Raw genomic sequence first — 72,089 nt, 5'->3', positions numbered from 1 at the left:
ATCAAAGGGGAAACTACTTTTCGCCCAATCTTTCAATAAACGGGGAAACTACTTTTCGCCCAATCTTTTAAATCAAAGGGGAAACTACTTTTCGCCCAAACTGCCAATCAAAGGGGAAACTACTTTTCGCCCAATCTGAGATCACGGTGAAACTACTTTTCACCAGGCGATAGCTATACAGACCATTGCTGAAAATCCATCTGTTTAGCTATCCGGGTAACTCTGACTCCTCTTTTTCAAGGCAGCGAATCACCCAAGATTTATATGGTCCTGCCAAACAGTTCCATATAAATCCACACAGATATACCTGACTCCGAACTCGTTAGGTAGCGGAACATTGCGAAGCGATGATTAAGCAAGTCACTACTTGACATTTCATTGCTAATCATCTGGGTATTCAAATATTTGAGGAAACTACTTATCTCACAAACATTCAATACCAAGGCGAAACTACTTTTCACCAAGCAACAAGACGCACCATTACTTGGCACCTCACCAACTGGCAATCAAAAGATTTTTTTTTCTTAAAAAAAAATGCCCCTTGTTTGGGTTTAACAAAGAAAAAGATTTTTTTTTTTTAGGCCCAAAGGGCTTGCAAACATGATTGATGGGTTTATCGATCTTATATCGAGTTCATTGATAGCATAGCTATCTCCTGCCGAGAATAAATGGGAGTGCATGATCATTGCTGAAGACCAGACTCGAAAAATTTGATGGAATTTTTGGGTATTGACTCTTTTAAAGAGAGAAAAAGCATTCTGCCAAGATTTGAAGATTGCAAAAGTGAATTCTAGACTCCGCTGGGGACTAGATTTTCTGAAACATTAACTCTTTCAAAGAATGAGTTCAATTTACAAATTCGGAAGTTTAGCTCATGAGATGTGCTCAAGCTTCTCTTGTCTCTATCTGCTGAGAATATCTATCTCAAATATCTTGTTTGTTTGATATCTTTTATGACGCAAGTCATAAAAGATGCCCCTAATATGATTACTTCCATGACAGGATTCATAAGAGAGCAAAACCAGGATATGCAAGAAAGTGTAAGCTTGTATGGGTTCTTTCTCTGGTATATGGGTAAAAGGATATCCACAATGGATGAGTCTGAGAGGAAAAAATGTATATGGTTGTTTTCAGTGCTCACTACTTGAGGCTTTGATGTCTCTGGCAAGTTTGACCAAAATGTCTCTTGCCCTTTCCTTGATTTCTAAACCAGTATCTATTCTGAATTTTCTTCACATTTCAAAAGGTATACTCTCGCTCTTCCAGTGCCAAACACTTCGGACATTGAGAGAAAAAAGGATAAAAAATAAGAAAAAGACTTCCAATGACTCAATCAAAGAAGACTCAAATTACTCAAGGGACTTGACTCACTTTTGATTCACCCTTAGATAAAATATGTTATTTTATTATGGTAAGGCTAGCCACTCTTAGAGTACTCTTGAAAACTATGTCAAGAGGCTCTAGTTTCCTCCATCGGGATTTCCGTCATGGTTATTACCCCTCTGGGTTGCTCAGCCTTAATGCCCCTAGTTTAAAAGGATATCAAAGTAAGTCTTGTCGACACTACTCGGATTCCAGAATCTTGCCCTGTGTAGAGGTTGCTTCTCCGTCTCCTTGATTTCTCTTTTCGAAAGAAGTCAAAACTAATGCCTGTCTCAACTTTTGCTTTCCAAATTTTCAGTCTAAAAGACTACTTGTCTCAACTTTCGCTTGCACTAGAAAGACTTTCTGGGTGAGCTTGGGTTCAAAAGCGTAGGATGTTCTGGTTCAAACGATTTGGACCGAATCTGGTCTAGCCAGACTACCTACGTACCCCAAAAATGGAGGATCAGATCCGCGTAGTTCGCTTTAGGGTTTTTCAAAGAATGGTTTAGCATTTAGCTTCAAAATTTTGAAAGGGATTTTATCCCAAGGTTTGACCGAACCTGAATAAATCAAGTTGCCTACGTACCCCTGAAGAGTTGGGGATCAGGTCCGACGTAGTTCGGGTGCATAAATGTCCCGGGTTTATAATGTGTTTGAAAAGAAATTGTTTAATTTTGTTGTTGGCCCAAAGGGTTTATAGAAGGATTTTTAAACGTTAGGATTTTGGCCATAAAAGTTCAGACTATCAAGGATAGCCTCCTGGTATATTTGGCGTACAAGCTCTTTTGCTTAAGATTCAAAACTTAAAATATTTTCTAGGAGTCTGACGGCATGTCAGGCAAAGCTGCAACCACTGTGCTCCACTCCCATCTCGAAGATCTTGAATTTATGCTTCAAGGTTCCACAACTCCTTGTCACTTTCTTCTTTTTTCTCCTTTTTTTTTTTAAACATGTGGAATGTCTTTACTCTTGAAATGTTCCACCTCGAAATCATACTGAAAATATGCAGCCCAATTGTTCTTTTTAAGGCTCAAATTTATAATACGACTTCCTTGGATGAAAGCCTTCCCTCATTATCTCATCAGCTCCACAGGATGTCTGATGCTCATCTCTTTAAAATTTTACTCTTCAACTGGATGTCTAAAGCCCATGAAGTCTTGCTTTGCTCAACGACAGGGCATTCCCTGGTTTATCCTTATAGGATCAAGCAAGACTACCTCAAACCCCTCTAAACAGGTTTATCAATTCTTTGCGCTCCTCGGGAGATAAAGTTTTGCCACTCCATCTTTCTAGAGTTTCGAATTTCGATACCACTATCAATGGCTTCGATTTCTTCTTCAAGTGGCTATGCTCGACGCTCTTCCTCTCGTTTGACCTTTTTCAAATCTAGAGGGAAATTTCGTCTGCATTCTCATCCGAGAAGGGGTGTCTTTAGTTATTTTAAACATTAAATCCAAGAGTGAATCATAAAAATTTGAAGATACAAAACCAGATGCTTAATTGAATTGAAAACTTTGAAGTACATAGATGACTCACAGACACGCCTCTATGGGCTCTTCATCAGTTCTGATAAAAATAAAACACTGACTCTATATATGAAAGACTGACTGACATGACACTGCCCCCCCTTTTTTTTTTTTTGGTGTCATTGACACTACCAGACTCACCAACTTTCAACCTAGGAGTTGGTATAAACTTTACAAAAAATAAATCTAGAAACAAGATACTTGACATATGACTCTTGAAACATAACAGTTGAACAGAGGCGAGGACTTGGCACTGAAGTTCACAAGTAGCACGCATTCCTCCATGTTAATGCTGGCTAAGGAGTTCGACCCTGGTTCAGAAACCTTGGAAAGGGTGGTCCTCTGAAGTCCTGTTGACTTGGCCCAAATTGTCTTTGAAAACTTGTTGGTGACAGCACCTTCTCTGCCTCAACATTCTCAAGATATTCAAACTCAGACATTTTTTCTTTTCCCTTCAACTTATTCTCTGGCTCTGGAGTGACATAAGTGACGGGATCTCTGCGAGGTTGAATGGTTCTTTCAAGTGTCTGGTTCGCAAAAGCATAGATTTCAGCAAGAGCAGAAAAGTCTTTCACTATCCGGTTCTGGATTGCATGCTTCAAAGCTAAACAATTCTCCGTCAGGTGACCCGGGCCTCTATGATACTCACAGTATTGATCCATCCTCCAATTGTTGGGGAATGGTTCAGGCACAGGTTTAATATCTGGAAGTCTCAAACAACCTTCACCGACCCATTTCTTCATGATGGCTATAAGAGAACAAGGCATTTGAGTGAATTTTCTTTCCCATTTCTGACCCATCTTTTCTTCCTCTACCACTGGCTTCTTTAAAGGTTGGCGAGAAGGTCCAACATTCTTAACCTCTCTCGGAGCAATGAGAGGCTTCTTGGGTTTCTCATAGGGTTTATAAGGGGTGAGTTCTTCCGTCTTTTATGCAGATTGCCCTTTCGCTCCTTTCTCCTTCTTTGCTTTCTTTCGGCCTTTCTTCGGGCTTGCCAGAGATGTCGTTGTCTTTCTAGGGTCTCTCTGTAAGTGACGAGGGGAAAGTTGCTACTGAGGAGAGTCCTCCCAGTTGCCCCGAGACAAACCCTGGCGGGTTGGGGCCTCAGCGAACAATTCCTGAGAGGAACCCGCCTCAAGGGCTTCCCCCGCGCTCTCATCCTCCTCCCCTTTACGAGAGGGAGTCCCATGAAGCCTTTGCTCATCGCAACCGGTTGTTCTTCTATTATGTTCATCGTAGGGAAATGGAGGTCTGTAGCCGGATGATCGACATGGATCGAGAGATAGCAGCCTTGCATGCGGAGAACGATTTGTTGAGGAACCGGGTGAGGTGGTTAAATGACCAGACCCGATTTGTTGATGATCCAGGTTGGGGGAACTCTTCGGAGGAGGAGCATAGCGATAGGAAACTCTCTGACGCGAAAAATTCTTTCAGTGGCTAGTCGCTTTAGGCGGAAGGGAGTGGGTTGAGGGGGACTCTGGAGGGGCTCTTTCCCTTTTTCCTCTCCCTTCTTTTTTTCTTTATTGGGGGTCTTGGGGGCCCGGGCCTGCGTGCCCTTATCTTTTTGTTTTTACTCTCCTCCCCCTTTTTTGTAGGCCCGCGGGCCAGAAGGAAATAGTTATGAATGGCTCTCTTTTTTGTATTTATGACTTGTACCTTATGCTTCCTTTCCCTTTGCATGGTAGCCGAATCATTTCGAGCAGAGTGGTAGAAGTAAGACCGGGCCTTTGCTATGCGACCCGAGCCATTATCGCTGTGCTTGGTATTTTTCCTCTGGTGGTATTGTATGCCGGACCCTTGTGATGGGTCCTGAGCCTTTCCCCACCATACTTGGTATTTCCCATCCGGCGGCATTGTATGCCAGACCCTTGAGGTGGGTCCTGAGCCTTTTTCCACTGTACTTGGTATTTCCCATCTGGCGATATTGTATGCCGGACCCTTGAGGTGGGTCCCGAGCCTTTTTCCACTGTACTTGGTATTTCCCATCTGGCGGCATTGTATGCCGAGCCCTTTGCTTGGTTTTCCCTCCCCAGACCCTTCCTTCTCCTTAGGTGGGGAGGATATAGGGATGGCTTGCTGGGGAAGTTACTTAGCGGTAGGAGTAGCAGCGTCTTTTCAGTCGGGGGTATGGCGCTTCGATTTTTGGCGGTTCTCTCGAATTTCCCAATCAGTGCCACGTGTGCGCGTCTCATCGGATTAGACGGAAAGGGAGATTAATCGACGAGTGTCGAAACCCTAGCTCTTTTTAAAGCCTTTTTGGGGATTTCGTTCTTATCTTATTTCTTCGTCTTCCTCAGGTGAAGTGGGCTCCTTCTGCGGCGATTTCTCTGGGTGCTGCTCTTCACCAACTTCTCTCTGGTTTTCGCCCTTCCTCGTCTATCTGCCTCGGTGAGTTCTGTGTTTTTTATTTCGTCCGACATTTAATTATTTTGCGATGTCTGTCGCAACCGGTTCTCAGAGTCCGTCTTCCGAGTCGGTAGAAGTAGTGGAGAGGGCTCCGCCAAGGAAAAGGAGGCGGTTGGTAAAGGGCGGGGGCGGCGATTCTCGAGATGTACAGCTGCCCAGGGAGTTGGAAGATAGCTCCGGGGCTTCTGGATCGTCGTTGGGGGCCACTTCCTTTGAATCTCCCGCTCAAGTCTCTTCTGCTCGTGAGGCGGAGATTAGGGACATTCGGTCTGGTGCCGTTATCCGCCCTGGTCGGGTGGCGTGTTATAGGAGTACTTTGGAAGAAGGGGCGGCGGAGGAGATTAGGAGGGAGTTTCACATTCCTGATGATTATGGGATTAGGGTTCCTTCCTCTGGGGAGGGGGTGTGTGAGGGCATTACGTAGGAAGAGGTGGCCTTCTACGTGGAGGCTTTTCGGGCGGGGATTAGGTTTCCGCTCTTGGGTATTATAGTAGAGGCCCTCGAGTTTTACCGGGTGGCCCCCTCCCAACTGGCGCCTAATAGTTGGCGTACTCTCTTGGCCTTTGTGGCCAAGGCGGGTCTTCACAAGATTCAGCCTACTCTCCCTCTGCTGTGGAGTTGTGTTGGCCTTAGCCCGTTGGTGAAGGGGGAGGACAGCTGGTTGTATCTGACTCAGCGTCCTCAGGTGAAAATCGCGGCGAACTTGCCTTCTTCCATTAAGAAGTGGAAGGAGGAGTATGTGTTTATTATTCCTCCGTCGGACGCTGGTTGGGGCTTCCCTCATTCTTGGAGGCGCTCCGTTGAGTGGCGAAGGAAGTCCCTCCCCGACGGGTCCGACTGTAGTAAGTTTGAAGAGGCTCGGTTTGCTGGGAGCTATGGAGAGGAGGGCCCGCTGTACGGGCGAGGAAGTGGGGGAGAGTTCCGCCAGCCATCGTGGTGAGCTTTTTTCCTTCGGTTTGTCCCCCCAATTTATTTTTTTTAGTTGTCGTTTTTCTTTGCTCTGAGTGCTTGTTGCTCTTCTATTTTTGGCAGTAGGTATATCTTCCTCTGGTGATGCTGGCAGGGGAAAGGGGGTCGCGGCGGCGGCAACGAAGGGCCTGGTGAGCCGTAAGAAGATTCCCTCCGATTTTATGGCAGCGGCCAGGTTGGACTGGTCGCAAACTAGGCTTCCCGTATCCGCGCCGTCTAGTTCCTCTGGTCGATCGGTCCGAGGAAAGGGTACAGCTGGGTCTCCTCACCGGGAGTTGGAGCCTCCCGCCAAGAGGGTTGCCCCTTCTGGTGCTAAACAGGAGAAAGTCGGCCGTGTGGCCCGTCCTTCTGCCTTTACGGAGGATGTGCCAAGTGTAGACACCCCATTTTGACCGAACCCTAATAGAGTCGTTAGGATAGAAATCCTGTCAAACTAGTGTTTTAGTGTCCCAAATTTGTTCCCAAGCTAGGTTAGGGTCCCACTGAAGTTCCCGTCAAATTTTGTCAAAATCCGAGCGTGTTTGCCTAGTAAACGAACCGAGGTAAGTGTCGTGGTACAAGTTTATAAGGGTGGCGATTTAGCGAGAAATAGGGGTGCACTAGAACCTGGAAAAGCAGTTCAAATTTTCCGTAATGGGTTGTCCAGGGAGATACGGGAGGGCTATACGGATTAATGTGTAACAAAATTAGTTAGGGGAGAATCTTTGGAAGCTTCCTGGGTGGTTAGGCTTCCTTTGATCCTAGCCCTTAAACAAAAAGCTGATTTGAAGGGCTAGGATCAAAAGGGAGGAGGAGATATTTTCTCAAAAATATTTCCCCCTGTTTTATGCCTGGGACACTCCTGCAGAGCAAAAGAGTAGCCTTGCATACACCATAGGGGTCAAATATATATATAATTTTTTTTTATACAAATCCCATGGAAACAGGGTTTAGGAGGAGGGAGCCTCATTTTCGTTCGAGGCAGGCAAGTGAGAAGGAGAGGGAGGAGGAGAAGGAGCTTGCCCCATCATCATCTTCCCCAACCGTCCGGCCATCCTTGCGGAAATCCGGCCCAACGCCATCTTCTCCGGTCCTCCACCACCAACAAAACCCCCTTTCATTTACCCATTCACTTCCAACCTCCATGGATTCCGGCAAGGCCACCGGAATCCGATCATCCCCATCTACAGAACCCCCAATCTAACCCTCCCCATCATCATCTTCATTCTCCTCTACCCCACATCCACCTCCGAGAAACCCATTTTATCCGACCGTCTCAACCCATCTCTGCAACTCCGGCCGGCCACCTCCATTCTCAGCCACTTCCCATTCTCATTTCTCTGGAAAATCCGACAACCCCTCTCCCTCTACCACCACCTGCAACACCCAAACCCATTTCCACCCCAACCTCCATAAAATCCAAACCCTCTTCTCCGACCGGCCAGCTACCCTCAACCACCACCACCAGCTCTGATCGGCCACTCTTTTCTTCTTCTTCTTTTTCTTCTTACAACCTCATCCATCTCCAACCTCTACCACCACCAAACCCAAAACCCATTTTCTGAAAAACAGAGAGGGGGAGGAGAAGACCCATCACCACTTTTTTTTCTTCTTCATTTTTTTCTTCTTCTTAAATCCTCTTCTTCTTCTTCCAACCACCACCCACCACCATTAAATCCGGCCACTCCCTCCAACCAAACCCTTCTTCTCCGGTCGGATTCTCACCGGAATCCGACAACCTCCATCCTTCCACCTCCATTTCCATTCACCTTCACCACTTCCTTCATCTCTTATGAAACCCACTTCAAAACCCTCTTATCCAAACCCCATGTTCCAATTTATCTTTTTCTCTTCCTCCCTGTCATAGATCAGAGGAAGAATTCATCGAGATTTAGCAAGAATTGAAGAGAGGAGTGAAAAGAAGGAGCTGATTTGGGGGGGTTTTTGACTTGGTTAGGGATTATTGAAGTGAGATTTCATGGGGAAAAGCTTTCTTCATTTTGGGGGGTTTCTTAACAGAGAGCTAAGAAAGCTAACAGAGCATAGCAGATAGGGGGAGGGAAAAACGAAGAATAAGTTAGGTTTTCTCATTCTCCGTCTTCTCCGGCCAAGCTGCCGAATTCCGGCAAAGCTCCGGCCTCTTCATTTCATCAAATTCCCATTCGAAGTTCCTCTTCATTTCATCAAATTCATCCTCTGCAATTTTTATTTCCTTCACTACCAGCTATCATCTTTCTACCCATTTTCCATCTCCTGTTTCTGCGCCTTGAAGCCCAAATCCAGATTGTCAGAATCCATTTGATCGCCATTAAATCCGGCCATCATATAACACATCGGCCACTCCGTTTCTACCATCTTCTTTGTAGATCCAAACCCACATTCAAACCTACTTCATTTCTTTCCATCACCCTCTCTCTCTTTCTCTCATTTGAAACTTACAGAGGCTGAGTTACATGGTAAGAAGTGAAAGGGTCTTCATAGTTTAGAGCCCAATTGGAGTGAGAAGAAGAGGGTTGGCTCTCGCCGCCGCTTCATCGCCGGTCATTTGTTCCTCGAGGCCGCCATCAATTCTACCAAATTTGGGATCATTTTGATAATCAGGTAACTTTCTTTCCCTTACCGTAATTCATGAATGGAATAAAAGAATCTGTGAAATGTTGGGCTTAGTACCTCATCTTGCATGCTAAATAACTAAGCTAACATGTGTTGATAAGGGCACTCTCTGAATTTTCTCTTTTGCTTGAATTGATTCGCCTGTGTTGTTTCATCAGGGTTTATCAAGATGCTTCAAAGGTCTTAAGTGGTTTGTTTGAATTGCTGAATTCCATTTGATCTCGCATTAAAAAATGATTATATCAATGCATTCATGTTTCGTACTCCTTCAGGCTTTGGATGTTGATATCATTTTCTTAGAGAATTAGGGGTGAAGGGATGTTTGCATTACCATATTTTGATGATGCCTCTACTGATTCCCTGTATGTATCTTCTCTCGTGTCTATTCTCATTGTCATATTTTGATAGTAAAGCTTAATACCTCTTTAGTTCTGCTATTGATCAAAAGGATCATGGCAGTTCACTTTCAAGATTCTATAGATGTTAGAAAAAAATGTTGACTGAGGGGCATTATCAAAATATGGTAGAGCTTATATCCGTGGCCCACTCATATGCTTCATTCCATTTTTTTGAAAAATTTTTGCAATGGTTTTACTATGGGTCTTTTTCTGAATGATGATTAGATGACTTTGATCTATGGGCTGTAATAGAATCTCGATCTTATATAGCTCTTAATTTCAGCTTAACAGATTTCAGCGTTGAAAAGGTCTTGATTACTATTGAAACATTAGTTCAGAGCTTTAGTAATACCTTGCTATTGTGTTTGATTTCTTGGTTACATGGACTGGTTTGGGGTCTTGAGTCAAAGTAGTTATACTGCTGTCAAGGAAATGGATTAAATGGTTGGTCATCAGCAATAACCAGTAGCACACTTAATCTGGCTCCACCTAAGCCGTTGAAGAAAGACGTGATTATTCTGGATGCGAATCAAGTAGCAATGAGCTGGCCTTCAGTTATTGGTCTCAACCTTTCGCCAATGTTCATTCAAGATAATGTTCATGGCCCACTAGAAAATATGCTGCATACAATCGGAGTAAGCAGTGGGCATAGTGTAGATGAAAGGCTAAGGGAGGCCGCAGGCGGTTCCCTGCCAGGGCAACCCAGAGAAGTATCATCCGCCCCAAATCAATTTACGAACCCCAATCATTTGGAGGTGAGTTTTGGTGATGTGCAGTTTTACCTGCCATAAGGAAAAATTATGTCTCCCCATGTAATCACATCATTTAGCATTCATTTGCTGAGCAAATCCTCCATATTGAATTCTTGAGAGGACCACCTCGAACAGAAAACCATTCGAAGTATATCAGCAAATTTAGCCAATGAGTATGATTTTTGTTCTTTTGGACATGCGATGGATCAAATATTTGTTAATATGACAGCCGAAGAGGATAACCATAATATTGCAAGTGATACTCTAAGTTTCTCGTTCGACCCTGAGCTACGCAAAGCACTTGGGCATGCTCCTTGGAAAAGAGGTGATATAAGTATGCTGGATGTAACTACTTCAGGAGAAGATAAGCGCAACGACTCATGTCCAATTTGTGACGCATTTGAATCCAATTGATCGGTTTTGGATAGAGACGGTCTAGAACATCTTTTACTTGCGGTGATAGGCAATAAAGTGGATCTGAAGGTAGCCCCTCCATTGCCTTGGAGGCAATGAAGGCGTTAGCCCAAGCCCGTCATTAGGTCTGGAATATGGCAGTACCCCCTCTCCTTCGTCTTCTCTCTTCTTTTGTTTCGCTTCGATAAATCTTTTATCCTCCTTATCGTATAGAGGCTATTATCTGTGTTGGGGATCTTCTTCATTCCTTCATGATTTTTATTGCCTTCTCAGAAACTCCTTCTCAGATTTAGGCGATGACGGAATATTTCTTGAGCCAACCCCTTGCCCTTCTTATCATTTTTTTCCCATCTTAGGGTGTTCACAGATTTGAGGGGTTTCCTTTCTTTCCGGGACTATTCTTTGCACGTTCCTCGGGATCCTTTTCGAGTTTCGGGATTCTATCGATTTAGTAGTTCTTTTTATAGGATTTTGTCTGTTCCTTTTGTTTAGAAGTCTACCCTTAGGGTTAGAAGCTTTTCATCTCTTGTTTGTTTAGGATTTTCCCTCGCAGATTAGATATCGTCTCCTTTGGAGATTGATTAGGGCTCATTAGTTTTGTTTTCGTCTCTTCAAGATTGTTCTTTTCTTTGGGATTTTAGTCCCCCCTATTTTGATTTCTTTCCCCCAAGGCTTTAGGGATCCCGTTTCCCTCTTTAATACCCTACCGTGATATGGTGGGTATAGAGGCTCTTCTATCGGATCCTCTTTAGCCAAAAGGGTGTTAACACACTTTTAAACACCAAAAATATAAAAAACACATCAAAAGCATTTGAAAATATCAAAAACCTTTAAAAAAATCTAAAGTGTTGAGTTTTATAGCGTATTAGGAGAGTTCGTTTTCGAACTACGTTGGCTTGATCCTCTTTCACGAGGTACGTATTGCAACTTGGGATTCTTATCTCAGGTCCAGCCAAACTTTATAAATATAAATGCTTTAACCCTTTTTTTCTTCAAAACCTTGTTTTCAACAAGATCTTCCTCTAGAGTTAGGAGTTTGTCCTAGATAGAGAGTTTTAGAGTTAGGGGTTTGTCTTTGATTTGTTGTGTGCTTACGTGTGTTTGTTTTAGAGTTAGGGGTTTGTCCTAGAGTTATAGGAGCGCCTCCGTCCGGTCAGTGGGCGATTCACATCGCCGACTGATTACTAGAATATGATGCGTTAGTCAACCCTTTGTTTTTCTTAGGAAATACAGCCTAGTTACACATAGGTTGTAGGAACCACCTGCATTAGCTTAGGGCTAACCTGTATTTAGTTAGGGCATATAGGGTGTCCTAAAATCTACAATTCACTGGAATTTAAATAATCGTTCAAGAAGCTTTAATAATTAGTTCGGTCTTTTAGATCGAGTCTAAGATAGATGTCTAGGTGTCTTAAGCATCCTAGCTTAGAATAGGCGCGAAGAACTACGTTGCCTTGATTCTCGTAGAGGCAGGGATACGTAGGCTTCTTTGGATGAACATCAGACCATCCGAGGACTCGGGCTAAATCGTTTAGAGTCTTAGGGTTTGTTATGTTGTGTGTTTTGTTGTGTTTTCTTACTTTCTTGTGCAGACCCTATACCTGTAGCTGTAGCATGCATGTGTTTGTCCACCAGAACTCAGACACCAGTTAGGTATATCACTCATAACCTAGTTGTGATTAGGCGACACTTTTTTTTTATTTTGTTTTGTATGTGCTTATTATTTCATCCCCTGGTCATGCATGATTAGGTAGACGTCTTCCCGGGGATATTTTGTTCCCATTTCACGTGATTTTACCCAAAATTCTTTGGAGTTAATAATAAATGGCATAAGAGACCAAGTGTTCGCACTCGGGCGAATCGAGGGTGCTCTTCGGACCTTCTCCATTCGTCATCAGGCACGGCCCTTCTGTATCTCTGGTTATCTGTTGTAAACAGAGCATTTGTTTTGGTTCCATGGCGTATCCATGGATGACGACTCTGAGTTATTTCTAGATATATCTTGGTTTCGAGCCCTGGCTCCGGATCAGGATGTATCTCTTTCTTTGTATATCGCCACTCCTGCTATACTGTGAGGGTGGCATCCGTTTCGAGAGTTCCTTGGTAGAACTCTCCATTCACGTGGATGATCCAGAGGGTGTTGGGGACCTGTTCCCTCATCGTCCTCGGATCGGGGTCCACACCGAGTCGGCTGGAAGGGTCGGTTATGACCAAGCTGCTTCTTAAGCGGATGAAGCTTTCTTCGCAGTGCTTTCGGACGCAAGGAGAGCTGTTTAAACCCGACTGGAAGATTGGTGTTGAGGATAGCATCCTTGGGAATCCCCGGGTCGGGGTGGAGCTAGGGTTGATGACCGCCCTTCCTGGCGATGAGGCTGAGTTAGAAGGCTTCAGCCGCAGGGCCCTGGGGGCTCGGTATCTTCAGTCGATGTCCTGCGTAAGTACCGGGTGGCTGGCTTTCCTGCTTGTGCTTTCCCTTTTTGTTGCCTTTGAGACCGCACGTGGAAATTTCCTAACGGTTTGCTTTTTGCTGGCTCAAAGTTATGCCAGGAAGATGCTGCAGTACATGGTCGAGGATGAGTCTGAGATAGATGCTTTCGATGAGCGAGTCTGAAAGCTGAGCGAGGACTTGGAGAAGGCCCAAGCGGAAAAGGTGGTGCTTGGCGACACTGTTTCTCAACTTCGGGTGGACCTCCGACAGACCGTGGATGGGAGAAGCCGTGCGGAAGATAGATTGGTGGTGGCTCGACGAACGCACGCCGAGGAGCTGGAGAAGGTGCGGGAGGAATGGCGGGATTCCGAGGAGTTTCTCAAGGCCGCAGCCTCGTTCAGCGTGGATATTGAGATAGATGCTTTCGTTGAATGCCGGCGGCGTGTTCGCGAGGTCGATTCTTCCTTCCCTCTCGAGAAGTTGGTGTACGAGGCCGAGGAAGGTGTTCCGGAGGATCTTTTGCCGGCACCAGTGGATACACCGAGACCGGTTGCGGATCCGGTGATTGCCTCGGAAGTTCCTGTAATTACTGAGACCTCTGTGGGGGATCGGTGAGGCTCGGACACCTTGGAGATTTGCTTCTTTTTCATAGTTCTATTAACATGCTTGGTCTGTAATAACTTTTAAATTCTCTTTCTTTTCTCTTTCTCCCCCCCCCTTTTTTTTATACAATGCGCCGTGGGCCATTTGAGCTTTTCAGTATTTTTATTCGCGACGGTTTATTAAGTTCTAATCTGATTGACGAGGATACTTCTAGTGCACCCTTGTAGGGCGTCTTGTTCGTGGAAGGACCATCTTCCCCTCGAGTGATCAGCTCGGAGTTAATGGGTCCCGCCTGCCCTTAAAGGGGAGGTCTTTTTTTCATGGGGAGCGTTTTAGGGTATTTTCGGGGGGATCGGCCCCGATGCTACCTCTGTCCCACTCCCTGTCTTTTTCCGGCCCCTTATTCATCATAGGCCGGAAAGTAGAGATGCACATGGCTCAGGTAGAAACGTTATTCCATTGATTTGTAAAGGGGAAAACATGGCTTTGCTTCTAGTAATCACAAAAAAGGAAACAAACAAAACATCCGTCATATCTTAAAAGAAAAAAACACGGACCTTACCCTACCTTCTTACTGGTAAAATTCTCGGAGGTTATCCATGCTCCAACTTCGAGGGACTGGGGTCCCGTCGAGGTGCTCTAGCTGGTAGGCCCCGGGGCGGAGTGCTCGAACGACCCTGTAGGGTCCTTCCCATTTTGGTGCAAGTTTCTCGGTGTTGCGGGGGTCGGATACCTCCGCCCGTCGTAGTACTAGGTCTCCAGGCTTTACTGTGCGCTTTTTTACTCGGGCGTTGTAGCATCGTGCCACCCTTTGCTAGTAGGAGGCGGTTCGGAGGAGGGCTTGCTCTCTTTTCTCGAGCACGAGATCGAGAGTGTTCCGTAGGAGCTCCGAATTTTCTTGTTCGTCGTAGTTCTCCGTGCGGAAGCTGGAGAGGCCGATTTCCAACGGAATGACTGCTTCGGCCCCGAAAGTTAAACTAAAAGGGGACTCCCCGGTTGCGGTCCACGGCGTCGTTCGGTAGGCCCTCCACCTGCCCGTTGGCCTGCGGGTGTGCTACGGAGGCGAAACGGTGTTCGATGCTTAGGTTATCGCAGAATCTGCCGAATTCAGTACTTGCGAACTGGGGTCCGTTGTCTGTTACGAGTATTCTTGGGATGCCGAAGCGGTAGACCAGGTCATGATAGAAAAACTTCTCCGTTGCTTTTGAATTGGGCTTTGCTACGGCCTTAACTTTGACCCACTTGGTGAAGTAGTCGATGGCGACGTACAACATCGTGTGCCCCCCGGGGGCTTTTGGGAACGGCCCGAGTAGGTCCATGCCCCACATGGCGAAAGGCAGGGGCTGTAAGCCCAAGGGTCTACTCTCCTATCTTGTTTTGATGATTCTAAACATAATTGATTGTGTTTTTGAATACTAATCAATTTGCTTCGAAGTGTTGTGTTTGAGATAGGATTGATCATTGAAGAAACCAACACACAACATGGTCATGCTTGGAGATATCCCATACAAGAGTCATAGGAGCTAAGTGAAGCTCACCTCATCTCTCAAGCAAGCATACACAAGATGGAAGATCAATTGAAGACCAAGACTAAAGAGAAGTTGAAAGCTACATAGGTATCATTGTACATCCTTTCTCTTTAGATTTCCAAGTCAAGGCAAAGTGTTTTCAACTTGTTTTTCAAAGAACACTTAAGAACTTAAAATGCATTAGTGAATGGTTATGTGGTGGACCAACATGTTGGGACCCTCATAAACATTCCAAAATAACCATAGGAGTTGAGTTCCAAAAGCTAAAAATCAAATTTGCAATAAAAATCAAAAAGTGCGGATTTTTAGGCTTCTCGGAACTCCGAGAATTTTTCTCGGAGCTCCGAGCTCGGAACTCCGAGAGTTCCCTCGGAACTCCGAGAAAAGGTCCAGTAGCATCTGGACACTTTCTCGGAACTCCGAGACAATTTCTCGGAACTCCGAGAAATGGTCCAGTAGAAATTTTATTTCTTCTGGCCGTTGTCTCGGAACTCCGAGAATATTTCTCGGAACTCCGAGAATTCTCGGAACTCCGAGAATGGTTCTCGGAACTCCGAGAACCTCGCGACAGACTAAAAAATAGCCGTTGGGATTCAAATTAATTGTTGGTTTTTGATATGTCCACCCCCAAACGGTCATATTCTTTGGTGTGGTTATATATACAACATGTAGAGAAGTTTTTCACTCTCTCTTGATCTTTGAAAAACATCCTTAAGCATCAAAAACATTTGCAATCCATTTTAGCTTGAGTTTTTTGTTTTTCATCCCAAACTTGCCTTTCACTTGTGAATCTTTTGAGTTTGGATATAGTAGTGCTTTCACTTGCAAATCACCATCTTTGAAGAGCAATCAAGGGTCTACAAAGAGCATCAAGCTTTCAAGAAGAAGCCAAGCTATTCTCTTTCAAATCTTGTATAGGTGGCTAGGGCATTCCTTTTTTAATTCCCTAGAGAGCAACCGCTTAGAACTCGGCGGAGAAGGAGAGTCTTTGTAAAGGTGTAAGGGCATCCTTGTTTAATATCCCTTGGAATTGTAACCGCCTCGGAGCCGGGCATCGTGGAGGTCTCCAATAGTGGAATCCCTCAAGTGCGACCTTGAGTAGAGTGGAGTAGGCCGTTGGCCGAACCACTATATATCGGTGTGTCATTTCTCACTCTTGCATTTCCATTATTGTTTTGGTTTGGCATTTCACTTTGTTCTTTCAATTATATTTGCACTAACCAAATATTTAATTAAGTGAAGAAAAATTCCAATTAGGGTTTATAGATAATTTTCAAAAGGCCTAATATTGAGTTAAATTCAATTCACCCCCCCTCTTGAGTATTTCAATTGGTATCAGAGCCTCGTCTCTATTTTTTGAAAACCCTAACCGGTTTAGAGTAAAGATTCAAAAATGGCAAACTACCCTCAACATCATGAAGGTTATTCAAACACTAGGCCACCCTATTTTGATGGTACAAATTATGGTTTTTGGAAAACTAAAATGAAAATCTTTTTGACTCAAGACTATCAAATGTGGAGAGCAATTAATAATGAATATATCCTACCCACAAGAAATTTAAATGATTGGACCGAAGCCGAACAACAAGCTTCGAATTATAATGCCAAAGCCATGAATTCTCTCATTTGTGCTCTATCTCCCGGAGAATTCAATAGAGTATCAAATTTGAATTTGGCTAAGGAAATTTGGGACACTCTAGAAGTCACCCATGAAGGAACCAATCAAGTTAAAGAATCTAAAATGAACCATCTTTTTCGGCAATACGAACTCTTTCAAATGACACCCGATGAAACAATTGCCGACATGTACACTAGATTCACCAATCTTGTAAATGGATTAAGGGGACTTGGAAAATAATTTTCCAATAGAGATTTAGTAACTAAAATTCTTAGGTCCCTACCTTTGTCTTGGGAATCCAAAACCTCCGCAATCACCGAAGCCAAGGACATGAACACTTTGAACCTAGATGAACTTATAGGGTCCTTGATCACACATGAAATGATTTTCAAAACAAAAGCACCCGAAATCGAAACTAAAATCGAAAAAGGAAAAGGAATTGCTTTTGCTTGTAATGTAGGTGAAAGTGAAGATGCAAAGGAAGACATCGAGGATGAAGTAGCTCTCCTAACAAGAAGGATCAAATTCTTGCAAAGAAACATGGGAGGCATGAGAAATAGAAGGACCAATCCTCCATTCAAGAAGAAAGAAGAAGTTGGTGATTGATCTTCTCAACCCCGATGTTACGGTTGCAAGAAGCTTGGACACATTCGCCCGGATTGTCCACTCAACAATGAACCTACTTCAAACAACCGCTTCAAGAGAAGAGAAGGCAAGAGAGGAATGTCCGCCACATGGGATGAGGAGATTGAAAGCGAAGGCGAACAAAATGATGGGGAAGATTGCCTATTAGCAAGAAATGTGTGCTTCATGGCCTCAACAAACGACAACAATGAGGTAAACACTTTAAATGATGTCATTATCTTACAAGAAGTTTTAGATTCCTTACAAAGTGCAAATGATGAACTTGAAATTCAATTTGATAAAATTGCATCACTTGAAAATTCTCTTGCTAACATGACAAAAGAATTTGGTTGGTTAAAAAGGGATCATGAATTCTTAGATGATGAAAATGAAAAAAGCAAAGTAGAGATTCATGAGCTAAATGCTACCATTAAGAATTTGAATGAAAATCGACAAAATCTTTCTATTGAAAATAACAAACTAAAGCATGAAAACGGTAAACTATCTTTTGAATATGATGAACTCAAGAAACTCTTTGAAAAATTTGAAAATAGTTCATTAAAATTGGATAAACTTGTAAATCTTCAAAGAATGTCAAGTGACAAAAGTGGACTTGGACATAGATGGAATACCACAATATCTAACTATAAAAACAAACTTGAAAAGACTTCCTCTAGTAGTACCAAAATTTGCTTTTATTGTGGATTGTTAGGTCATTATAAAGTTGCTTGCTTGCATGCTAAACAAGATAAGATCAAATTGAACTCTAAAGTGAAAACAAATGAACATAGCAAGATTAGGAAGATTTGGGTACCTAAGGGATCTCACTTGCCTATTCCTATGTAGGTATGCCTTAAAAGCCACAACAAGAGGAACACATGGTACCTTGATAGTGGATGCTCTAGACACATGACCGGAGATCTCACTCAATTCGCATCCCTATCACTCAAGGATGGTGGAGAAGTTACCTTTGGAGATGACAAGAAAGGAAAAGTCAAAGGTGAAGGCACCATAGGTAACTCTACCTCTCCCATACATGATGTACTCTTTGTTGATGGCTTGTCCCATAATCTTATTAGCATTAGTCAATTATGTGATAATGGTTTTGAAGTTGTCTTCAATCTCGACAAATGCATTGTTAAAAATAAGATAAATGGAGAAGTAAAATTCATAGGGTCTAGAGACAATAACATTTATACAATTGGACTAGATGATCTTAGACTCCAAAAAGTGACTTGTCTAAATGCCATTAGTGAGGATTCTTGGCTATGGCATAGGAGGTTGGGTCATGCCGGAATGGATCTCATTTCGACCCTCTCCTCAAAAGAAAGTGTTAGAGGATTGCCTAAGTTCAAATTCATCAAGGATCACATTTGTAGAACTTGTCAATTAGGAAAACAATTGAAAAGCTCTTTTGCACCTAAAAATATGATTTCAACTTCCTACCCCTTGGAGCTACTTCATATGGATCTTTTTGGACCAATGAAGACTAGTAGCCTAGGTGGAAAGAGGTACGTGTTTGTAGTTGTTGATGACTACTCACGATTCACATGGGTCATATTTCTAGGACATAAAGATGAAACTTATGAAAACTTCCTAACATTATGCAATCAAATTCAAAATGAAAAAGGTGTTGCCATCTCCCACATTAGAAGTGATCATGGAACGGAATTTGAAAATGTACACTTTGACACTTACTGTAATGAACATGGCATTAAACATAATTTTTCCGCACCTAGAACACCTCAACAAAATGGAGTAGTAGAAAGAAAGAATCGAACTCTCCAAGAAATGGCTAGAACAATGTTGCATGAAAATGATCTCCCTAGATATTTTTGGGCGGAAGCGGTTAGCACCGCTTGCTATATCATAAACAGGGTATACTTAAGGCCAATCTCTAAGAAAACACCTTATGAGCTTTGGAAAAACTTGAAACCAAATATAAGCTATTTTAGAGTGTTTGGATGTAAATGCTTCATTTTGAACATTAGAGATAATTTACATAAATTTGATAAGAAGTCGGATGATGGAATATTCTTAGGGTATTCTTCTCATAGCAAAGCATATAGAGTATTTAATAGGAGAACCCTAGTAGTAGAAGAATCCATGCATGTGACATTTGATGAAAGAGAGCCAACACCTCAAGAAATGCCACATGATGAGGATGAACCCGTTGAACATCATTTTCCAAAATTGAGTGCTCCTCCTCATGCATCTACTAGTCATACACCACCTAGTGAGGAAGTAGAAAATGAAGATGATGCCTCATTACCTAGGGATAGGAGAACATTGGTTGATCATCCTGAATCCCAAATCTTAGGTGATGCCACATTGCCAGTAAGAACTAGATCATACTATCGTAGTGTGAGCAATAATTTGGCATTCCTATCCGAATTAGAACCAAAATCCATCAAGGAAGCAGAAAAGGATGAATATTGGTTGATGGCCATGCAAGAAGAGTTGAGTCAATTCGAAAGGAACAAGGTATGGAGGCTAGTACCTAGACCTAGTGATCATCCAGTCATTGGCACGAGATGGGTGTATAGAAATAAATTGGATGAAAATGGAATTATCACTAGGAATAAAGCTAGGCTTGTAGCCCAAGGGTACAATCAGGAGGAAGGGATAGATTATGATGAGACATTTGCTCCTGTTGCCCGTATGGAGGCTATTAGGATACTCTTGGCATATGCATCTCATAAAGGATTTAAACTATATCAAATGGATGTCAAAAGTGCCTTCCTAAATGGCTATATCCAAGAGGAAGTGTATGTTGAGCAACCTCCAGGTTTTGAAGACTTCAAACATCCAAATCATGTCTTCAGGCTTGATAAAGCTTTATATGGATTAAAGCAAGCTCCTAGAGCTTGGTATGAGAGGCTTTGCACTTTCTTAGTTGAAAAGGGATTCGAGATGGGAAAGGTGGATAAAACCTTATTTATCAAAAGAGAAAATCATGATATCCTCCTTGTCCAAATCTATGTGGATGATACCATCTGTGGCTCAACTAATCAAAAATTGTGTGATGAATTTGCAACCTTAATGAAAAATGAATTTGAAATGAGCATGATGGGAGAGTTAACCTACTTCTTAGGACTCCAAATTAAACAATACAAAAATGGAATATTTTTAAATCAAGAAAAATATACAAAGGAGTTATTAAAGAAGTATGGCATGGATAGCAGTAAGACATCAAGAATTCCCATGAGTACTACTGCTAAGCTAGAAAAAGATGAATTTGGCAAATCTGTGGATCAGAAATTGTATAGGGGTATGATAGGTAGTTTGCTCTATTTGACAGCCAGCAGACCAGACATTATGTTTACTGTCTGTCTCTGTGCTCGATTTCAATCAGATCCTAAAGAATCTCACCTATCGGCAGTTAAGAAGATCTTCAAGTACTTAAAAGGAACCCAAAGTCTAGGACTGTGGTATGAAAGATCATCTTCCTTCACTCTCATCGGATATTCAGATGCAGACTTTGCTGGATGTAGAGTAGATAGGAAAAGCACTAGTGGGTGTGGACCCCGATCCGGAGAGGACGAGTGCGGCGAGGGACGCGAGGTCCCCACAGCAATCCTCTAAGATCTCCACAATGTGAAGGAGAGCTCTGCCAAGGAACTCTCGAAACGGATGCCACCCTCACAGCATAGCACGAGTGGCGATACAAAACGAATGAGATACATCCTGATCAGGAGCCAGGGCTCGAAACCGAGATGTACCTAAAAAGAACTCAGAGTCGCCATCCATGGATAGGCCATGGAACCCTAAAATCAAATCCTCTGTGCAATGGATAACCAGAAATATATATGGGTTCGTGCCTGGTTACGAATGGGGAAGGTCTGAGAGCACCCCCAATTCGCCCGAGTGCAAGCACTTGGTCTCTTATGCCATTTTCATTAATTCCAAAGAAGTTTGAGTAAAAATCATGTGAAATGGGAACAATCCTCAGGAATCGTCTACCTAAGCATGCATTTCCTGAGAATGGAGAAATAAACACGTAAAATGAAATGAAAAATGTGTCACCTAAGCAAAGCTAGGTTATGAGTGACATGCCTAATGGGTGTCTAAGTTTCTGGTGGGCACGCACATGCAAGCTACAACTAAAGGTATAGTATCAGTACAAGAAAGTAAGAAAACATATCAAAACATGAGACACAAATCTATGCTATGTATGACGGGACAAGACAAGTCCTAACTCTAATGCAGGACTGGACTCGGACCAGAATGGCCATCCATCCTAGCTGCGCTACGTATCCCGGCCTCGGGAAGAATCGGAGCCCACGTAGTTCGATGCCCTATTCTAAATTATGATGCCTAAGACATCTAGCCCTCTATCCTAGACTCGATCTAAAAGACCGAACCAGTTATTAAAGCTTCTTGTATGATTATTAAAATTCCAGTGAATTGTGGATTTTAGGACACCCTATATGCCCTAACTAATGCAAGTTAATTAGCCTTAGGCTAATGCAGGTGGTTCCTACAATCCTATGTGTAACTAGGCTGTGCAACCTAATGAAAACCACGGGCTGACTATATGCCTAGTCTAGCCATCGGTTCGACTAAATGTCTAACCGATCGACTCGAGGCCTCCTAACTCTAGGGACACTCACACGACAGGACATACCATATCAATACAAATCAAGACAAACTCCTAACTCTAGAACACAACCTAAACAGCTAGGACATACTCCTAACTCTAGAGGAAGATCTTTTTGAAAATGGTTTGAATATTTTTGTAACTTTGAAAGATTTAAAATTTTTATTTTTAAAGGTTTGGCTGGACTTGGGATGTGGATCCCAAGCTGCACTACGTACCTCGTGGAAGAGGATCAAGCCAACGTAGTTCGAAACGAACTCTCTACCTATCAAACACTTACGGCAAATCAACTATGCTCTAATAATACTATTATAAGAGCAAATGAGTCAAAGACTCTCTAATGACAGTAACTGGAGAATAAATGAGTCAAAGACTCTCTAATAAAAGCGACTAAAGGATAAACGAGTCAAAGACTCTCTAATAAGAGCAACTGATAACACTGAAATGAGATAACGAAGTCAAAGACTCTCTAATAATACTGCAAATGAAACAGATGAGTCAAAGACTCTCTAAAAACGGAAACACGAGTCAAAGACTCCAATGACACCAACTAAAAGATAAATGAGTCAAAGACTCTCTAAAGGAAAAGAAACACGAGTCAAAGACTCCACTAACATTAACTAAAGGATTAATGAGTAAAGACTCTCTAAAAGAGATGAAAAACACGAGTCAAAGACTCCACTAACACCAACTAAAGGATATATGAGTCAAAGACTCTCTAAAGGAAAAGAAATACGAGTCAAAGACTCCACTAACACCAACTAAAGGATAAATGAGTCAAAGACTCTCTAAAAGAGATGAAAATACGAGTCAAAGACTCCACTAACACCAACTAAAGGATATATGAGTCAAAGACTCTCTAAAGGAAAAGAAATACGAGTCAAAGACTCCACTAACACCAACTAAAGGATAAATGAGTCAAAGACTCTCTAAAAGAGATGAAAATACGAGTCAAAGACTCCACTAACACCAACTAAAGGATATATGAGTCAAAGACTCTCTAAAGAAAAAGAAACACGAGTCAAAGACTCTACTAACACCAACTAAAGGCTAAATGAGTCAAAGACTCTCTAAAGGAAAAGAAACATGAGTCAAAGACTCTACTAACACCAACTAAAGGATAAATGAGTCAAAGACTCTCTAAAAGAGATGAAAACACGAGTCAAAGACTCTACTAACACCAACTAAAGGATATATGAGTCAAAGACTCTCTAAAGGAAAAGAAACACGAGTCAAAGACTCCACTAACACCAACTAAAGGATAAATGAGTCAAAGACTCTCTAAAAGAGATGAAAACACGAGTCAAATCAGATAATATAAGATTGAAAATCTGTGATCAAGATGAGATGAGATAGCATAAGATTGCTTTCAACGGATGGATCATGAATGACTAATCCTATGAGATCTTTGGAAATGAATGGGATTTACATCCTAACCCCAAAGGAAAAGTTTTTTAATCTTCGCACATTTTATCAGTGTTACCTGAAGGCATCAACCCTAACCATAATCTAGCGGAGTGGAGAGAGGATCTCGACTCATGACTTTGTTTGTGTACCTAGGACCGATCGTAGCCATTGGAAGATGGACTACGGCCTAATCTAGACACAAATGGGTAGGATATCCTAAACTAGGCTCACACACGTGATGCACATGTGTTCGTATACTACATGCATGTGTGGGTTAATCTAGGGGTAAGGCCAAGAGTTCCCTTAGCGCGAATCCATGTTCGATATACTGTACCAGTGTCCGGCGTATCAGTACGTGAACAAGAGATCCGTTTACGTACCATAAAGGTACTAGGCTAAGGGTGGAATGCTTCTCTAGCACAGAGGCACCAGGTGATGAAATCCCAGTCAACCATGCTAGATAACACTCCGGGTTCCTAAAATAGGACGTGTGTGCATGTGAGATGCAGGGGTTTAGATGCAAGTGATGTAAGTGTGTGCGATAAGTTCGCGCAATCTATGATGCCTTCAGGTTTTGTTAGATTAAGTTTGAGTGAATGTGATGAGAAAATAAAACATACAAACTAATCACAGCATCAGGATTTTACAAAGGAAATCAGTGATTCCTAAGGTTTCTATTTTGATAATTTAATGATTGAATATGTGATGGAATATTATGATCTGGAAATTTTTAAAACAATTTGATTTTAATTCAATTTACTCAAGGATTTTAAAAGGTTTCAATTCAGATTGTAGATTTACACATCAACATATAACAAATCTTTTCAGAACAAGATGAAATTTTTACAGCAACTTCTCCTTAATTATATAAGATTATAATAAAAATTTCATAGATTTTAAATGTGGTTTGCTATTAGTTTTTCAATGTTGAAAGTTTCTGTCCAGATTGTGAATTAACACAGTAACGTATAGCAAATAAATTCAAAACAATATGAAATTTCTATAGTATGTTTATTACAATAAGAAAGGATTACTGTAAAAGTTTCATAAATTTTAAAAATGATTTACTATTAATTTACGATTTTACAAATATCCATCCAGATTATGAATTAACAAAGAAACACATAGTAAATCAAATCCAAATCAGTTTAAACTTTATGAAAACATGTAATTCCAGTAGTAATTATCAAACAAATATTTTCAGAAGTTTTCATTGCAATTTACTATTTTTATCAGATTTAATACAGCATGCATGATTTTACGTAAAAAATCATAAACAAATATCCAACAGAAACCAAAAATCTTGAAAAATTCACGGGAGATTAGATTAGATTTAATTTGCATCTCATCCAAATTTCACTTTTGAAAACATTATAGAGTTTTTGAAAATTGGTTTTTTCCAAAAATACCCCTAGAGTTAAATGAATTTTTAAACCCTTTAAATCAAATCAAGAATTCATAAAGAAATTCGTACTAATTCAAAATCTTACAATTATATTATGTTTAAATTTTCATTGATTTTGGATCTATGTTGACATCTTCTTAAATTCAATCTTTAGAATTTTACCCCTTTGAGGGTAAAGTTCAAAAGGTCAAATTACGGTCAAAACGAAGTCAAAATTCTTCGAAATTCCAGATTTCTACACTTCTTAATGTTCAAAACACTCAGAGAAAAAAAACATATTTTGAATAACAATAAGAAAAAATAAAAATAAATCACAAATTCAATCCTAGCATGCTTCTAGTTTAAGATATATGAAAGAGGGTTTTGGAATACCAACCTTGCTAGCTCTCCTTGTCTCTAGGGTAAGTAATCCTCGGATATACGCTTTGTCTTACCCTTTCAATTAGCAAAGAAAACCCCCAAAAAAAATATTGCCGCCGATCCGTTCCGCCGTCTTCACTTTCTCTTAGAGGGAAGGATTGGGAGGTGATTGGGAGAGATAATGGAAGAAGAATATATGGAAAGGGATTGGAGAGAGTGATTGGAAGAGATAATGGAAGAGAAAAAGATAATGGAAGATAAATCTCTCCTTTTCTCCTCTTTTTTATGGATGGGAAGGAAGATATATATAGGGAGAGAAAGAGAGAGAGAGAGATGTGTTGGTGGAGAGCTCATCATGTTGTCCCTCTTAGTGGAGAATCCATCATCATTCTTCTTAGTGGAGGGCCCATCATGTTTCTTAGTGGAGAATCCATCATCATTCTTCTTAGTGGAGGGCCCATCATGTTTCTTAGTGGAGAATCCATCATCATTCTTCTTAGTGGAGGGCCCATCATGTTTCTTAGTGGAGAATCCATCATTATTGTTCTTAGTGGAGGGCCCATCATGTTTCTTTAGTGGAGAATCCATCATTATTGTTCTTCATAAGAGGCCTCACAAGAGGCCCTACTGAGGCCCCACAATGTGGGCCCCACAACGCGGGCCCCACAACGTGGGCCCCACAATGTGGGCCCTCGGTTGATTCGAATTTTAAACAAATGTTCAATGCGGGCCCACCAAACGGGTCCAAATTCTCCCTCGCTTGGATTCTTATGAATAATCTCTCTCAACCTCTCACGGAAAAATGCGAAACATGGCGGAAATGATCGGATGGGGTTTCTCCCAAGCATAGCGAACTTGGGTCCGGTCAAAATGGGGTGTCTACAGTGGGACTTGCCAATTCTTGGGTAAATCACTTGTTTCATGGTTTAGCAAGAAGCAAAATTCAGTAGCTCTGTCCACAACAGAAGCAGAATATGTGGCAGCTGGAGCTTGCTGTGCTCAAGTCCTATGGATGAAAAGCACATTGATGGACTATGCAATTAAAATGGACAATATTCTCATCCAATGTGACAATACTAGTGCTATAAGCTTAACAAAGAACCCCATACAACACTCAAGAACAAAACACATTGAGATTAGGCACCACTTCATCAGAGATCACTCACAAAAAGGGGATATTTGCTTAAAATATATCAACACTGAAGAACAATTAGCGAATATCTTTACAAAACCCCTTAGTGATGATAGAATTTGCTATATCCGAAGTGCCTTAAACATATGGAGTGCGGATCAAATCAAAGAAATTGCCAAATAAATACTTTGTGCCTTTAACCAGCTTATCTATATAGTATTTATATATATAATCTTTGTTTGGTAGTATCTGCATGAATGAGATGTCAAATTTTTAATCTTAAAAATCACTCAATTGATATTCTTAGCCTTCTTAGTTTTTCTAAGTTGGAGAGGTATCTTCACTTTAATTAAAATACCTAACATCTTGACATATGTCAACATCTCGATCATGAACAGGTATATGTGCATTACTTGGTTATATAATTTTATACCATAAGCATTGATTCAGGGGGAGTTATCCACTCCTATTTTTTTTACACCCTTTCTGTCGATGACAAAAGGGGGAGAAGTTTGAAATTGATTATCTATTCAATTGACTATATGCACCACTTGCTTATAACTTGTATCATTTATATGTGTGCATATATTGAGGGGGAGTTCTAGTATTCACTTGCCTACTATGTCACTCCACACACACCTCATAATCAATTTTGTTTGTCATCATCAAAAAGGGGGAGATTGTAAGCCCAAGGGTCTACTCTCCTATCTTGTTTTGATGATTCTAAACATAATTGATTGTGTTTTTGAATACTAATCAATTTGCTTCGAAGTGTTGTGTTTGAGATAGGATTGATCATTGAAGAAACCAACACACAACATGGTCATGCTTGGAGATATCCCATACAAGAGTCATAGGAGCTAAGTGAAGCTCACCTCATCTCTCAAGCAAGCATACACAAGATGGAAGATCAATTGAATACCAAGACTAAAGAGAAGTTGAAAGCTACATAGGTATCATTGTACATCCTTTCTCTTTAGATTTCCAAGTCAAGGCAAAGTGTTTTCAACTTGTTTTTCAAAGAACACTTAAGAACTTAAAATGCATTAGTGAATGGTTATGTGGTGGACCAACATGTTGGGACCCTCATAAACATTCCAAAATAACCATAGGAGTTGAGTTCCAAAAGCTAAAAATCAAATTTGCAATAAAAATCAAAAAGTGCGGATTTTTAGGCTTCTCGGAACTCCGAGAATTTTTCTCGGAGCTCCGAGCTCGGAACTCCGAGAGTTCCCTCGGAACTCCGAGAAAAGGTCCAGTAGCATCTGGACACTTTCTCGGAACTCCGAGACAATTTCTCGGAACTCCGAGAAATGGTCCAGTAGAAATTTTATTTCTTCTGGCCGTTGTCTCGGAACTCCGAGAATATTTCTCGGAACTCCGAGAATTCTCGGAACTCCGAGAATGGTTCTCGGAACTCCGAGAACCTCGCGACAGACTAAAAAATAGCCGTTGGGATTCAAATTAATTGTTGGTTTTTGATATGTCCACCCCCAAACGGTCATATTCTTTGGTGTGGTTATATATACAACATGTAGAGAAGTTTTTCACTCTCTCTTGATCTTTGAAAAACATCCTTAAGCATCAAAAACATTTGCAATCCATTTTAGCTTGAGTTTTTTGTTTTTCATCCCAAACTTGCCTTTCACTTGTGAATCTTTTGAGTTTGGATATAGTAGTGCTTTCACTTGCAAATCACCATCTTTGAAGAGCAATCAAGGGTCTACAAAGAGCATCAAGCTTTCAAGAAGAAGCCAAGCTATTCTCTTTCAAATCTTGTATAGGTGGCTAGGGCATTCCTTTTTTAATTCCCTAGAGAGCAACCGCTTAGAACTCGGCGGAGAAGGAGAGTCTTTGTAAAGGTGTAAGGGCATCCTTGTTTAATATCCCTTGGAATTGTAACCGCCTCGGAGCCGGGCATCGTGGAGGTCTCCAATAGTGGAATCCCTCAAGTGCGACCTTGAGTAGAGTGGAGTAGGCCGTTGGCCGAACCACTATATATCGGTGTGTCATTTCTCACTCTTGCATTTCCATTATTGTTTTGGTTTGGCATTTCACTTTGTTCTTTCAATTATATTTGCACTAACCAAATATTTAATTAAGTGAAGAAAAATTCCAATTAGGGTTTATAGATAATTTTCAAAAGGCCTAATATTGAGTTAAATTCAATTCACCCCCCCTCTTGAGTATTTCAGGGGCCCTGCCATCGCAATGTATGGAGTGGCCGGTTGACGGGGGGTGGTTACGTACCTCTGGCACGGGCTGCATTTTTTGATGAATTCCTTGGCGTCCCTGAGGATCGTAGGCCAAAAGTAGCCGTGCCTTACTATTTTCTGAGCTAGGATCCTGCCACCTCCGTGTTCTCCGCAGATTCGGAGGGTACCAGGCATCGGAGGTACGGCCATGTGTCTGACCGTTTGTACAGCCTGGGTCCCTGGACCACGTAGTGGGCGGCTCTTGCGGTTAGGCGTCGAGCTTCCAGCTTGTCTTCGGGTAGTATCCCGTCTTTCAGGTATCGCATGATGGGATCCATCCAGTTTGGTCCTGGTGGAATTTCCAAGACTTGTACCTCATCGATGCTGGGGTGGGACAGTATCTCTGTGAGCACGGTGCCGAAGTCATGGGTTTCTTCGGAGGCCATTTCGATAATGCATCCGCTCGATTGTTCATGTCTCGTGGTACCTGGAGGATCTCAACTTCCCCTATTCTCTGTAACTTTTCTTTTACCTTCTGGATGTATCTCTTCATTCTGAAGCCCCTGGCCTCGTATGCCCCGTTTACTTGATTGACGACAAGCTAGGAATCGCTATAGACTTTTAACTTTCCTGCGCCGAGCTCCGTGGCTAGGCTTAGCCCTGCTAGCAAGGCCTCGTATTCAGCCTCGTTGTTGGAGGTTTTGAAATCTAGCCGGAGGGCGTATTCTAATGTGAATCCTTCAGGGCCGTGGAGGACCACTCCCGCCCCGCGCCCCATTTTACCTGCTGAGCCATCAACGTGCAGGGTCCAGTTAATCTCGCCGCTCTGTTCCGCCGAGTCTGGCCTCAAGTCTTCGCGAGCTGTCTGTTCGGTGGGGCCCCTGGCATTTTCCATTATTGCTAGTTCCGTGGCAGGGGCTGTGGATTCCACTATAAAGTCGGCAAGGGCCTGGGATTTAATGGCCGGCCTCTGTCGGACCTGTATGTCGAACTCTCCCAGCTCGACGGCCCAGCTTACCATCCTGCCCGAGGTCTCCGGTTTTTGGAGAATTCTCCTGAGGGGTTGGTCAGTTAAAAGTATTATGGGGTGGGCCTGGAAGTAGGGGCGGAGTTTCCGGGAGGCGCTGACAACTGCGAGGGCGAATTTTTTTATGTTTAAGTATCGGACCTCCGTACCATGGAGGGTCTTGCTTACATAGTACACCGGGTGTTCCTTCTTGTCGCTCTGTTTGGCCAACACCGCAGTTACCGCCGTGGGGCTGATGGCCAAATACAAAAATAGTTCTTCCCCCGGCTCAGGTTTGGCTAGTACGGGCGGTGTCTGAAGGCATTGTTTCAAGGCGTCGAAGGCTTCTTAGAAGGCCGGGGTCCATTCGAATTCTCATATGTTTTTTAGTTGTTTGAAGAAGGGCTGACATTTCTCCGCCGACTTGGGCATGAAACGGCCGAGGGCGGTGATTCGCCATGCGAGCCTCTGCACCTCTACCACTGTTGTCGGGGGCTCCTTGTCCAGGATGGCCTGGATTTTTTCGGGGTTGGCCTCGATGCCTCTCTAGCTAACCATGAACCCTAAGAACTTCTCGGAAGTCACCCCGAAGGCGCATTTTGCGGGGTTCAGCTTCATCCGGGCTCGTCGCAGGGTGTCAAAGGTTTCTTGAAGGTCGGAGATGTGTTTGGAGGCTTCCAAGATTTTTACCAGCATGTCATCAACATACACCTCCACGTTCCTTCCGATCTGTTCTCGGAATAGCTTATTTACGAGCCGCTGGTAGGTGGCCCCCATATTTTTTAACCCGAAGGGCATGACGGTGTAACAGTAGACGCCCTGATCGGTGATGAACGCTGTTTTCGGGATGTCTGGCTCGTGCATTTTCACCTGATTGTAACCCAAGAAGGCATCTAGGAAGGTGAGGAGCTCGTGCCCGGATGTGGCGTCGATGAGCTGGTCTATACGCGGGAGGGGGTAGGGGTCCTTTGGGCAAGCCCGGTTTAGGTCTGTGAAGTCTATACAGGCCCGCCAGCCCCCACTGGCTTTCTTGACCATGACCACGTTTGACAGCCACTCGGGCTACCGGATCTCTCTGATGAATCCGACTTGTTTCAGTTTCTCCACTTCGGCTTTTATGTGAGTTTGGCGCTCTACCGCGAAGTTCCTTTTTTCTATCGGACGGGTTTGAGGGTTGGATTCACGTTTAACCTGTGAACGGCCAATTCCTTGGGTATTCCGGGCATGTCCTTAGCGGACCATGCGAACACGTCTTTGTTGGCTCTGAGGAAGTCGATCATTTGGTCTCGCAAGGTGCCTTTCAGCAGGGAACTGATCCGGACTTGTTTCTCCGGCTGATTTGGGCTATGGGGATGGAGTCTAGCTCCTCGGCGGGCTCTCCTCTGATTGTACGGGCCCGCTGCTGGGGATCTTCACTCCCGATCGATAAGTTTTCGGCCGGGGCGTTGCTTTTTCTTTCATCGGGGCCGGGCCGGCTCTGTTCTCGGGCGTAGGCTTCTTCTGCTCGTACGAACTTGTCAGCCTTGGATTCAAGTTCCTGTAGGTCCCGTGGTAGCTTGAGGGTAAGATGCAACTTGAGATTTGGGTCGGTGGTGGCATGCTTCAGTGTTGCGACCGCTATTTGGACGTCCATGTTGGAAAGTTGGGCTAGCTCGGCGTTGAATTTCAACATGAAGTCTCTTAGGGTCTAGTTTCTTCTTTGATGGAGGGCTAAGAGGGCATCCGCTGGGTCGTGGCGGAGGCGGTTGTTGGCGAACCTTGCGCTGAACTTCCTTCCGAATTCGTGGAAGGATGCGATGGAGTCGGGCTCCAATCTCATGTACCAGTCGTTAGCGGTCTTTCTTAACAGGGAGGCAAAGGCTCTGCACATAAATCCGTCCGACGTGCCCCGGAGCGTCATTACCCTTTTGAAGGTTTGGAGGAACTCGAGGGAGTCTGTGCTTCCATCATACAGACCGAAACGGGAGAGGTCTATTCCTGCTTCCACTGGGGTCTTTAAGACCTCCGAGGTGAACGGGGATGTCGTCTCCCTCTCCCATTCGTCGAGGATGCCGTGGGCGTAGGGCTTTTTCATTTCCAGTTTTACTTCTCGGATTTGCCTTTGCAGGTCGGCTATCGGATCCATACCGGGGGGTTGCGCTGAGGTTGCTACCTCCTCCGTCCGAGCTAGGGGCGGTTCCTGGAAACGAGCAGTCCGGGCAGGGGGAGCGTGGCTTAGCGTAGCTTGCTTCCCTTCGTCTCGCTGGTGTCCCCTAGCTATGGGGGGGCAAAGGGCTATTTGCCGATGGGGACGGCGTCCGGCGGGTCGGTGCTCGCCTTCGCCGGGGATGACGCTCCCCCGGCTGTTCCTCGTCACCTTCGTCATAGGCTTCCATCTGGTCACGTGTTGTCAGGGGCCTCCCCGGGGCCGGAGGTTCTGGCGGAGGCAAGCGTTGGAGTAGCTCTTGGCGGAGTTCGTTGAACATTTCCATGGTGGGGACCATTTGCGGTGTGCTGGAGGAGGGCTAGTGTCGGCCCGAGAGCGGTGAGTTAGGCTCCCGGGAGCTTGAGGCGTGGGTTTGTGCGTGTTGAGCCTGGCTCCTGGTCATTACCCCTATTTCTGGCTGTTGGGTGTGGTTTCTCGTAGCCATAAGGCGTTCAATACTCGACGAGTCCCACGGATGGCGCCAATATGATGGCGTCTGAATCCGGGTCTGCGATCGCGCGGTCGGTAGAGGGCCTCTGCGGGGTCTGCAATCACAAACAAAGGGGGTCCGGGGTGGATCCCGGACGACCACTTCGACACCCAAGTCAGATCCTTCGACCAATCAATATAAAGGACAGCGAGAAGAGGAGAGGGTTCGATCAGGTTTACCAGGACTAAGGCGCAGGTTCTTTTCTGGGTGTACGGATGAATGGGTCGGAGGGGACTAACAGGGAGAGTGGGATTAAGTTCCTAGTCTCCTCTGTCGTTGCCTTGCCTTTTTTTCCGGTTGTTTTGTGGGAGCTGAGAAAAAATGATCCTTCTCTTCTTCCCCTCTCTTCCTTTTTAAAGGGTGGTGCGCAGACCTTTTCATCATTATGGAGAGAAAACCTTCCTTGGCGGGATTGGGCCGTTCCCCTGTCTGGACGGCGCGCGTGGTTTCGCTGGGTAATCCCTTTCATAATTTGTGATGATGAGGTTTGGACGGCGAGAAGGTGATACATGTCGTAATCGCGAAGTCTAGCTGTTTCCCCGCGCCTTTCTTTGGTTAGGTTTTATCGGTGCATGGACGACACGTGGCGAGATTTGGGAGTGGCGCCGTATTTATGTCCCATCACTATTTTTTACACAAAACAATATAACGTGAACCAACTCAATTCAATTTTAACTAGAGGCACCTTCTATTTATGATAATTTCCCTTTAAATTAATCATAATCATGTCACTTCCCGCTAAATTGCAAAAATAAAAAAATTCTCCCAAGAAGAATTTTTCCATCAAAAATATTTTTCTTGCAATCCAAACAGGGTAGGCCATGTTTGGAATGCAGGAATTTTCTCTAAAAGTCTGGAAAGGTAAAACTAGGGGTGCAAGTTTGGCTCTGTCAGCCCTGACCCGCTCTGAGCCTAAACAGGGTCTGGGCTGGATTTTCCAACCCTGAGGGAGGGTCAATGGTCATTTTCTAGGCCCTGAGTCAGGGTCGGGTTTAGGGTTAATACCTCGGGTCGGCTCGACCCGACCCTTATTTTTCTATTATAGAATTGAACCATTTGTGCATGTTTCTTTTGCTAATATTTTCTATTATCTTGAATTGATGTTTCTTTAGATTATTATTATTAATTGATTGTCTCTGCTGCCCATCATGTTGTTGAATTCATATTGTTTTATTGTGTTCCCTTTCTCTGTTTATTGATCATTTTGTTCTATATGATATGTTGTTGCTTTATTTTTGGCATTCTTAACAGGTATTTGCACTAGAGTCAATCAGGGCCAGCCCGGCCCAATCAGGGCAGGCCAGGACTACGCTGAGCCCTGTAGGGCGAGCAATGGGTTGAGGTTTTTGGGCCCTGACTCAGGGTCAGGGCAGGTCAGGGCCTAGATAATGGGATCCAGGGTTGGGCTAGGGTTTTGAAAAACCCGACCCAACCCGACCCTGTTGCAGCCCTAGGTAAAACATTTCTAAAGATACTTGAACAACCCTAATCAATTTTCATTTAGAGGGACCTTCAATTTATGATGATATCCGTATAAATAAACCATACTCACATCTTTTCCATCTAAATCATGGAAAGAAAAAAATTTGCCCATGAATTGTTTTCCGTTGGAAATGTTTGTCTTGCAATTCAGACAAGGAGTAATCAGATCTCCAAGTGGCAGGAGATTTTTGCTCATTTATGGAAAAGACTGGAGGGTCCAACTTGGCTGCAGGGTGATAGAGATGGTTTATATATACATCAGATTTGCTTATAGATTGTAGACATTATTATGGTTAGAATGTTAGGTTTTTCCTAGCTAATGATGGCCTGGGCAAAGTTTATGACCATTGGATCGGTTAGTCGGCCATGTCCGATTCCACTTTTGATGAACCAATGAACTTGTTTTTATCATTTTTTGCATGAGACGTATTGGGAAAGGAGCCTCCCAGGTCGTTGCTCACGTGCCCATATATGGTTCAACCATTGTTTCAAAATTCCCTCACGTCACTGTAAACTCTCCCCATCACTGTTAACTCCCCCAAGTCGACTACCTTTTACATTGGCCGCGTCTTTGTACAAGTCCGCATTTCGCCCTATAAATTATGTCAAAGAAAACTCCTTCAACTTTTCTGAGTTATGACCGTGTCAGCCGATTACTCAGCCGTATCAACCAAGTACTCAACCGTGTCGTGCCAAGTCAACTAAGATTTGCCTTGCCCGCATTTTTACTCGCATCCGCGTTTTGAAATAGTAGTTTGAACCTTAGCAATCCACAGGGCTGAGGTGACTAAAACTCCGAGGGAACCCATTTCCTGTTACATGACTAAATGGTCCCACCTTGGCTGAAATAAATCAGTTTAGATATTTGATATTTTTAAACTATGATCTCTAGTTGTTTAAGTATAGGTAGGACTCTAAGGTATAAGGGTTATCTAGAATAAGGTTTTTCTATAAATAACATGTACTTCTTTTTGAAGGGGAATGAAGAAACTTGTTACACAAAATTGTGTTTTTTGCACGAAGGGTCTTCCCTCTAAGAAGATCAATTTTGTTGCGGATCGAATTAGGTTCATAACATATCCTTAGGAGACAGCCATAGAAGCTCAGTTGCATACTGCAACACCTTGAGAGCACCCTAACGGGCGGTTTTGGGTTGTTTATCATGCTTAAAACAACTAACATGTGGTATCAGAGTCTTGTTCAAGCATTAAGACGTTGAAAACTGCTAAAATTCTATTTTCAAGGGAAGCTGCAACAGAGTAACAGTGAATGTGAAACCAATCGCTGCCGGTGATCTTAGTAAGGTACCAACGTAAGATGGCGTGGTGCCCGGACGATCATTCCAACCCAATAGTGGATGAATTGGACGACCTTACACGGTGGCTGGTAATAGTTATAACAAAAAAATAATCAATTTTTTCTTTTACGTTTTCCTGTCGGATTGGGCGGCCCAGCCCGACTAGGGTCCTATATTTTAAGCGAAGGAGTTTCTTAATAATCCTCCATATTATGCCAATTACACAACATTGCATTAATGATATTTCATAATGATATATAGATGTCGATATCTTTCATAAAATGATAAATATACCCCTACTTTTAGTATACATGGAAATACTAAGAGTGATATTCGGGATAACCCTGACACACACACACTTGAGCATGGGTGTTATTTTTGTAATTAGTAGCTTTAATTTGGTGGAATAATAGGTACTACCGTTATTGAACTAACTTTACCATTTACCATCATATATACATGGGATTTGCTAGCGTCCATCTTTTGTCTCCATTCACGAGGTGGCTGGTCTTACATACGACAAACTAGCCGCGAAATGCCTTTTGCGATGGACTCTAGCAATTCCCTATATACATAATGCTAAGTTAGCGGTGACAACTAAAAATAGGGAAAGCTATCAAAAATTCTCTAATTTTGGTTTCTCAACCAAAATCTACTTAACCAAGTAATTAAATTTTTTTTTCTTTCTAAATTTTCCTTTTTGAATATTTTAATCAAATAGATTGGATATTTAACTAGCAAATTGCTTAATTTAATTTTTTGGTAAGAGAATTTTAGTTTGTAGATGCTATCAAATGGGCATACTATGGTTATCATGAAAAAAATGCCCTTACTCAAATGATGCTAACAAAGTGTTGATTTGATTTTTTTAATAGATAAGGGTAAAAGTGGAAGTTACAATGGTCAAAATTAGTAATGGGTATAGGCAGTTATATTTATAGTAAGGGGCACTTTGGATTGTGAAGGTTGATTTTATAGTAAGAAAAAGGTAGGCCTTGCTATAAATTGGATCTCTACGTTGAACTTGATGCTATTAGTTTCCTGTAATTGTTAGCTACCTATGGCTGTTGAGAGTTACTCAACTAGGTCAAATGCAATTGCTCTGCTCCAATTCCCTCTACTTACGAATGGTTAATTTTTGTTGATGGCCTTTGTTAGTAGGAGGCCAACTGTCCTATCTGCTTACGAAGAGTTGATCTCTGTCTCTGCTATCCCTGCACCTACTAATCAAATTGGTTCATCATTGAGAAAGCAAAGCGCTTTCTTTTTACTTCTTACCAAGGTTGGTTTCCCTGTTTTTTTTAACATAAAGCGAGTGTGTCCATCCTCAATCTCATTCAACAATTTATAAATGGGATAAGATGCTCGATAAGGCATAAGTTCTAGTAGCATAAGTGCTTCCTCATAGGAACGCCCATGAATCTAATCAATGACTCTTTGTCCTTTGTGAGCAGACATACATATATGTTGAGCTAATATCTGCGGTCATGGAAGCTCAGTTGTGATAGCAAATTGTAGATGTTCTATTTTTTTTTAATATTTAAATCCTTTATTAGGTGGTCCTTTTTAACTCCCATTATTGATATTAAGTTTTGGGAAATGATTTCTGCGCTCCAATGTTTTGATAAACATGCGCTCCAACCTTTGTCGTGTAGTATTTAACGGGTTGTCAGAGGAATATTACGATTCTCAAAAAGCACTTAAGCCCTTAAATACTACACGACAAACAAGTGGAGCGCATGTTTATCAAAACATTGGAGCACTGAAATCATTTCCCTAAGTTTTTGGTGTGGATTATTTGTCAAAATTAGCTTTGATATTTTGAATGAGTTTTAGAACTCATCAGATTCCACTTACTTTCCCCGAGAAAACCCATTTCATCGTGACAAACAGGGTCATAGGAAATGAAGGAAAGTGGCTAAAAATGGTGGATTGCTCGAAACAAATATATATATATATATATATATATATATATATATATATATATATATATTGTTGGGTATATAATATATATATATTGTTGGGTATATAATATAACCCATGTATGTTCTAATATAAGCCAAATAAGATAATGGACCGGTGTAGTGGGCCTATTTGGGCTAGACCCCACTAACCTATTAAAACCCTAGTGTATCTCTATATATAGGGGCTGGAGGCAACAAACTTGGTATTCCAAATTAGATACATTGGGTGTAATGCTTCAAGCAATCTCTTGCTTGACCTAATTCCTCTACCAATCTTGAAGCATTAGCATTACCCCAATTTCGTTTGCTATTATCTTCTTGGAGTTCGAATTGCAGGTTTCTCATGAAGTTGGGGTTTCACAAATCTGCAAAACCGATTTGAGGATCTTTCAGTGAAACCGTGTGTTTAATATCTTATCTCACGTGCTAGGGTTTCTGAACACCGTTTGTGAGATTGCATCCCAATAACTCGTTTCAATTTTGATCCCATAGAGACATGTGTCTGCTTCATTGATCCTATAGAGACATCTCAATTTTGATCCCATAGACACGTCAACTCGTCTGCTTCATTGACGTGGGTTTTTTCATCTAATAGAGACATCTGTTGGAACTTGGAAGAAACATATAAAGAATCACTTCCTTTCTTGGTTGGTGATTAGAAGCCATCTCACTTGTTCAAACAGAACCCACGTTCTCTCTCGCTTGGAAGAATTAAGTTATTCAGCCACCAAATTGGTGACTCTCTCGTGGATATTTTATATTGGTTTTCAATATTAAATTCACTCACGGCAGTTATTTCAAATCCGGGTAGGATCTCACGATTGTGGAGGAGAGCTCTCGACCTTGGGGTTCCAAAGGGATCTTTGATAGCTGGCATCCCTCTCTCGGCTGTGTTTGTGTCGGATACAAAAAGGAAACAATCGTGAACGAATTGTATTCCTTTTTTAGAGAAAATTCTGCAATCACGAATTGGCAGAGGCTTGTCTTGGATTCAGCTTGGATTCAGTTCTTGGAGATCATCTTCGATTCGGTTCTCACGATTCGCAAATCAGGTGCACTCTTTCTAATTTTATTTCCTCTACAAATATACAATGGATAAGAACATTATTCCGTTTGAGATGGTCAAACTTCAATCCTTTGGTGGGTCTGAGTTTAATTCATGGAAGCAAAAGACTCAATTCGGTCTAAAATATATGAATTGTTTTTACACCATTTTGAGTACATTTGCTGAGACGGATGAAGAAGTTGATGAATCTCAATGGCTTAGAGATGAGGATTTCTGCAAAGACTACTTGTTGAATTGTCTTTCAGATCGTCTTACAGAAACCTATAGTAAATATAACACTGCTAAAGCAATATGAGACAACTTAGATGCTCAATTCAAGAAGGAGGAGGAATTGTCCAAGACCCATCTAGTGGAAAAATTCATGGATTTTAAGTTTCAAGAGGACAAGGAAATCACTCATCAAGTCACTGATCTAGAGAATTTGACATCTAAGTTGCATAATGAGAAAATAGTTGTCTGTGATTCGTTTCTTGTGGGTGCAATCATATACAAGTTACCATCTGCATGGCACTCTTTCAAAACCGAGATGTATCGGAAAAAGGTGCAAGTGGGACTGGATGATCTCAAACGATTCATTCGAATCAAAGATGAGAATCGAGCCAGGAATAACTTGGAGATGGTTAGACAGCAACAGTCTGTTTCTAACACGGTAACATATCCCAAGAAATTTCCTCAAAAATTCAAGTCACCTAAAAGTGAACATCCCAAGTTGGAGGCCAAAAAGACTATCTTTCAGAAAAAGAAGGGCAAGTACCACAACTGTGGAAAATGGGGTCACTTTGCTGTAGAGTGTAAACAACCTAAGAAGCCTAAATCTGACACACCACAGAAGGAAGCTCATATGATGGTGGGCAAGGCTGAGCCTAAGAGTTTTGTTGCTATGTTGGGCAACGGTAAGGCCAGTACTCCTTCAGACTGGTGGTTAGATACAAGAGCCACCTGCCATGTTTGCAACTCAAATAAACTACTTACGGATGTTGTTGGCGTGAAAGAGACTTTGAAATACTCAAGAGGGGGGGTGAATTGAATTTAACTCAATATTAGGCCTTTTGAAAATTATCTATAAACCCTAATTGGAATTTTTCTTCACTTAAATAAATATTTGGTTAGTGCAAATATAATTGAAAGAACAAAGTGAAATGCCAAACCAAAACAATAATGGAAATGCAAGAGTGAGAAATTGACACACCGATATATAGTGGTTCGGCCAACGGCCTACTCCACTCTACTCAAGGTCGCACTTGAGGGATTCCACTATAGGAGACCTCCACGATGCCCGGCTCCGAGGCGGTTACAAATCCAAGGGATATTAAACAAGGATGCCCTTACACCTTTACAAAGACTCTCCTTCTCCGCCGAGTTCTAAGCGGTTGCTCTCTAGGGAATTAAAAAGGGAATGCCCTAGCCACCTACACTAGATTTGAAAGAGAATAGCTTGGCTTCTTCTTGAAAGCTTGATGCTCTTTGTAGACCCTTGATTGCTCTTCAAAGATGGTGATTTGCAAGTGAAAGCACTACTATATCCAAACTCAAAAGATTCACAAGTGAAAGGCAAGTTTGGGATGAAAAACAAAAAACTCAAGCTAAAATGGATTGCAAATGTTTTTGATGCTTAAGGATGTTTTTCAAAGATCAAGAGAGAGTGAAAAACTTCTCTACATGTTGTATATATAACCACACCAAAGAATATGACCGTTTGGGGGTGGACATATCAAAAACCAACAATTAATTTGAATCCCAACGGCTATTTTTTAGTCTGTCGCGAGGTTCTCGGAGTTCCGAGAACCATTCTCGGAGTTCCGAGAATTCTCGGAGTTCCGAGAACCATTCTCAGAGTTCCGAGAATTCTCGGAGTTCCGAGAAATATTCTCGGAGTTCCGAGACAACGGCCAGAAGAAATAAAATTTCTACTGGACCATTTCTCGGAGTTCCGAGAAATTGTCTCGGAGTTCCGAGAAAGTGTCAAGATGCTACTGGACCTTTTCTCGGAGTTCCGAGCTCGGAGCTCCGAGAAAAATTCTCGGAGTTCCGAGAAGCCTAAAAATCCGCACTTTTTGATTTTTATTGCAAATTTGATTTTTAGCTTTTGGAACTCAACTCCTATGGTTATTTTGGAATGTTTATGAAGGTCCCAACATGTTGGTCCACCACATAACCATTCACTAATGCATTTTAAGTTCTTAAGTGTTCTTTGAAAAACAAGTTGAAAACACTTTGCCTTGACTTGGAAATCTAAAGAGAAAGGATGTACAATGATACCTATGCAATCTTCAACTTCTCTTTAGTCTTGGTCTTCAATTGATCTTCCATCTTGTGTATGCTTTGCTTGAGAGATGAGGTGAGCTTCACTTAGCTCCTTTGACTCTTGTATGGGATATCTCCAAGCATGACCATGTTGTGTGTTGGTTTCTTCAATGATCAATCCTATCTTAAACACAACACTTCAAAGCAAATTGATTAGTATTCAAAAACACAATCAATTATGTTTAGAATCATCAAAACAAGATAGGAGAGTAGACCCTTGGGCTTACAGACTTTTACAGTGGCTAATGGAGCTGAGGTAGAAGTGACTCACACTGGAACTGCGAACCTGGTCGTTTCTTCAGGTAAAGTACTAACTTTAAAAAATGTTAAAGTAGTTCCTGCTATTCAAAAGAATTTAATTTCTATTAGTCTTTTAGACAATGCTGGCATGTGTTCATCTTTTTTGGGTGGTAGAGTAACTTTAATTGTTAACTCTTATTATTTTGGTTGTGTGTTCTTAATCGATGGTATGAATAGATTGAGTTTAGCAAATGAAACTGTTAGTCAGGTTAGTTTCACTTTGATTGATCCTAAGTTGTTACACACTAGATTGGGACATGTGAACAATAGGAAAATTATCACACTTGCTAAAACTCATAATATACCTTTAGATACATCGATTAGATTTGACAGATGTGAAGTGTGTGCACAAACCAAGATCACTAGAAAACATTTTCGTTCGGTTTCTAGGAGCACACAACTTCTTGAGTTAATACATTCTGACCTCTGTGACTTTAAAAGTTTCACTACTCGAGGTGGTCGGAAGTATTTAATCACTTTTATAGACGATTTTTCTAGATATTGTCATATTTATCTCCTAAAATCGAAAGATGAAGCTTTTGATAAATTTAAAATTTCCAAGAATCGTGTTGAAAATCAATTGAACTTGAAAATTAAGCGATTTAGGAGTGATAGAGGAGGAGAATACACTTTGACAGAGTTCAAGAAATTTTGTGCCTCTCAGGGCATAATACTTGAGACTACTGCTCCTTACTCACCTCAATCTAATGGCATAGCTGAACGTAAGAACAGGACGTTAACTGAAATGTTAAACTCTATGTTATTAACAGCTGGCATGCCTACTAGCTATTGGGGAGAAGCAGCTTTAACTGCAAATCACATCCTGAATAGAGTACCACACTCTAAGTTGACCTCTACTCCTTATGAGTTATGGCATAAACATCCTTGTAGAAATGACACTCTGAAGACTTGGGGTTGTATTGCTTATGTGAGGATACAAGACCCTCGGAGACCTAAGGTAGGACCTAGAACCAACACTTGTGTTTATCTAGGTAGTGCAGAAGATAGTGCTGCTGATTGGTTTGCTGCTGATCGGTTTTTGGATCTATCTACCAATTTGGTTATAGAATCTAGAGATGTAGTATTCTTTGAGAATAAATTTCTCAGAGATCATGGTTTGAACCTACTTGGCGATACTGAGATGGTTACAAAATCACATGTAGAGTTTGAACAAAATATTTCTGACACCTGTCCTACACTGATTTCTAAATCAGAACCTTTAAGAGTTTCTACAAGAGATAGAGTACCCAAGAACTTTGGTGAGGACTTTGTGACCTACCATGTAGAGAATGATCCGTCAACCTATAAGGAAGCGATGAGATCTAGGGACTCTTTGTTGTGGGCAGAAGCCATTGATGATGAAATGAGCTCTCTGTTACAAAATCAAACTTGGCAGCTAGTCAATTTGTCAAAAGGGGCTAAGACTGTGGGCTGTAAGTGGATTTTGAAGAAGAAACTTAATCCTGACGGATCCATAGCTCGGTATAAAGCACGTTTAGTAGCTAAGAGCTATACTCAAGCAAGTGGGATAGACTAATTTGATGTTTACTCACCGGTCTGTCATTTGGCAATGATAAGAATTCTTCTTGCTTTGGCTTCTATTGAGAAGAATGTTGTGCATCAAATGGATGTAAAAACAGCTTTCCTTAATGGAGACCTCACAGAGGAAATCTACATGAACCAACCTGAAGGATTTGTCATGGAAGGTTTCGAGAAAAAAGTTTGTAAGTTACACAAATCTTTGTATGGTCTTAAACAAGACCTAAATTGTGGCATCAAAAATTTGACAAGGTAGTAAAGAGCTTTGGTTTTCAGACCAGTTACTTAGATAAATGCCTTTACTTTCGTTCTATGTCGAATAAGGTTGCGATTATTTGCTTGTATGTAGACGATATGTTGATTCTTGGTTCCGATCTCTCTGTAGTGAGTGACGTGAAATCCACTTTGGCTAAAGAATTCTACATGAAAGATCTTGGTGTGGTTGACACCATTCTTGGTATGAAAGTAAGTTTTGACAGGCAAGGGATTACTCTTAGTCAAGCCCATTATATTGAAAAACTACTTTCTACATGGGGATACAATTAGTGTAAACCGATTGAGACACCATTTGATTATACCAAGAAGTTGATCTCTAATGAAGGAGACAGTGTGAATCAGTTAGATTATTCTAAACTGATTGGTAGTCTCATGTATCCTATGACTTGCACTAGGCCAGACATAGCCTTTACAGTTGGCATGCTGAGTCGTTTCACTAGTAATTCTGGCCATGAGCACTGGAATGCCCTTATGAGGCTTATGAGATATCTTAAGGGTACTCAAGGATATGCTCTATGTTATGATGGCCATCCTCCTATCCTGGAAGGATATTCTGACGCATCATGGGGCTCAGAATTAGGAGACAGTAAATCTACCAGTGGTTATGTATTTACACTGGGTGGAGCCGCTGTTGCATGGAAGTCAAAGAGACAGACTTGTATTGCTCTGTCATCTATGGAATCGAAACTTTATGCTTTAGCTTCTACAGGAGACGAAGCAGAGTGGATAAGTGATCTGATCCTGGACATTCCATTGACCCATTTAAAGATTAACTCTTTAAGTTTGTTCTGTGATAATCAAGCTACAATTACAGTTGTGAAAAACTCACTCTTTAATGGTAAGAGGAGACATGTCAGGCTGAAACATGCCACGCTGAATTATCTTATAGAACGAGGTATTATCACTTTGGTTGATGTGAGATCGAAGGATAATATGGCCGATGCTCTTACGAAGGAACTGAATAAAGATCGAATATTCAAAACTGTGGGGGAGATGGGGTTAAAGACTGTGTAGACGTGTCTTAACCTACATTCATATTATTTTAAATTTTTTGAATCTCCCTATCTTGGCCAAGATAAGCACTTGATATGTTTCAATGATGTTTACAGTTGTCTTTATGTCATTCCACATTTGATGACATGTCCTTCTTGGGAAAGGTTGTTTCATTCCAAACTTGATGATACAGCTTAACTCAATTTGGATATGATGCCTGTAACATTCCAAATGGAAACATGGAATGGTTCTTTGTAAAGAAACTGTTTAGGTCTTGTTCTTGATTGAAACTTGACATTGATACTTATTGATATTGATATTTATTTTTTCAGCCATTATGAAATTGTACTAAGTTCTTCTGTAGAACTAGATACTTTTAGTAAAATACAAAAATGATTGGATTCATTTTTAATGAAATTCATATTTGGTAATTTACAGGAATTGACGAAAATTGAGGAGATTGCCTCAATTTGGATCTTGATGAGGATGACTTACTTGATGAGTGAATCCTTATAGAGCAGTGAGAACTATTATTTTCTTTTCAGTTGATTAAATAGTTCACCTACATGTGAAACTGCTTATGTTTGAGTTTAGATTATTTCTAAAACTCTTGGTTATTCTTTAAAGTATTTTTGTTTTCAGTTGGATTACAGATCTTTATTGATATGGTGATATGGATGATTCAATAATTTTGTTTGGACATCACATTAACTATCTATTGGATTGTGCTATATGTAGAACATAGGAAGAGATTGTTGGGTATATAATATAACCCATGTATGTTCTAATACAAACCCAATAAGATAATGGACTGGTGTAGTGGGCCTATTTGGGCTAGAGCCCATTAACCTATTAAAACCCTAGTGTATCTCTATATCTAGGGGCTGGAGGCAACAAACTTGGTATTTCAAATTAGATACCTTGGGTGTAATGCTTCAAGCAATCTCTTGCTTGACCTAATTCCTCTAACATACATATATATATATATATAGATGGGAAAAGAGTAGGTACTCCTTGGAGTAGATAACTTATCTACTCCCTAGCTTAAAATAACAGTTGGGACCACATTGTTTGGGTGATCCAAAGCATTCATTTGATGGCCCCTCACATAGATAGGGTGTGCCCAAAAAATCGGCTTGATAAGATCATACTAACCCTATGAACTGTGGAGTTAAAAATGGACGTGTATAAACCTACAGAAATCTGCCCTTCCATAGATAGGGTGTGTACCAAAAATCAGCCCTATAGGATCATCCTGCCATTTATGAAGAAAAAAAATGCGCAGAAACATGGACACACAGTGTCTGTCCATTGCCCCCTCCACCTTTGATTGGGTTAGGATGATCCTATTGATCTGATTTTTGGTAAACACCTTATCCATGGAAGGGCCTTCCAAATGACTGATTTGGATGCCCCCAAAAATGAGGGGCTACATGTGTTTTTGAGCTAGAGCTCAGATAAGCTTATCTGAGCTCGAGCTCAGGAACACTTTCCTCTATATACAAAGCATTCATTTTAAAGGCTCTTACATAGATATGGTGTGTACCAAAAATTAGGTCCATATGATCATCCTAACCCATCCCAAAGTGGAAGGAAAAATGGAACAGATGATATTTCTCTACGAATCTGCCCATTTTACCCTCCACAAATGGAAGGGTTAGGATGATCCTAACCACCTGATTTTTTGTGGACAGCCTATCTATATAAAGGCCTTTCAAATGAATGCTTTGGATCACCCCAAAATGTGGGTCTGCATTATTTTTTAGCTCGAGCTCAGATAAGCTTCTCTAAGCTCGAGCTCACCTCAAAATGTGGGTACACACCCCATCCATGATGGGGCCTTCCAAATGAATGCTTAGGATCACCCCAAAATGAGGGCCCCTATGGTTTATGAGCTCTACTCAGATAAGCTTATCTGAGCAGCGGCTCAAAAACCATTTCCTGTGTGTGTGTGTGTGTGTGTGTGTGTGTGTGTGAGAGAGAGAGAGAGAGAGAGAGAAATAGTTCCTGTGCTCGAGCACAGATAAGCTTATATGTGCTCGAGTGCAGGAAACATGGTGGGCCCACATTTTTTTGGATGATCCTAAGCATTCATTTGAAAGGCTCCCATCATGGATGGGGTGTGTACCAAAAATAAGCCCCATTGGATCATCCTAACCCTTCCTTTTGTGGGGTCAAAAAATGGGCAAGACAAACAGTATATGTCCATTTCCCCCCACAAATGGACACCCTGAGATGATCCAATGGAGCTGATTTTTGGTACACACCCCATTCATGATGGGGCCTTTCAAATGAATGCTTAGGATCACCAAAAACTGTGGTTCCACCCTTGTTTCCTGCACTCGAACACAGGAATTGCTCTCTCTCTCTCTCTCTTTCTCTCTCTCTCTCTCTCTCTCTCTCTCTCTATATATATATATATATATATATATATATGAGAGAGAAACGTTGGTGCGCTCAAGTTGTTATAACGTCTCCCATTGGTTCATGTATGTGGGACCCAAACATTTAAACCAATGGGAGGCGTTATAACAACTTGAGAGCACCATTTTTTTGGTGCACTCAAGTGCACCAACACTTTGCTGATATATATATATATATATATATATATATATATATATATATATATATATATATATAGAGAGAGAGAGAGAGAGAGAGGAAAAGGAGTGTGCGGTCGAGCGCACCTAAGCTTAGGTGCGGTCGAGGGCCCAAACACATGGGTCCCACATTTTTTGTGCTGATCAAAACCATTCATTTGCAAGGCCCCATCATAGATAGGGTGTGTACAAAAAATCAGGTCCATTAGATCATCCTAACCCCTCCAAAAATGGAGGGAAAAAATAGACAGATTTGTGGCAAACGATGTCTGTCCATTTTTACCTCCACAAATGGATGGGTTAGGATGATACTATGGAGCTGATTTTTTGTACATACCCCATCTATGTAAGGGTCTTTCAAATGAATGATTTAGATCATCCTAATAAAGTGGGCCCACATGAGTTTGGGGCCCTCGACCGCAACTAAGCTTGGTGCGGTCGACCGCACAATATATATATATATATATATATATATATATATATATATATATATATATATATATATATATAGGAAAGTGTTGGTGAGCTTAAGCGCCCCAATCACATGGGTCCCACATTTTCTGTGGTGATCCAAACCATTCATTTGCAAGACCCTATCATAGATAGGGTATGTACCAAAAATCAGCTCCATAGGATCATCCTAACCCCTCCATTTGTGGAGGACAAAAATGGGCAGATTTGTGGACAAATAATGTCTGTCCATTTTGACCTCCATAAATGGATGGGTTAGGATGATCCTATGGAGCTGATTTTTGGTACACACCCCATCTATGTAAGGGCCTTTCAAATGAATGCTTTGGATCATCCTAACAAAGTAGGCCCCAATGTGATTGGGCGCTTAAGCTCACCATAAGTTTGGTGAGCTTAAGCTCATCAACACTTTCCTCATATATATATATATATATATATATATATATATATATATATATATATATATATATAGAGAGAGAGAGAGAGAGAGAGAGAACATTTCCTACACACTTGTGTAGATAAGTTACCTACACACTAGCTTAAAATACAGTGGGGTCCCACATTGTTTGGGTGATCCAAACCATTCATTTGAATAGTCCTCACAGAGATAGGGTGTCCACAAAAAATCAGATCCATAGGATCATCCCAACCCTACGATTTGTGGAGGTAAAATGGACGTGTATAAACCTTCACAAATTAGTCCATTTTTTGCCTCCATAGTTTGAATGGTTGGAATGATCCTATGGATCTGGTTTTTTGTGGACACCCAATCTCTGTGAGGACCATTCAAATGAATGGTTTGGATCACCCAAACAATGTGGGCCCCCACTGTATTTTAAGCTAATGTGTAGGTAACTTACCTACACAAGTGTGTAGGAAATGTTTTCTCATACATATATATATATATATATGGGGAGATGATTTTTCACCCCCTGTAGGATTATGCGCCCACCTTTTCACGTGAATTGTTGTAGACTATAACGCTTTTTGACATCAAATCGGGGCGCATGGTCCTACAGGGGCTGAAAAAATCATCGCCATATATATATATATATATATATATATATATATATAGAGAGAGAGAGAGAGAGAGAAAACGGTTCCTACACATATGTGTAAAGAGTTCTCTACACACTAGCTTAAAATACAGTGGGGCCCACATTGTTTGGGTGATCCAAGCCATCCATTTTAAAGGCCCTCACATAGATAGGGTGTCTACAAAAAATCAGATCCATAGGATCATCCCAACCCTACGATTTGTGGAGGTAAAATTGATGTCTTTAAACCTTCACAAATTAGTCCATTTTTTGCCTCCATAGTTCGAATGGTTAGGATGATCCTATGGATCTGATTTTTTGTGGACACCCTATCTAGGGGTGGACATGGTTCCAGTTTTAACCGAAGAACCGAACCGAACCGGCTGCTTCGGTTCGGTTCGGTTCGGTTCTGTGAAATGATGGTTCGGTTCTGGTTCCCAGAACTGGGAACCGATGGATTTCGGTTCGGTTCTGGGTCTGGGGACCGGGAACCGAGAACCGAACCGAACCGGCACTTCATTATATCATTTTGTAATATTAACAAAAAGGGGGGTGTTGATATCATTTTTTAGGCTAAGAATTTGTTAATTCTTTAACAAAAAAGGGGGTTGTTGATATCAATTTTGAGGCTAATATCATTCAAAAGAAATTAAGTTAGACAAAAGAAAACCCTAGATTTATTTTTTTGCAAAACCCATCCCTTTCCTGTTTCGACTTTCTGCTGCGCCTCCACCCACCTCCGTCCGTCCGTCCGACCGGCGTGGTGAAGACGAAAAAGAAGAAGAAGAAGAAGAAGAGGAAGGTATGTGTCGATTTCTTCATTTTTCTTTCTTCTTGGTGTAATTTTTATTTATAAGCTATTTATCTGAGACATTAATAAGCTATTTCTAATATAAGGAGAGTGTGGTTTATCACCTCCGTTACCCTTTTCCCTTTGCCCTCTTGCACCGATTATTGCTTATTCTAGATTCTACTTTTAAGGTTTTGTAATGCAATGCTTGGACACTGTTAGTCACGTGGTGTTGACAAGGCTTTCATCCCCAAGAGTCATGGTCTGTGGTTTATTTTTGTGTTTTAATCATAGTCAACATGACCCATCTTGAAGATTCAGAGGCTTTTTTTATTGAAGAATCATGCCCTAAGGTGTATGATTCTCTTTTGCCTTGTTTCAGTACATCAATAAATATATGTCTTGGGTTGGGATCGTGCATATACCATTATATAGGTTTATCAGACACATCTTCCAGGAAGGTGGTTTATAGGGAAAAACCAAGAAAAAAAGAAAAAAATAGATGTTGATAACCGATTGAAACCCTATTTGTTTTCTTTGAATTTTGAGAACCGATTGATGATACTACCTTTAATTTTTGTTTTGATTTTGAGAACTGATTGAAATCCCCCTTTTTTTCTTTGATTTTTAAAACATTGAAGCCCTTTTATTTCTTAGGCCCTGTTCGTGTCAGATTTTTGCAGCCGTTTGTGGACCACAAAGGCATAAACCGATTAATGGACTCCAAATTAAACGTAATTTGGAGTCCAATAATCAGTTTTGGGGCAACACTCAGTTGCAAAAATCTGAAACAAACAGGGCCTTTTGGAATATGAGACATCTCTATTTTCATCAATCTGAAACAAATAGGGCCTTTTGCAAACCCTTTTGCATCTAATCTAAAAGGGTTTTGTGTTGAGGTCACACCATTATTAATCCTAGTTTAGGGTTTTATAAGTGATGCTTGCAGAAAAAAATGTGCACATATTAGTAAATTGATCATACACCGACTGTCTAGCATTGTATATACTATGTAGTACCCATGTATGGGATATTAATTTTTTTATTGTTTTTATTTCTTATTAGATGTCAAGTATGGGAGACACCTACAATCCTAATGCCGAAGTTGGTGGAGGTTCAAATCCTACTGAGGAAGTCAGCTCTCAATCTACAAAGGTATGCCCCACTAAAAAAAAGGCTATTATATCTGAGGTGTGGGTGCACTTTACTAAAGTCCTGAATACGGAAGAGGGGAAACCTGAAAAGGCAATATGTAATTATTGCAAAAGTGCTTATACATATAGTAGTAGTTATGGGACTAGTACATTATGAAAGCATTTTAGAAATTGTCCTAAGTATCCCAATTTTCAAGACAAGAGGCAAAAGCTTCTTTCCTCATATCAATCAGTGTCACAAGAGGGAGGAGATAGTAGTCTTGTTGCATGGAAATTCGATCAAGAATTGTGTAGAGAGGCACTCACTAGGATGATCATAATTGATGAATTACCTTTTAGGTTTGTGGAACGAGAGGGTTTTCGGTATTTTTGTAGTGTCATGCAACCTAGATTTAAGTTAGTTGGCCGTCAAACAGTGGCTAGAGATTGTTTGGCATTGTATGCCAGTGAGAAAAAAAATGAAGGACTTGTTGCATAAAACAAACCAAAGAGTTTCCCTGACAACAGATGCATGGACTTCTTTACAAAATCTTTCCTATATGTGCCTTACAGCCCATTTCATTGATCATGATTGGAAATTGCATAAGAGAATAATAAACTTTTGTATCATTTCTAGTCATAAGGGTGAGGCAATAGGACAAGCTGTCGAGTCATGCATGATACAATGGGGTATAGAAAATGTGTGCACAATTACAGTAGATAATGCAAGTTCAAACGATACAGCTGTTGGATATTTGAAGAAAAAAATTTCTAATAGAAATGGTTTCATTTTAGATGGTGAGTTCTTTCACATGAGATGTTGTGCACACATATTAAATTTGATTGTCAAAGATGGGATAAATGAGGTCATCGAATCGATTTCTCGAATTCGTGGGGCAGTAAGGTACATTAGGAGTTCTCCATCTAGATTGGGAAGATTCAAGTCTTGTGTGGAGAAAGAGAGAATCACATGTAAGAGTTCTCTTTGCCTAGATGTCCCAACTAGATGGAACTCTACTTATCTTATGTTGGAAACTGCATTGAAATTTAGAAAAGCTTTTGAAAGGCTTGAAGATGAAGATGTACTTTTTGTGACAGAGTTGAAAGATGGGTCTCCTACTTTTGAAGATTGGGATAATGCTCGAGTGTTGACTCATTTTTTGAAAACTTTCTACGAGGCTACTCTACGATTATCTGGATCTTTGCATGTTACATCTAACTCATACTTTCATGAAGTTTTTAAAATTGAACGTCAGTTGTATGAGTTGTTGAAAAGTGAAGATGTTTTTTTGAGCAATATGGCTTTCAAAATGAAGGAAAAATTTGATAAGTATTGGGGAAACATTGATAAAGTAAACATGATGTTATTGCTTGCTGTGGTGTTGGATCCTCGATTTAAATTGAAGTATGTTAAATTTTGTTATTCTAAACTTTATACTTCGGATAAGGTTAGTGCACTCACTAATAGAGTAGGTGGAGCATTACATCGTCTCTTTGTGCATTACAAATCTATTTCCTCACCGCCCACTACTAGTACAGTTCAGAATATAAATGACATGGAGGTTGTTGAATCGGAGTTTGTTGACTCAGAGTTTGTTGCATTCTTAAAAGAAAAGGAGAGTGAGGATGCTAAGTCTGAGGTGGATAGATACTTAGAGGAAGGATGTGAAACTCAAGACCCAAAATTTGAAATATTGAATTGGTGGAAAGTGAATAGTTCTAGATACAAAATTCTTTCCCAAATAGCAAGAGATGTTCTAGCTATTCCCGTATCCACTGTTGCCTCAGAGTCTGCTTTCAGCACCGGAGGTCGTATTCTTGATCAGTTTCGCAGTTCTCTAACCCCTAAGTTAGTGGAGTGCTTGATTTGTGGACAGGATTGGTTACGGGCTTCGCCACTCCCTATTGAAATAGAAGAACAGCTAGATGAACTTGAAGAATTTGAATTAGGTAACATTTTTTTTTAATGTTAACTCAATTATTATGTTATAATTAATTGTAGGAAGCTCACAAAAATTTTCATTTTCATCAAAATTTGATTTATATTATACCTTTGCAGTTGATAGTACGGAATTTTCTTTGGATTGACCTTGAAAGTCGAAATGCCACTTCACTCATGTTTTTTATGGTAAATGGCTTCAACATAACTAAATTTAAATAATTTTATTGCTTCAGAAAGTTTATCTTGCAATATTTAATTTATTATTCAGATACTAATATACTAAATTTATGTTATTTTTTTCAGAATATCTATGGATCAGAGGAAAAAATGATGCAAAGAAGTGCGAGCTTGGACATTGGAGGATTGGATGGAATTTCTTTTTATTTTTCCCTCTTTTCGATTTGGATCATTTGCATGTTATATCTTTTTGTGGTTTCAAGTTTCAACTTTGAAGTTTGAAGTTTGATGGCTTAGGATGCTTAGACTTTAGATGCTATGTTGGGTTGTGACTATATCTTGAGTCTTGACTACTCTTTTAGGTGGAGAAGAGGTGGTGGTGTTGTATCTTGTTTTATTTTTGGGTCTTAAGTGGTTTGGAAATTGGATGGTTTGGATTTTGTTGTACTTCTCACAGGTTTGTATTTGTATGGTTGGTCTCTTGAATTCTAACAGGTTTGTATTTGTATAAAGGTGGCCTTTGGTTGGTCATTGACTCTTTTACATGGTTGGTTTCTATTCTTTAACAGGTTTGTACATTAATCAAACCTGAAGGTGGTTTAGATATACATGGCTTATCTCTTGAATTCTAATAGGTTTGTATTTGTATAAATGTGGCATTTGACATGGTTGGTCTCTTTTAACCTTTTTAACCTTTCAATGACATGGTCTCTTTCAATATGTCTAAGTGTTTAGTATGAGCCATGAGGATGTATTTCAGGTTAATTTGGTTTCAATATGTCTAACTAAACAACACGGATTTTGTTCCTTTGGTTTTGGGGGCCGTTTCAAATGATGCCGCACACACTTATTCTGATAATGGCACTTCCGACACTATTAAATTGCAGATAAATTATATGGTGGACGTCCGTGCAGGCACATGCAGCCCCAAAAACAATTGGGCCCCATTTTTAGGTGATCCAAACCATTCATTTGTTAGGCCATGATGTAGATAGGGTGTGCCCAAAAAATCTTCTCCACAGGATGTTCCTAGCCCTTCGATCTGTGGGGTTTTAAAATTGACGGAAGAGTATAAAAACCTGCACGGATCAATGGTTACTATCATCCTACGGGGGGCACATATAAACTGTGAAGTGTGAACTGCTAAAACAACTCAATAGAATCTTTAAAAAAAAGATATTCTGGGCACAGTGGCACACCCTATCTAGTATCTACATCATGGTCCAACAAATGAACGGTTTAGATCACCCAAATAATGTGTGCCCCACTATTTATTTTGCCTAGCACGTGCTTGTGCTGCCATACACAGTATAAAATCTCTAAACTGTATTACTATTACAAATGATAACCGCAGCAAGACTACAAGTCTTCATTGTCTAAGTGACATGGTCTCTTTTTGTTACTGTTGCAGAACCAGAACCGAACCGAACCGATTAAATTCGGTTCTGGTTCGGTTCGGTTCCAGGTTCACCTGGTTCGGTTCTGGTTCCAGAACCTGGGAACCGACCGTTGGTGGTTCGGTTCTGGGATAACCCAGAACCGAACCGAACCGAACCATGTCCACCCCTAACCCTATCTATGTGAGGGCCTTAAATATGAATGGTTTGGATCACCCAAATAATGTGGCCCCCAATGTATTTTAAGCTAGTGTGTAGATAACTTATCTACACATATGTGTAGGAACCGTTTTCTCATATATATATATATATATATATATATATATATATATATATATATATATAGAGAGAGAGAGAGAGAGAGAGAGAACATTTCCTACACACTTGTGTAGGTAAGTTACCTACACACTAGCTTAAAATATAGTGGGGGCCCATATTGTTTGGGTGATCCAAACAATTCATTTGAATGGTCCTCACATAGATAGGGTGTCCACAAAAAATCAGATCCATAGGATCATCCCAACCCTACGATTTGTGGAGGTAAAATGGACGTGTATAAACCTTCACAAATTAGTCCATTTTTTGCCTCCATAGTTTGAATGGTTAGGATGATCCTATGGATCTGATTTTTTGTGGACACCCTATCTATGTGAGGATCATTCAAATGAATGGTTTGGATCACCCAAACAATGTGGCCCCCCACTGTATTTTAAGCTAGTGTGTAGGTAACTTACCTACACAAGTGTGTAGGAAATGTTCTCTCATATATATATATATATATATATATATATATAGAGAGAGAGAGAGAGAGAGAAAACGGTTCCTACACATGTGTGTAGAGAAATCCTCTACACATTAGTAACGTCGTCAGCGCATTATAACGTCAGCCGTTAGATCAATTTCATCTAGACCATTGCTTAATTTTCATCGTTTTGGGTTTCAAAGTTAGGGCACGAAAGGAGAAACAGAGAGCTTCTCTCATTTTGAAACCCAAACAGAGCTCTCGCACCATTGCCATGCTTCTCTCGCACCATTGCCATGTTTCAAAGTTAGGGCACGAAACCCAAATAGAGAGCTTCTCTCATTTCTCTGTGAAACAGAGCTTCTCTGGCTGGTTTTTTTCTTTCTCGCTCGAGTAAAAATCCAAACGAATCCAAACGATTCTCCATTTTGAAACGCATCTTCTCCGGTAAGAGTTTCTCCACCTCTTTCTCTCTTTTTTTCTTGTTGTTGTACGCTGATTTGGGTTCGATTTTGAAACCCTGGTTTCAAACCGTTTGAAACCCATGTGTAGGAACGTGTATAAGATTTGAGAGAAGCTCTGTTACATGTTTTTGGGTTTCGTTTTTGAGTTTTGAGAGAAGCTCTGTTACACATAAAAACGGTTTTCTCTCTTCTCCAGTATGAAATACCTCTCCTCATTTTCTATCTTCTCCGTTGGATTTTGGAAATTTCGTTTGGGTTTTTTATGGTTTTAGGGAGTATGAAAGGATTTGTTTTCTTCTTACACCATACCTTAACCCTTTCTCTCCACTTGAGAAACTAATTTTGAGTTTGCCAAAAAAAGAAGAAGAAAATCATGGTTTCCATTACCATAAAACCACCTGTGTGTAGATTGTGTGGGATGAAAAAAAAGTTACTTTAAAAACCCAGTCATGGCTTCTTCTACTTTCAAAAATGAATGAGAATCTATCTGGTTTTTGTAACAAATCATTTTTATACACGTAAAATCATTACTATTTATGATCTCATTTTACAGCTCAAATCTATCTGGGGCTTCTATGAATTTATTATCCATGTGAGTTTTTAAGACTAATGGTATTATCTTAATGCAGCCATGATTATCATGTTAAAAAATGAATGAAGCATGATAGATTTAAATTTGAGTGGTGTAAACATGCCAACCTCCTATTGAGTTTCACAGTTGAACTTCTTAACGAGGAACCTAATTTCTGAGTCAAATCCAAATTTTTGCCACTACTTTTATACTTTGGTACTGAACACGTAAATTCTTATTCATTTGTAAACATGCCAACCTCCCATTATTGTTGCTCGATGAAGACATGACTTTGTTTTTTGTCTCTACAAATCAAAGTTAAGAATCAGAGTTATAAATTATTTCAATGAGATAGCCAGTAAGAATAAATGGTATTCTCTGTAAGAAAATAAAAGATATCTACTTAGCAAAAATGAAACCAAGTTTAGGTGCAAAAATCCAATTTTTACCCTCTTCAATCCAGATTTTTAGAGTACAAATATAAACCCCAAAATAGCTTTTGCAGCCACAAATAGCTAAAACCTGGATTGAAGATGCTAAAACCTGGAAAACTCAACCACACAAATTTACAAGTAGATGAAACCATGAAACCATGACAGACTTTTTCTATTCCTCACAAATTTTTTTGTTAGGCATTTTTGAAAGTAGAAGAAGCCATGACTGGGTTTTTAAAGTAATTTTTTTTTCATCCCACACAATCTACACACAGGTGGTTTTATGGTAATGGAAACCATGATTTTCTTCTTCTTTTTTTGGCAAACTCAAAATTAGTTTCTCAAGTGGAGAGAAAGGGTTAAGGTATGGTGTAAGAAGAAAACAAAACCTTTCATACTCCCTAAAACCATAAAAAACCCAAACGAAATTTCCAAAATCCAACGGAGAAGATAGAAAATGAGGAGAGGTATTTCATACTGGAGAAGAGAAAACCGTTTTTATGTGTAACAGAGCTTCTCTCAAAACTCAAAAACGAAACCCAAAAACATGTAACAGAGCTTCTCTCAAATCTTATACACGTTCCTACACATGGGTTTCAAACGGTTTGAAACCAGGGTTTCAAAATCGAACCCAAATCAGCGTACAACAACAAGAAAAAAAAAAGAGAAAGAGGTGGAGAAACTCTTACCGGAGAAGATGCGTTTCAAAATGGAGAATCGTTTGGATTCGTTTGGATTTTTACTCGAGCGAGAAAGAAAAAAACCAGCCAGAGAAGCTCTGTTTCACAGAGAAATTGGAGAAGCTCTCTGTTTGGGTTTCGTGCCCTAACTTTGAAACATGGCAATGGTGCGAGAGAAGCATGGCAATGGTGCAAGAGCTCTGTTTGGGTTTCAAAATGAGAGAAGCTCTCTGTTTCTCCTTTCGTGTTGAAACCCAAAACGATGAAAATTAAGCAATGGTCTAGATGAAATTGATCTGACGGCTGACGTTATAATGCGCTGACGACGTTACTAATGTGTAGAGGATTTCTCTACACACATGTGTAGGAACCGTTTTCTCATATATATATATATATATATATATTCTCCATGCCTCAGACTTTTCTAATGCCTCAAACTTACCTTATTTGATAACAATCAAATATTCTCCATGCCTCAAACTTTTCTAACTGGTTTAGCATAGACTATGCATGCTTGTAGACACCCCATTTTGACAAGGCCCTAAACCCGCATATTCGAATAAAATCCCGAGGTCAGACGGAAAATGAATGAAATTAATCCGAGCAAAAGAGAATGTGGGGCCCGCTTGTGTGGGACCCGTTTGTGTGGGACCCGCCTGTGTGGGACCCGCTTTTGTGGGGCCCGCTTTTGTGGGGCCCGTTTGTGTGGGACCTGCTGATGTGGGGCCCGCTGATGTGGGACCCGCTTGCGTGGGGCCCGCTTGTGTGGGGCCCGCTGTGTTGGGACCCGCTTATGTGGTCAAAGAGAGAATAAGGACGGTCATCATTTTCTTCGTTTTTAAAGTGGGCGTAATGAGTGGTTTTGGTTTTCGCATGGCATCCAATGCCATTTGAAAATTATTTTTTATTTTTTTTTATTTATTATTTTGCAAAAAAATGGGAAATGGGGGGGGACAAGAGGGGGACAAAAAAAACCCATCATCCTCTCTCATGATGAGTCATGAGAGCCTCCCCAGTCTTCTTCTCTCTCGCAGAGAGAAAAGACCAGAGGAGAGAAAAATCCAGGGGAGGGAACCAGAGAGGAAAAAAAAAAAACGGAGGAGAGGAAAAAACAGAAAAAACAAGAAAAAAAAAAAAAAAAAAAGAAAAGAAAAGGGGAGATCTGGAGAGAGAGAGAGAGAGGCAGAGAGAGAGAGAGGGGTTCTTAATCTCCTTCACCGGCGATCTTGCCGGAGATCTAACCGTCACCCTGCACCTACCTTCACATCTTCACCATTAGATCCATCTTTTTTTTACAGATCTTTGAGATCATCTCCCAAAACCATTTCCTCCACCATCATTCTCCCCTATTTTCTCCACCATCATCCCCATCTCCTCCACCCCACCTCCAGCGGGCCCCACCTCCAGCGGGCCCCACCTCCAGCGGGCCCCACCTCCAGCGGGCCCCACATCAGCGGGCCCCACACAAGCACGACTCTGTCAACACCTTCCTGGATCTCTTGTGGTGTAAGTTCATTTTTTTTATTTTTTAATTATTCATTCTTTGCACTACACGGGTCCCACAGCGGATCCCACATCAGCGGGTCCCACAGCGGGTCCCACAAGCGGGTCCCACATCAGCGGGTCCCACAGCGGGTCCCACAGCGGGTCCCACATCAGTAGGTCCCACAGAGGGTCCCACAACAGCGGGTCCCACAGCGGGTCCCACATCAGTGGGTCCCACAGCAGGTCCCACATCAATGGGTCCCACATCGGCGGGTCCCACAGCAGGTCACACATCAGCGGGTCCCACAACAGCGGGTCCCACATCAGCGGGTCCTACTATGAATAGTAGTTTTGAATAGTACTTATAAATAGTAATTATGAATAGTAGTTTTGAATAGTACTTATAAATAGTAATTATGAATAGTAGTTTTGAATAGTACTTATAAATAGTAATTATGAATAGTATTTTTGAATAGTAATCTTGTATAGTAATTATAAATAGTAATTATAACAGTCTTCAGCACAGGAGTCAGTCCTTCAGTCAGTCCAGGAATTTTTCCTGTCATCATAGGGGTTAGGATTCTGTCCATCCTCCCATCAAGTTGTGATCTTTACCCGCTCCTGCAAGGTATAGGATGCTGTCCAACCCTTGCCGAGTTATTTTCCTGTTCGTTCCCCCGCAAAGTATAGGATGATGTCCAACTTTTGCGGGATTCCAGAAGTCTCCCTACCCTTATGATGATAGGATTTTATTCTCTGGTGTCAAAAAACAATAAAAACATTTCAAAAATACTTGAAAACAACAAAAATATTCCAAAAACACTTGAAAATTTAAAAACATCTCAAAAACAATTCAAAATCCAAAAACATCTGAAAAAATCAAAAATCTCAAAAATCTTGAGTCATGTGCAGAGTAGTTAGGAATTCGGTCCGAACTACGGATGACTTGATCCCTAGCTGAGGGGTACGTAGGCAGCTCAGGCGTGCTGCTGGCACCCTGAGTTCAGTCACCATTTTTAGACACCATTTTTACACCCTTTCACCATTTTCAGTCACCATTTTTGTAAATATTTCTCACAACTTTCACAATTTTTCATAACTTCAAAACCTCCCAAAAATACAAAAAACTTCAAAACCTTTTCAAAAAGATCTTCCCCTAGAGTTAGGAGTCTGTCCTAGATATTTAGGGTGTTTTAGAGTTAGGAGTCGGTCTTGATTTGTATTGATGTGGTGTGTCCTGTCGTGTGAGTGTCCCTAGAGTTAGGAGGCCTCGAGTCGATCGGTCAGACACTTAGTCGAACCGATGGCTAGACTAGGAAGCATATAGTCAGCCCATGGTTTTCTTTATGTTGCACAGCCTAGATACACATAGGATGTAGGGCCCACCTGCATTAGCTTAAGGCTAAACAACCTGCATTAGTTAGGACATATAGAGAGTCGTAAAAATCACAATCCACTTGAATTTAAGCAATCGCACAAAAAGCTTTAAAAACTAGTCGAGTCTAGTTGATCGAGTCTAGGATAGCGGTCCTAGAGGTTTAGGCATTGTAGTTTAGCATAGGACACCGAACTACGTTGGCTCTGATTCTTCCCGAGGCCGGGATACGTAGTGCAGCTAGGATGGATGGCCATCCTGGTCCGAGTCAAGTCCTGCATTAGAATTTTAGGATTTGTCTTGTTGAGTCGTGTGTTGCGTATTTTGCTGTGTTTTCTTATTTTCATGTACAGATCCTATACCTTTAGCTGTAGCATGCATGTGCTTGTCCACCAGAACTTAGACACCAATTAGGCATGGCACTCATAACCTAGCTATTCTTAGGCGACATATCTTTCATTTCTTTTGTGTGTGCTTCTTATTCATCTCTGAGACATGCATGATTAGCTAGACGTTATCTCGGGGATATCCGTTCCCATTTCGCATGATTTTCTCCCAAAACTCTTCAAAATTAATAATAAATGGCATGAGAGACCAGGTGCTAGCACTTGGGCGAATTGGGGGCGCCTAATCCCTTCCCCATTCGTCATCAGGCACGAACCCTATTTTATATCTCTGGTTATCCGTTGCAACAGAGCACAGCATGGGATCCAGGGCCCACTTCCTTGGATGGCGACTCTTTCTTTGTTCGAGGTGCGTCTCGAATCCGGGCTAGTCCCCGAATCGAGAGGTATCTCACTTTACATCGCCGCTCATGCTGTGAGGGGCACTCTTTCGAGGGTTCCTTGGTGGGGCTCTCCTTCACGTGGATGATCTAGAGACTCGCGCGGGGGCCCGTCCCCTCACGCCCGTCCCGGATCTGGTTCCACAATGCTTAACATTCTATAACAGCACATGTGCTTTGCATGGAAAAACCACTAAGAAAGTAATGTAAACCGACCTACATTTTGAGATGAGTAACCCTTATAAAAAGGTATATCTTCGTCCATTTGCTATTACAAAGTGACCTCAAATCAAATTAGAAAAGAATGCAAGTAATTGTTGAATTAATATGTTAAAGGATCAATTGAGATATTGGAACAAACTAATGAAAATCTTTCTTCTTTGCCCACCATGGTAGCGACGGCCACTCTCCAATGTCGATGGTTACGGCCACTCTCCAATGTCGATGGTTATGGGATGGGGTGAGAAAGTATGGTCTCGACGCGTGGTGGATGTGATCCTTAGTGCATGTATGAGTGAGATCACTAAGCGATATGGTTTTTACACATCAATAGTTTTTCACTAATTGAGAGAGATCTCACTAAGTCTTTTATTATCTGGTTATGATGTTCTGTAATGGAAGAAGAAAATCGTTGTATATTATATTGTTAGATGGGCTAAACTTTCTCTACCGTTACTCTGTAAAGCAAGGATTACAGATGTTTCAACCTTCCTCCCCTACTCTACCGTTTGCTTCCCTCTTACTTAATTTCCTTCCAAGCTTGAAATCAGTCTCCATGATTGTCTAATGTATATTAGGCGTACGCGTGAAATGAAAGATGAATCAACAAAAGCAGGTAGAGATTGATGAACCTTTAGAAGCTCGGTACCTTTGGCCCGCTGCTAGTATTTGCATGGATGGGAAGCTAACCCGATTGCAAGTAATGAAATTAAGTAGTTAAATAAGGATAATAATACAATCAATCACAAAATTACATTTAGCGTGAGTGGAAGTCCATAATTGTTAATTTGTTATCACAAACCAGTTCAGTCGGCATGGTCGTGGAAAAGAAATGCACTAACTCATAACTCAGCCAAGTCGACTTCGCGCTCTCTACATCCCAAGTCCAAACCCAACCAGATTTCAACCATACCAAACTCAGAAATCAAAAAGACAATTAAGTTACACAAACTAGTGTTGATAATCAGTTTTGGACTCGCAATCGGTTCAAAAAATCCAAAACAAACAAGGCGTATGGTTCACTGGGTGAATATGTTTGACAGTGTTACATATTAACAAGCTTGTTGATTTTTCTTAAGCAGCATTTCAACTATTTTAATTTAGGGAATTGCTAGTATCCATGTTTTCACGACTGGTCTGTCGCACATCAGACCAGCCACCTCTTTAATGAAGACAAACAGCTTTTGTCTCCATTCACAAGGTGGCTAGTCTGACGTGCAACAGACCAGCCGCGAAAACCCTATTGCGATGGAGTTTAGCAAATCCCTTTTATTTAATATAATCTATTCTCAGGAGTCAGTAGAAAGTCAAGACAACATTATACATATTCATCGGGACTATTGGGTTCATGAGTGCAAACTCCTGAAGGTGTGTGTTGAGATATCTCATAGACAGACTAACGATAAATCATTTTCCACCATTACATCGTCGTTTTGGTGGTGATATTGTCTAATGGACTGCAAGTTTTGACCTGTGCCTTTTGGTGGTGTTATCATTTGATTTACTTCAGTTCATAATTTAAATTACTCTAGTTTAACAAAGCAATACTTACACAAAGATCTAGATTATCATTTGATTTATTTCAATTCATTTACTGGTTACTTGTTCAGTATTGGATATTTACAGATATTTCCAACAGTCACCAAGAATAACATACAGGGGGTCGGGCCTCTTTACCTCATTGGTAAATGGCTTTGTTCCACAATCAAGAGGTCAGAGGTCAGGCAGGGGTTCAATCCCAGCTTACCTACAGGAGAGAGAGAGAGAGAGAGAGAGAGAGAGAGAGTAGAATACACAATCAGTAGTCACAATTTGTATTCGTTACTAGTATCCATACTCCAAAGAAGAGCATATATCTCTAATTCGAAGAATCCAATAGCCTAGACCAAATTAACATTAAATGCAAAAAAAAATAGGAACAAGCAGAATGAAGACTGAACACTATACATCTGAATGTAATTCCTGTTATAATCCAAATCTCGTTTCTTTCAACAAAATAATTGAATCAGAGAACACATGCGCCGAGTCGGCGCAAGGGCGAATTGAGTTAGCATGCTCTTATTTTTGGCATAATGTACAAGAAGTGCCACCCTCTCCTTAGAATAATAAGGAAAGGAAATTAATTAGGCTAAGAATCATGGTGAGAATATTACACAGATTTCTTCAATTGTCATTTGTCTTCTTCCTTTTTTACAAAAATTATGCTTCCCTCTCCTCCTCTTGTTTCTCTTCCATTTGGGTTATAGGAGCAGGCATGTATCTGAGTGCTGTTTGACCTGCTGGAGCTTGGCTTGCTGCTGAGACCAATAGGCATGTGCAGACAAGACCCTGTCCAAGAGCTCTTGAGGGACTGGTTCTCCCCTTCTTTGCTGTGGAGCGATTTTTGCCGTGTGCACCAGTGTCTTCCACTTATCCTGCACACCCCCACCCACACAACAAGAAGAAGAAGCTCAATTTGTATGGAAAAAAAATTATACTTTCTGCAAAGCTATTTCAAGATTAGCACCCGATTCTTGTAATATAAGGCCATGTTTTTGGCTTGGGCACACAATAAAGCACTTGGTCCTCGGGAATTTGCAAATATCATTACAGAAGGGACATTTTTACGGTCAGTCATTCGAGTGATAGTGAAGAGATCTGCCAATGAAATAGCAGATAGTTTGGCGAGAAAGAATGAGCAGAAAAGGCTGAAGTAGTGACCAGTGGCTATTGAGTGTCGGAAGGTGCCAGGGTTGGGTGGGCTGATAGGATATGAGTTGTGGAGGAGAACATCAGTCAAAATCAGCTAGGATGCCTTGTCCCCTTAGCATGGGCTATTGCTACTGTTATTTGTCAATAAAACTGTTGCCTTTTTCAATAAAGCTTACCCAATAATGAGAAAGGGTCGGGGAGGAAGACTTGAGGGCGTAAGAGAGGGGAAAAGGTTTTATTTTTAATCTGCTTTTTGGCTACTTCTCACCCTCTCCTCACTGTTTACCTTCTCAACTCTCACCCTCTACCCCTTTCTCACCGCTTGATAAACTAATATTCCATGGAAAAAAATGCATGGTCGCCAAACATGGCCTAGGAGAAAAAAAGGTACTAAAAGCTATCCGTCACATCTTCAGCCAGTGGGACCCACTCCCAATATTATGTGGGTCGCATCAATTGCACCAACAGAAACAAATATCATCTGCATTCTTGTTTTTGTTTTTGCATCTACCAAAAATATGTGGGCCACTCAATCATCGTTTTTAAAAGGTGGATCAAACTATAGCTTTCCTTAGAAGACCGTTGAGACCGGATTTCCTGAAATGGACATGTGTTTTTTTTTTTTTTTTTTAATAGTTGAAATGGACATATCTGCTTTTGTTTTACAAAAAAATACAAGATTTCAATATTTTTGGCAAGAGAAATGGAAACAGAATTTCAAACTTCAATGGAAGTGATGAAAATAGCAGAAGAAAGGGTTAGAAATCTGTGAAGACATGGCACGAGGAAAAATGGCCTCCAGGGCACGAAACTTCAGGAAGCATTGGCAAGAAATGAAATGTAAATTTCTGTCAAGTTGAAATTAATGATGAGGGGCAGGTGTTTTTGTGAAGGGATGAAGGTTGAGGAAGGTTTTCGACTTTTCGTCATCATTCTTGAATTTCGGAAACCTAACCTGCCTAACACAACAACCTACAGGAAAAAAATTTCTTTTTCCGGAAATAAACTGACAGGATTAGATAGGCTATGCAATTACGCAAAGAGCAGAAAAACTGAAATGACAGCAGTTTGGAGATGTGATTAAAATTACACCATGGATGAAACTTTATCACTGATCAAGATTGGTGGAGATGATGGAAGTGGATCCTACTTTCTTTGACATTCTAGCTGATGCACCAATTGGGGTCCACATCATGCCAATGATATTCGTAGTGTGCATTTTCATACCAGATCATTTACCCATTTTAAAATGAAAAACAAACATGATGTAGATTTACTTTTCTGCTTCCTTCATCACTTTTAATGCAGAATGCAAATGGGGAAAAAAAACTAAAAACACTATTACGCAAAAAAATTACGTACCTTCAAGTCAACATATGTTCGATGCTTTTCATTTTCGAAAGCCCGTAACTTTACATCGCGCCACCTGAAAAATGACCAAGGCACTTGAGAAACCCCACAAGGGCCACAACAGAATTCCCAGTAACTTGAAAATGTTCCCAAACAACTGCAGATAGAAACTGAATCTCAAAGTGCATATTTCAAACTTATACTAATCGGAAGCCCATGGATTTTTTGGTTGGTTCAGGGGTAATCATCACATACCTTCCAGTTCCAAGTTTCTCAACTGCATGTACAAGTGCTTCTACTTCTGAGACAGAAAAGGGTCTCCTGATCCGGCGCTGAACAAGCTCGGAACGCCTTGACTTTCGATGCAAGGGAACCATGGCCAATGCCTCCACACTCATGGTTGGAATGGCAACCAAAGCTCTGGAATTTGGTGGTGTTTTATCCAATTTCATGTCAGTAGGAGAGAGAACCGAGTCATGATCACTTTCAACAGAGTTGCCCGGATTGGTCAGTGGGAGATCTGGGGAGGCATCCCATTCCCCACGATCTGAATCGAGAATTCCGTGATTCCTGACAATAGGCCAAAATGTGATGAATTGCAGCTAAACAACAGATTTAAGGCCACATAGATGTTTTCAATGGTTTTTGCAACATATAGCCTTTATCATTATCTATAAGAGCTATGAACAATATTCATGGAAATAAGTTCATAAAACTGTAGTTTCTAAAGATAAGGGATAAGACTATTGATCAATTTGTGATTTTCCTGCAGAATTGCCATAAATTTTTGTACCAGACCTGGACCTAAACAAAGAAATAATGAAAATCATAATTATGTTCCAAGAAATAAAAAAGGGAAGTGATAAATCCGCCCCCTTTTTTACTTGGGATGGCCATCTCCAGTGTATCTATGACTACAGAGGGCCTGATGTACTTCACGTGGGAAGGATTCAACGGGCCTGATTGCCACCTGAACTGGACCTGACTGTCCCATGTAAAGAAAAGGGGAGAATTTATCATTTCCCAATAAAAAATACCACATATTTTTTGGTTTACGTCTGCATTAATTATTATGCATTAACAAAAAATTGTAAAAAATGATAACCATTTACAGGGTTCTTAACCTTTTTAGACCTAACAATACTCGAACGATTTAATTCCATAGAAAAAATCATGGGCTTGAAGTTGTATATGAATGTGACAATGACCGTCACAGTGACAGAAACGAGTAAAAAGTAAGGGAAATGATATTTGACCCCCTTTTGTTTTGTCTTTTCCTGAAAAGGCAAACAAAAGGGAGCTGAAATGCTGTAAAGGGGGAGGAAATATCGTTTCCCAAAAAGTAAATGCTAAACTTTAAAGAATCTAAAGTGTGTATGGAATAATCTAAAAGGGAACTAGCCTCTGTTTATTAATTGAGGATGGTCACAGTCAGCTTATCCATAAAATGAAAGCAGTTAGAAAGTAGTGACTCTTCAATTACCTGGTTAGTGGTTGAGTTGCATCACAGGGGGTCAGACAGTGAGGATCATTGGTGGGCAGAGGCGATGGAGTGCGTGCAGGGTTGGGCTCCAGTGTAAAACCCAGACTGTCCATCGTATCAGCTTGAGAAATTCCAGTCTGGAGTAAAGTTTTAGTGTCATCTTTAACCTTCTTACCCTGATAAAGAACACCAACTCGTAGTCCACCTCCAAGTATAGCCGTCACAGCTTCCAAAACTGTCCTCTACAACAAAAGTGTGTACCACCAGAATGGAAAATTAGAGATTTGTCAACAACGAAATGTTTTGAGCAAGATATGCCAAAGGACCATGCACATCCAACGAAATCAAAAGAAGTCATAGCAATGGGGATCAAGAACCAATTAGAATATAGCGGAGGAAAATAAATGAGGATTTGCTGGCAATACACAATGTGAATGATGCAGTACAAACTGAAATGAAGGGATACATTCAACAAAAATAAGAACTGAAAAAATTGAGATGAAATACGTCTAGAGTTGATCACACAATCTCTACTAGCAAAACTCATGAATTTTCTACAGAAAATGAAAAATAATTGTCAAAATTCAAAATGTCTTTCTCGTTGAGCAAATTTTTATGTAAATTATAACAAACCTATTTAAGAATTCCAACTCCGATTTCTTTCTATTCTATTTGCTGCTAATCTAATTACATAAGGACTAATCCAAAATAGGAAAGTCATAGCGATGAGAATAAGAAATATGAGACCTTATTTATAAACATATGGAATTCAAAACTCATAATCCCATGTAAAGAAAAACAAACAACCCTTTTGATTTGTTTGCAATCAGATCACTGTGGCCACCTGCTGACATCAGGGCAATACCATGACAACATCATCAACCCATCCCTTTCTAGACCTTTTATGGTTCTTTTGTACATAAATTTTTTAGCAAGGTAAGATTTGCGTATTTTTTGGGGCTGGGTTCCAACTTTAATTGCATCAGTTATTCAAAACATATCATTCTGAGCTTCCAAATGTGGAACATCTTTGATCACTGATTGGAATTGTTGTTTACAAAAAAACGTGATAAGCCCTACATCCATAATACCAGTCTGTTTTATTTTCAATCCTTACTGAATCATGGTTAATTATTTACAGTGATGGTTATTTCTGTCCCTTTCATATGCATGAATAGCATCCATGATTTCTAAAGTGGTTGGAAGCGGAAAAGGGATAGGAATCAAATCAAAATTTTGTCCAGTAACTCCCAATTTTTCAACTAAAAGAATATTTCTTTACCAAATTCTAGAATTCGAATAGAAAATTCTACAATATCCTATTCGTTTAACATGCGGCAATAAGACTTTTTATTCAGTGTTTAAGAACCGTCATGGAAAAGAACACCCCGAAGGTAAAAAAAAAAAAAGTTTACTTAGGCGAGTCAATGATTGACGCAGTGCATTTTTTATTAGCTCAGGCCTGACAAAGGAGTTTTCGATTGACTCGGAGCTTTCAACAGCACCTTTGTCAATATCTAATATGGTGGATGGAGTAAAGTGCATTGTACATGGACAACTAAGATAATTAAAAATCTAACTCCCACAGTCAGAAAAGAAATCTTATCTTCAATATAATCAACATAATAGTACATCAAATTCTTGAAACATAATATCGAGGAAAAAAGGGGAAGAATCATATACCTTCAGTGAAGCAACAGTTTCCGTTTCAGAAATCTCAATGAAGAGATCTGGAACCCTGAAGGAATTGATACTGAGCTTCACTGCAAAAAGGAGTAAAATATTTATAAGAATCTCATATGTCAGAAGTCACAAATTAAATAATTTGATTTGAACCACAAACAAGTCAAATTGTAATTCCATCTTGAAGGTATCCTACCATGTGAATCTCCAGATTTGAAAGACGACTTTTGACCTGTTATTGAGGACGATGCCCCACTGGCTGCACAAAATAGCTAGGCTTTTAGTAAACTTCAGGTAATACCAACAAAAGGAAACAATGTGGGGTCAAAAGAGAAAGACCTCCATGCATAGTTGCACCTAAACAAGTTGGATTTCCATCGACACCCTTCTCAGATGAGTTAGAAACACCTTCACTACTAATCCCCCCATCAGAGGTCGATAGTGAACACCGCTCAAACAGCTTCCTCTTCTTAAAAGGAAAACAACTTTGAGTCCTTTGGCGTGTGTAACACATTTTCTTACTGCGGAAAACAGGCTTCATTTCCAAATCTGGTAACATCAATAAGAAATTCCAATAAATTAGGCAAATCACTCGGATGGATTATAAAGGAAGAATAATTACTTACATTTTTAATCAAAAACAAGAAAATTAGTGAAGCCTTCAAAATGCAGATGCTTCAAAAATATTGTCAAATAACAGCATGATAGACGAAAGTATTAAACTAGGAAAATGGATTCTGCTCACCAGTGTTAGAAAGTTCCCCATCCTTCAACAATTTTGGAGCTACTTTCAAGAATTTGGGTGCCCGCAACTTTCTTATCCTCCGATCTCCAAGGCGTGGTGATCTAAAGGCCTTCATGGATATGGTGCTAGGTTGAGTGCACCCAGAAGAGTTTTCGTCATCATCTCTACAAAGTACATTCACATCATATTGACACCTAGGGTGAGAACCACAAGGAATGTGATCACCACACAAAGGCACCTCGACACTACTGCCTGAACTAACTAATACAGGAGGTTTAGTATCCAATTCTATTGGATCCTCCGAACTGCACATATCAAGCGAATTTTTGTTTATCACACTTCTGATCCCTTTATTCTCAGCTTCCGCTCTTCTCTCAAATTCATCCTCTGTCTTGCCTCCATGGGATTCTGCATACCCTGGGGAGCCACTCTCAGAATTGCACTTTCCATGGGATAGGCCCACTGAATTTCCAAATTCATTTCTGCTTTTCTGATTTATTGACTCCTCAGCACAAGCAACCTTCTCTGATCTCTCAGACTTTATAATTCTAGAAGCAGATCTCAAAGTTACATCATCCTGTGCATGCAAGTACTTGTTTGAAGCATATGTTTGTGTGTTCCTTTGCGGGGCCTTATTAAAGGCAATCACACTCTCATCACAGCTTCCTTGATCACAAGGTTCTTGTTTAAATGGTTTCTCTACATCTCGTTGTTCCTGTTTAATGGTATCCTTTCCAATAGGAAACTTAGATATTCCAGCTGAAATATTAATAGGAGTCAGAGAATTTTCTTTCTCCCCTAGTAATTTACCAGCTACTGTAGCCAATAAGTCAAATGCACATATCTGATTGTCCTCAACCTTCTTTTTAAATGAATGCTTTCCCTAAAAAATTTAAAAACATAAATAGCACATAACGGAGTTTCTATGCCTGAAAAAAAAAACATAGGGTGAATCGGCAAACATAAAGTGATATTAAAAACTTACCCTAGCTGATCTTGAACCTCGGGGCATGGCAGGCACCTGGTAGCCATTGAATCCATAGTCTAGCCTCTTCTGCAACACCATATCTTATGGACACATACCAAACATAATAACTCAGAAAACACAAACTAACAGCATCATTGGTTCTTCAAAGCTAAGAAATATCCCTGTATCTTCAATGCGCACTCCACTTATCCATCACTTGAACTAGCAGATCCCCATAACAAAGCCCTGCAACACGGCAAGCATGAGCAAGTATGCACAAAAATACCCACTCCCATTAATTGAAATGCTATTAAAGACATTATACAACCACATAAAAATAATTGAAAGGCAAAGAAGCACAAAGCACAAACCAGAGAGTTCTAAATTAGAATTATTGCACATGACTCAAGAACTAATTAATCAAAGAGAAGCATGAAAGGCATTAAGTATGGATTTAAACGCTTCGAAGAACCCAAACTAAACAAAATTTCAAGTGAAAGGAATTTGAACAAGCTATTCCCAGCCGTAACTTATGATTGTGCTTGTGAATTAACGGCTCCAAGAAACAACTGAAACCGAAGACAAGATAATTTGATCCAGAGCCAACTCACTAAAGATCAAACATTATATAACACGGTAGCAATTACTTTAGAAGATGATTTCAGAACATCAATATTGCAAATTTTGATAAAATTTAAATTCTTAAAGGGCTTAAAGTCTTAAACCCAGTTCTGGTGCTTCCATCAGACCCCTACAATCTGTGATACTATAATAAGAAAATAAAAATCCAAAAATTATTACCAACAGATGAATGAGAAAAGCACACTATAATACATAAATTTTGAAAAAATTTAAATTTTTAAATGGCTTAAAGTCTTATCACCATAATACATAAATTTTGATAAAATTTAAATTTTTAAAGTGCTTAATAAAACCCATTCTGGTGGTTCCATCAGATCCCTACAATCTGTGATTAGGGGTGGCAAAATTGGGCGAACCGAACCGGAACCAAGCTGAAACCGAACCGAAAATTCAGTTTCGGTTTGGGGATCAAACCGAACCGAAACCGAATATTTCCAATGATTATGAGTATGGATTGGCAAAATTGGCGGAACCGAACCGAACGAAACGAAAATTCGGTTTCGGTTTGGTAAAACCAAACCGATTCAAATTTTGGTTCGGTTCGGTTTGGGGGTCAAACCGAACCATTGCCACCCCTATCTTTGATACTATAATTAAAAAATAATAATCCAAATGTTACAACAAATAGATGAATGAGAAAAAAACACTATAATGCATAAATTTTGATTAAATTTAAATTTTTAAAGGGCTTAAAGTATTAAAACCCAGTTCTGGTGGTTCCATCAGATCCCTAAAATCTTAAACACTATAATAAGAAAATGAAAATTCAAAAATTACTACCAACAGATGAATGAGAAAAACAAGAATATCGCTATAATACTCAAATTTTGATAAAATTTAAATTTTTAAAAAGGCTTAAAGTGTTAAACCCAGTTCTTGTGGCTCCATCAGATCCCTACAATCTTCAATACTATAATAAGAAAATGAAAATCCAAAAAAATACTACAAACAGATGAATGAGGAAAACAAGAATATCACCCAAATAGGTAAATTATGTAGGAAAGAATTATAATAAGGTTCAAAGGGGCAATTTAAGGCCATAAAATTGATAAACCAACATCTCTCAGACATATGAAATTAAATGAAACCTCAAGATCTCAATATGAAAATTATAGATTTTGAGAGAAAAAGATCAAGATATTAAATTTAAAAGACGCCGAGGAATTCCTCCTAAATTGCACTAATAATTAAATAGAGAAATAAGGAATTTTATTTCATTAAAAATAAAATAAAAAGAAAGATAAAACCAGTAAAGAGTATAAAAAAGGGATCGAAAAATTGAATTCTAAGAAATTCACGTGAAAAAGAGTTTCAGATCCAAAAACCCTCGGCCAACAGAGATCAACTGAGATAAATTTCGAAAATTAAGAAACAATTCAGAAAAACGACCAGATCTTGATCATATTTTCGAAAATCCAACAGATTTGAAGGGAAAAAAAAACTCTTTTTTAAAAGTTCCCCTCTAACTACAGATCAAATCCAAACAAAATCTATTTCTATACGAGAGAAACAAATCTAGAACAAAATTCCGCCAATTCCGAGCAAAATCTACAACAAAACACAAGAAAAAATCCAAAATTTCAAATTAGAGCATGAAAAGAAAAAAGAAATTCGATCGAATTACCTCAGATCAAATGATTCGAGAACAAAACCTACAGTCTGATCCTTCTTTTTCGTTTTTTTTTTATGAATGATAAAAAAAATCCCATTTCTCAAGAATTCTGTTTAAACGAGAAATCTCAAGGCCAGATTTGTCCAAATTCAGTCCAAATTCAGTCCAAATTCGAGATCGGAGATTGGCCGGAGAATTTCTCGAGATCTCGGAAAAGGAATTCCCTTTTCATTCACGTTTTCTCTCTCTCTGTTTCAGACGCTACCCTTTTTTTTCTCTCTCTGATTCCCAAAACCCTCAAAAAACCACCCCAAACTTTTGCTTAAACCCCAGCTCTTATAATTTTGACCCATACAACCGGCTCATCCGGTAAAAAACCCAACATCTCCCGCCTACCGCCAGTCACCAAAACTACCTAGACCTGTTCGTTCTTTCAGGATAATCCACTACACTTCCTCTAATTCGTAGATGGACGCCGCGTGGATAGAATTTGGATCGTACGGTGGGCCCTCTATTACACGACGTTGCATATCCGACATGTGATAAGAAATCGGATTTTTGGATTTTAAATTTGGAGGACGATGTTTTCGCCCCTCTGTCGGATAATGTGCCCCACTCTTCACTTGATTTGACGTCAAAAAATGTTGACGTCTGCCCACAATTCATGTTAACAAAGGGGGCGCATTATCCTACAGTGGGGGCGAAAAAATCGTCTTCCTCATAATTTTCATCATTTTATTTATTTTTCTTTTTGAAAACCACGTATAAATCCTCTGCATGTATTCCCAACCAATCTCCACCACATATATATACATGGGTCCCATTACTTCAATCGATCCAACGGTGGCCAATCCTCAATTGGCTCGTCCACTATTGCACATTGGGTTTCACCTTTGTAAGATCAAGTAATGTGTAATTTTTTAGTTGAACGTGAATGGGACTATCAGATGGACGGTTTAGATCATTGAAAAGTAGAACCCACTATGGGGTACTTACTAGTTCGCCTATGGAAGGATTTCATCATATTTCATATTATTTAGAGAAATGGCATTGTAGCAATTTTTAAATTTATTTAGGTATATTCAATTTGAATTTATTTAGTAAAGTTTATTAGAGATATTGTGACTAATAATAGGAGGTGCATCATGTAATTTTCCTTTTTGCGACCACGCAAGAATATTCCATAAACAAAGATATAAGATGCCCAAAATTTAGGGGCGTGGTTTGACGATAAAAAAGGGCGATGATATTTTCACCCATCTGCAGTACGCATTCGCCCCCTTTTAACTTGATTTGACGTCAAAAAGAGTTAAAGTTGCCCACTGTTCACTTTATAATGGGGCGATGCGTACTGCAAAGGGGTGAATATATCATCTCCCTAAGAAAATTA

At 40.5% G+C, this 72,089-nt stretch overlaps 2 protein-coding genes across 2 annotated transcripts; one reads left to right on the top strand and one right to left on the bottom strand.

Moving 5' to 3' along the window:
- The first annotated feature begins 35,927 nt into the window (after nucleotides 1-35,927).
- LOC143891020 (zinc finger BED domain-containing protein RICESLEEPER 2-like) lies at nucleotides 35,928-51,344 on the top strand. The gene is made up of 4 exons (XM_077395679.1): nucleotides 35,928-36,065; nucleotides 49,189-49,278; nucleotides 49,901-51,206; nucleotides 51,316-51,344. Exons 1-4 carry the CDS (start codon nucleotides 35,928-35,930, stop codon nucleotides 51,342-51,344), a joined length of 1,563 nt encoding a protein of 520 aa, XP_077251794.1.
- A 10,110-nt stretch (nucleotides 51,345-61,454) lies between these two features.
- Nucleotides 61,455-70,980, bottom strand: LOC143870854 (telomere repeat-binding protein 5-like). Its single transcript, XM_077376631.1, has 10 exons — nucleotides 70,712-70,980; nucleotides 68,464-68,691; nucleotides 67,479-68,361; nucleotides 67,073-67,282; nucleotides 66,930-66,992; nucleotides 66,734-66,813; nucleotides 65,051-65,292; nucleotides 63,823-64,137; nucleotides 63,580-63,643; nucleotides 61,455-61,940 (listed from the first exon to the last, which is right to left on the bottom strand). Exons 2-10 carry the CDS (start codon nucleotides 68,542-68,544, stop codon nucleotides 61,767-61,769), a joined length of 2,112 nt encoding a protein of 703 aa, XP_077232746.1. The 5' UTR covers nucleotides 68,545-68,691; nucleotides 70,712-70,980; the 3' UTR covers nucleotides 61,455-61,766.
- Between the last annotated feature and the right edge of the window lie 1,109 nt (nucleotides 70,981-72,089).

The sequence above is a fragment of the Tasmannia lanceolata genome, unplaced genomic scaffold (assembly GCF_043159265.1).
Source record: "Tasmannia lanceolata isolate RefF3 unplaced genomic scaffold, GAP_Taslan_0.1 ptg000002l, whole genome shotgun sequence".
NCBI lineage: Eukaryota > Viridiplantae > Streptophyta > Magnoliopsida > Canellales > Winteraceae > Tasmannia > Tasmannia lanceolata.
This window is presented reverse-complemented; position numbering and strand designations above follow the sequence as displayed.

What these genes read in the sequence shown, in the direction of transcription:
- LOC143891020 (XM_077395679.1), top strand. Translation starts at nt 35,928, where the DNA reads ATGGCCTTTGTTAGTAGGAGGCCAACTGTCCTATCTGCTTACGAAGAG. An exon ending in TCTTTTTACTTCTTACCAAG is followed by an intron (nt 36,066 to 49,188) that starts GTTGGTTTCCCT and finishes ATTTCTTATTAG; the next exon opens with ATGTCAAGTATGGGAGACAC. An exon ending in TCAGCTCTCAATCTACAAAG is followed by an intron (nt 49,279 to 49,900) that starts GTATGCCCCACT and finishes TCTAGTCATAAG; the next exon opens with GGTGAGGCAATAGGACAAGC.
- LOC143870854 (XM_077376631.1), bottom strand. Translation starts at nt 68,544, where the DNA reads ATGGTGTTGCAGAAGAGGCTAGACTATGGATTCAATGGCTACCAGGTG. An exon ending in CAAATCTGGAGATTCACATG is followed by an intron (nt 66,814 to 66,929) that starts GTAGGATACCTT and finishes TCCTTTTTGCAG; the next exon opens with TGAAGCTCAGTATCAATTCC. An exon ending in GAACATATGTTGACTTGAAG is followed by an intron (nt 61,941 to 63,579) that starts GTACGTAATTTT and finishes GGGGGTGTGCAG; the next exon opens with GATAAGTGGAAGACACTGGT.